The sequence below is a fragment of the Neoarius graeffei genome, chromosome 9 (assembly GCF_027579695.1).
Source record: "Neoarius graeffei isolate fNeoGra1 chromosome 9, fNeoGra1.pri, whole genome shotgun sequence".
In the NCBI taxonomy this organism is placed as follows: Eukaryota; Metazoa; Chordata; class Actinopteri; order Siluriformes; family Ariidae; genus Neoarius; species Neoarius graeffei.
Genome location: NC_083577.1, coordinates 93,824,963 through 93,897,051, shown reverse-complemented (window position 1 = coordinate 93,897,051; position 72,089 = coordinate 93,824,963). Strand labels below are relative to the sequence as shown.

Here is a 72,089-nt window from a genome sequence, read left to right as displayed (position 1 = left end):
CATCCAAGTGTTGAGGTCGGTGAGTATCTGTTGATATTCTCCTAGCAAACGCCCCTGCGCATTTAGAGCAGTCTGTTTAGGACCCTCTGCTACATCCATTACAGCAAAGTATCCTGTGAGAGCGCAGGCACTTACTAATGTATGCGCTGAGGAAGCAGATAAGCAGACTGTCAACAAAGCCAAAACGTGTGTCTGAAATCGGTGTCAGTAAATGAGCGAGGGTCAGGTGATCGGCAAAAAATGTGATGCGGAAAAGACAAAGAGTGAAAATGGAGAGGAAATAGCAAAAGGTCAGGAAGCGCTAGAGACAGTCAGAAAAGATACAAGGCTCCATATATATATATATATATATATATATATATATATATATATATACTGAAATGGCAAGACAATACTTCACACCGGAGTGCTGTGAATGAGTGGCTTAAATAGTGGAAGCAGTGATTAAGGAAATGTGTGACAGCTGTAGTTCAGTAGGCTGGGGACAGAGGATGCTGTGAGTCATGGGAGTTGTAGTCCTGAGTGTTTGTAATCTGCTTCTTCACACTGGGATTACTGACAATAGTGCTTTACACAATGGACATTGTTGCAAAGCAGCTTTGGAAAAACTTAAAGACTTTAAACATATGAGCTAATTTTATCCCTAGTAAATTTATTTATCCCTGATAAGCAAGCCTGTGGTGATGGTGTTGAAGGAAAAACTCCCTCAGATGACATGAGGAAGAAACTCTGAGAGGAACCAGACTCTAAAGGGAACCCATCCACATCTGGGTGATAACAGATAGGGTGATTATAAATAACTCACGTCTATAACTGTGTCCTGTAGAGTCAGAAAGTACAACTGTGTAACCAGGAAATTCATTATAGTTTAACAGGAAGTCTGTTTTGTTGAAGTTATCAACTGTTCACTGATGTAGACTTGAGTGTAAAACTGTTCATGAGAACTGCAGTCCTGAAGTTATCATGGTGATAGTAGTCCTAAACCATCAGAGCAAAACTGTAAGTGTCCAGAGTGTCTTCCAAGTGCGAATTTCAACTGTCCATATGGGGCCATCCTCCACAGGAGTGATGAGATGAGACTCCAGCCAGATGTAGGGCATCAGGATGGATCAGGCAGGTCCGAGGAGCAGGAGAGGTTCAGCATCACTGGTGTCTCAGGATTAATGTGTAACTCAACAGAGAGAGACAGACAGAGGGAAAGACAGAGGAGAGAGAGAGAGAGAGAGAGAGAGAGAGAGAGAGAGAGAGAGATTGTTAGGGATGCCCAGTGTCACCAAATGGTTAAGAACAGTATACATTTTGCACTGAGTGCAAGCAGGGACTCCAGCAGGACTAACTCTGACAACATAACTAAAACGGAGAGCCAGAAGGTAACACAGACATGAGGGAGCCCCGGGACATAAAGCAGCAGCCACTACACTGTCAAAACCCAAGTGAATGAGAGTGTGTGTGTGTGTGTGTGTGTGTGTGTGTGTGTGTGTGTGTGTGTGTGTGTGTGACAGCATCCATATATCCCAGTTTACCAAACACTCTGTCTGAGGATCCTCCAGATCTACTCCTTTACCTCATAAACACTATTAACAAAAGGCTTGACTAAACAGATGTTTTCAGCCTAGACTTAAACACTGAGACTGTCTCATTCCCGAACACTACTTGGAAGGCTGTTCCATAACTGTGGGGCTTTGTAAGAAAAGGCTCCGCCCCTGATGTAGCCTTCACTATATGAGGTACCAGCAGATAGACTGCATCTTTTGATCTAAGTAGGTGTGGCGGGTCATAAAGGACCAGAACTTTGCTCAGGTACTGTAGCACAAGACCATTCAGTGCTTTAAAGGTCAATGGCAGTATTTTATAATCAATACAAAATTTGATTGGGAGCCAATGGAGTGTGGATAAGACAGGGGTGATGTGGTCATATCTTCTAGTTCTAGTAAGGACTCTTGCTGCTGCATTTTGAATTAACTGGAGCTTGTTTATGCACTTATTGGAACAACCAGACAGTAAGGCATTACAATAATCCAACCTTGAGGGAACAAAAGCATGAACTAGTTTTTCTGCATCATGTAGTGACATTAAATTTCTTATTTTAGCAATGTTTCTGAGATGAAAGAAAGCTAATAATAATCAATAATCACACCGAGGTCATTTACTGCTACATGTGAAGAAACAGAAAGGCAATCCAGAGTTACTGTGTAATCAGAAAACCTACTTCTACAACCCTGATTCCAAAGAAGTTGGGACAAAGTACAAATTGTAAATAAAAATGGAATGCAATAATTTACAAATCTCAAAAACTGATATTGTATTCACAATTGAACATAGACAACATATCAAATGTCGAAAGTGAGACATTTTGAAATTTCATGCCAAATATTGGCTAATTTGAAATTTCATGACAGCAACACATCTCAAAAATGTTGGGACAGGGGCAATAAGAGGCTGGAAAAGTTAAAGGTACAAAAAAGGAACAGCTGGAGGACCAAATTGCAACTCATTAGGTCAATTGGTAATAGGTCATTAACATGACTGGGTATAAAAAGAGCATCTTGGAGTGGCAGCGGCTCTCAGAAGTAAAGATGGGAAGAGGATCACCAATCCCCCTAATTCTGCACCGACAAATAGTGGAGCAATATCAGAAAGGAGTTCGACAGTGTAAAATTGCAAAGAGTTTGAACATATCATCATCTACAGTGCATAATATCATCAAAAGATTCTGAGTATCTGGAAGAATCTCTGTGCGTAAGGGTCAAGGCCGGAAAACCATACTGGGTGCCCGTGATCTTCGGGCCCTTAGACGGCACTGCATCACATACAGGCATGCTTCTGTATTGGAAATCACAAAATGGGCTCAGGAATATTTCCAGAGAACATTATCTGTGAACACAATTCACCGTGCCATCCGCCATTGCCAGCTAAAACTCTATAGTTCAAAGAAGAAGCCGTATGTAAACATGATCCAGAAGCGCAGATGTCTTCTCTGGGCCAAGGCTCATTTAAAATGGACTGTGGCAAAGTGGAAAACTGTTCTGTGGTCAGACGAATCAAAATTTGAAGTTCTTTATGGAAATCGGGTACGCCGTGTCATTCGGACTAAAGAGGAGAAGGACGACCTAAGTTGTTATCAGCGCTCAGTTCAGAAACCTGCATCTCTGATGGTATGGGGTTGCATTAGTGCATGTGGCATGGGCAGCTTACACATCTGGAAAGACACCATCAGTGCCGAAAGGTATATCCAGGTTCTAGAGCAACATATGCTCCCATCCAGACAACATCTCTTTCAGGGAAGACCTTGCATTTTCCAACATGACAATGCCAAACCACATACTGCATCAATTACAGCATCATGGCTGCATAGAAGAAGGGTCCGGGTACTGAACTGGCCAGCCTGCAGTCCAGATCTTTCACCCATAGAAAACATTTGGCACATCATAAAATGGAAGATACGACAAAAAAGACCTAAGACAGTTGAGCAACCAGAATCCTACATTAGACAAGAATGGGTTAACTTTCCTATCCCTAAACTTGAGCATCTTGTCTCCTCAGTCCCCAGGCATTTACAGACTGTTGTAAAGAGAAAAGGGGATGTCTCACAGTGGTAAACATGGCCTTGTCCCAACTTTTTTGAGATGTGTTGTTGTCATGAAATTTAAAATCACCTAATTTTTCTCTTTAAATGATGCATTTTCTCAGTTTAAACATTTGATATGTCATCTATGTTCTATTCTGAATAAAATATGGAATTTTGAAACTTCCACATCATTGCATTCCGTTTTTTTTTACAATTTGTACTTTGTCCCAACTTTTTTGGAACCGGGGTTGTAGCTGCATGGGGCCATCATACAAGTACTTCAGTCTTGCCAGTATTAAGCAGATGGAAGTTAATAAGCATCCAGTGTCTAATGTCCTTTGCACATTCCTCAGTTTCATGAAGCTGGTGTCTCTCATCTGGTTTTGCAGAAACATACAACTGTGTGTCATCAGCATAACAATAGAAACTAATACAATGCTTACAAATAATATCACCTAGAGGTAACATGTATAAAGAAAAAAGCAGTGGGCCTAAGACAGAACCTTGTGGAACACCAAACATTACCTCAGTGTCCATCCATCCATCCATCCATCCATCCATCCATCCATTATCTGTAGCCGCTTATCCTGTTCTACAAGGTCACAGGCAAGCTGGAGCTTATCCCAGTTGACTATGGGTGAGTCACCCTATGGGGTACACCCTGGACAAATAGCCAGTTTATCACAGCGCTGACACAGAGACAAACAACCATTCACACTCACACCTATGGTCAATTTAGAGCCACCAATTAGCCTAACCTGCATGCCTTTGGACTGTGGGGGAAACCGGAGCACCCTGAGGAAACCAGCACAGACACAGGGAGAACATGCAAACTCCACACAGAAAGGCCCTCGCCGGCTGCTGGGCTCGAACCCAGAACCTTCTTGCTGTGAGGTGACAATGCTAACCACCACACCACCGTGCCGCCCCCATTACCGCAGTATGTCTAGAAAAATCACCATTTACATCAACATACTGATAGCAATCAGTTAAAGAAGAGCTGAGCCAGGAGAGGGCCGTTCCCTTAAAGGATATATGCAGAACCTTTATTTTTAAATAAATTTCTGAGTGGATAGTATCTCCATCCTTGACTCTTGTATGCTGCATAAATGGGAATAAAAAAATATTTTTGAGAGTTAAAATCAACTGCAAAGGTGGCATTTGAGCTGCCCTGCTGAGCCAGCCAGCCCTGAGTGCGTGACGTCACAGTGGGAACCGGTTTTAAGGCGGAGACCTTTGACAGCGTTACCGACTTGCTCAACTAAGACTGATTTAACTTCATTGATTGTGGGTTGACTCTCATTAAAACAGGATGGGTGTTATAACTTATGCAACATACATGTACATGCATGCATTTTCACTGATAAAACATAAAAGGCTAATTAAATAATCAGATGAACTGAGACAATCACATTCTGAAGCAAATTAAATAATTTTATACCGGTAACTTAAATACACAATACAAGTTACATGTATTAATCTAAATGCAGGTAAACAAATGAGATTCGCAGCTTACCTGTCTGTGTTCTTGCTTCTTGAAGGCCGATCTTGTGGTCGATTGTTTTGAAACAATCTGACTTTCAGTTCTCCATTAATTCGCTTCTTCCACATAAGGGTAAGATATTGCTGCTGAGGCGAGTATATCCAGCGGAGAAATCAGATGGCTGGTTCATTCATTCTCCATTTTCTCCATACTGAGTACTCCGCCATTACTGCTCGGCTTAGGCAATTACTAAAACCCGGGAAGGGATGTCACCAGTTTTAGCAACAACCTCGGGGAGGTCACTGCCCAAACGATAATATGTCCCGTTCTGTCCCAGGTTTTAGCAACAACCCTTGGCTCACACTCTGGGAGAACTGGTGCAACTGAACTTACTTTCCTTTTTTTTAAAATATAAATAAAATAAATACTTTCCTTTTCTTGTAGTTTTATTTAGTTTAATTGTTGGTACTGTGGCGGCACGGTGGTGTAGTGGTTAGCGCTGTCGCCTCACAGCAAGAAGGTCCTGGGTTTGAGCCCCGGGGCTGGCGAGGGCCTTCTGTGCGGAGTTTGCATGTTCTCCCCGTGTCCACGTGGGTTTCCTCCGGGTGCTCCGGTTTCCCCCACAGTCCAAAGACATGCAGGTTAGGTTAACTGGTGACTCTAAATTGACCGTAGGTGTGAATGTGAATGTGAATGGTTGTCTGTGTCTATGTGTCAGCCCTGTGATGACCTGGTGACTTGTCCAGGGTGTACCCCACCTTTCGCCCGTAGTCAGCTGGGATAGGCTCCAGCTTGCCTGCGACCCTGTAGAAGGATAAAGCGGCTAGAGATAATGAGATGAGATGAGATGTTGGTACTGTGGGGTGGCACGGTGGTGTAGTGGTTAGCATCGTTGCCTCACAGCAAAAAGGTCCTGGGTTCGAGCCTCGTGGCCGGTGAGGGCCTTTCTGTGCGGAGTTTGCATGTTCTCCCAGTGTCCGTGTGGGTTTCCTCCGGGTGCTCCGGTTTCCCCCACAGTCCAAAGACATGCAGGTTAGGTTAACTGGTGACTCTAAATTGACCGTAGGTGTGAATGTGAGTGTGAATGGTTGTCTGTGTCTATGTGTCAGTCCTGTGATGATCTGGTGACTTGTCCAGGGTGTACCCCGCCTTTCGCCCGTAGTCAGCTGGGATAGGCTCCAGCTCGCCTGCGACCCTGTAGGACAGGATAAGTGGCTACAGATGATGGATGGATGGATGTTGGTACTGCACCCTCTTTCAATACGGGCTGATAGCCAATGCTCCTCGACAGATCAGAGGTCTCGTACAAGTCTTCAGTAAAATGTGCAGAGCAGAGGAGAGACCACTTCATAGGCGCCCAATGTGCCTGTGAATTTCTCGCAAAACACATCCAAATCTTTGCAGTTTGAACATTCATGGGCCATGAATGCAATGTAAATCCACCTTCTGACATGTTACTGCACCGGCCAGCAACACATCTACGTGGAATGGTGATAAGTTAGCTAAAATGGAGGATCGGAGTTGCAGTCAGCTGTGTTTTAGTATTGCAGAAATGGCGATGAGACCAATAGACTTCCTGCTGTGACATCACGGACGTCAAGGTCATTCACTCAAACCACTACCTATCTGAATCATTTTAATCATAAAAATTACGATATTAGATTTATTGTTAATACTTAAAACTATTCCTGTGCCATTCTTGTGGTCTCACGGCATTTATAAACAAAAAGTGAGGCCATGGTTCTGCGTATATGCTTTAACTCCCACAACATTTTCTAGTCTATCCAGAAGAATGGAATGATATCAAATGCTGCACTAAGGTCAAGCAACACAAGCAGGGAGACACAGCCCTGATCAGAGGACAACAGAAGGTCGTTTACTACTTTTAACCAGTGCTGTGTCTGCATGGGTTTCCTCCAGGTGCTCTGGTTTCCCCCATAGTCCAAAGACATGCAGGTTAGGCTAATTGTAAAAAAAATAATTCTGTATTGTAAATTAATTCTGAAAAACCTTGTGGAAGAATTAATAAAGTTGTATTGTATTGTACTGTCTCCATGCTATGATGAGGTCTAAATCCTGATCGATACATTTCATGGATGTTATTCCTATGTAAATATGAGCATAACTGCTGTGCCACACCTTTTTCTAGGATCTTGGAGATAAAGGGGAGGTTTGATATTGGCCGATAATTGGACAGCTGACAGGGATCAAGGTCAGGTTTTTTAATCAGGGGTTTGATAACTGCTAGTTTAAAGGATACATAACTGCTAATTGATTGTTTTTAGAAGAGGTTCAATTACTTCAGGTATTATCTGTTTGAATAGACGTGTAGGTAAGGGATCTAGTACACAAGTTGAAGACTTTGATGTGGAGATTAATAAAGTTAGTTTGATTTCTCTAAGGGAAGTAAAACATTCTCATTGCTGATCTGATACAGTTATATTGTTAACTACAGGGTTACTTAAATTGTCTGGCCTTAAATTAGTAGTTTGAATTTTTTGTTGGATATTTTCAATTTTATCATTGAAAAAAATCATGAAGTTGTCACTACTACATACTGCAGGTGTACATGTGTCTATAGTGGACTTATTCCTGGTTAATTTTGCTACAGTATTAAATAGGAATCTAGGATTATTTTTGTTATCTTCTATTAGGGAGGAGAGATATGTTGATCTAGCAGCACTAAGAGTGGTTCTATATTTCCAGAGGCTGTCTTTCCATGCTCCTTCCTGCTCATACTGTAACCCTGCTCGTGTGTGTGTGTGTGTGTGTGTGTGTGTGTGTGTGTGTGTGTGTGTGTGTGTAACAGGACTGTGTTTGTCACTGACTGGCTATAACACACTTCTCAGTACAATGGGACACACGGGTCTGACGCACTGCACTAACATCACTCCTTTCACGTCACTCCCTCATTTACCCAGCTGCCACTGCAGGGTGAAGGGGGGGGCAGGGGGCAGGTGGTGATGTATAGGGGCCAGATTACCCTCGGGGTCTGCTACGCTTCATCTATGAAGATAATGAGAGCACACTGAACACTTTAAAACACATCTCAGAGGAAAACAGAGAGAGGGAGGAGAAATTACAAGGAAAGACACTGTCTCAAAGCGCTGGTGTTCCTGTTATAGAGGATCAGGCAATAACAAACAAAACCAAAATAGTTACCCATAAACCTCATCATACCACAGTGCTGTAGAATTCTGCACTCTGATTGGTCAGAAGGTGTTGATTAATTGTCTGTAACAGCAGCTCTGAGAGTAGCTCAGGTTTACATTAATGCACTAATACTGTATGTTATGGTTTCTATAGTAATGTACGGTTTGCTGTAGGGAGATATTTATTTAGAATAAAATTAAGATGACCATTAATCCATTAAAGGTCTCATTAAAATATAAATAGTTTTCCATAGAAATGTGATTAAATTTTAATCACCATGCTGAAAAAAAAATCCATGAGGAAAATTTCTAATGGTTTTCACCATGGAACTGGAGTTGGTTTAATGGGTTCTTCACCAGTTTTCCATCAGGGATTTTCAGGTTACTCTGAAATAGCACCAAAACCATGAGTTTATATTCATATTTTCTGATCTTGGTCTTTTTGGTTTTTGCCTTTTTTCCACTGGAGCATAACTGTTTATTGTAGTCATGTAGCCCCTGCAGGTGGACAATGCACAGCCAAGTCAAGTCAGTTTATTTATATTGCACTTTAAACAACATACAAAACAGCTTTACAGATTTAGTGTAGCTTTCTAATAGTCAGGATAGACCGGTTTTACATCTTTAAACATGTCTATGAGCAATTAATTTGTACATACAGTGCAGGTCTGTGTGTCGGTGTACAGTGTGTTATTGTGCACTCCCACATCAGAGGGAGGGAGAGAGACAGAGAGAGAGAGAGCAGGATGAAGATTGGGGAAAGAAGTATGGATAGATAAAGAAGCTAGAAGATGCAGGACAGCTGATGGAGTGTCAGAGTGTCCGTTATATTCTCAGTGTTTATCAGTGTTGTTCCCTCGAGCCTGAATTAGTCGCCTTTATCTCCTTCACTGCCGCTAGAACGAAGCAGCATGTGACAGCTGTCGTCCTGTTTAATGCTTACTGCAGCACTGAGGACAAGCGCCATGAATACCAATGTGTGTGTGTGTGTGTGTGTGTGTGTGTGTGTGTGTGTGCAGCACTCTAACTGGAGACAGGATGGCTAAACAATGAGCTGGTCATTTATTTAAATATTATAATATCACAAAATTTCCCTAAACATACTCGATCAGCTGTGACATGTTTCCTTCACAAGTTAAGAGCTATGACGCTAATTCAGCTAACACCTAATGGAAGTGTATAATCTCCAGTTTATTATTTGAACCTAATGTGCTTTCTGTAAACATGGACACACTGATGTCTAACAGTCACAGCGCAAATTCTGGAGCTCAATCCCTTCCTTCCTCACTACCAGAACAGTCGAATGATGATATAATTCACTTCAGACCCATTTTATTGAACTATTTTCCCACAAATGGTGTTACTGTGTGTGTGTGTGTGTGTGTGTGTAATAATTTAGATGTGCAGTTACACAATGGAGGCTAAAGAATGTCTCAACTGACTGGATATATTGGTGTTTTTTAACACTTGTAATCACTGCAGCATTTGTGCAGGGACAGTTACTGGTATTCAGAGTCAGGTTACCAGCTGCTTTCCATCATCTCCATTCAGATCTGCAAATCAGCTGCACCCATCGTTCTCGGGTTTTATTTAAGACTATTGATGGTTTCTACAAAGGGTTAAACTATAAAAAAACTTTCATACTAATAGTTTAGGTGCTACTGCATATTTGTACATATGTGAAACTTGCTAATCTGACAATGTGCCATTATAGGACATAGGAAAATCTGACCTTCTGTCTTTATACAGCATTTCACCATAAGTGTGTGTGTGTTTAAAATGCTATAGCAGGCTCCAGTTGATCTGCGTCCCTTATTGTGTTACAGTCCTCTGCTGGAGCATGTCTCTTTGAATCACTGTAAATATCAGATGGCTCTCAGATCGAGCACAGGGAACACAGCTGCTGGAGATGGAGGGAATGAGGAGGGAGGAGAAGAGAGAGAGAGAGAGAGAGAGAGAGAGAGGAATTATGTGACCTGTTTCCTTCTCTCTGGGTGTCAGGGCTACAAGGTCACCCTGTTCAGGTAACACAACCTGTACACACCCACGACTCACCCAGATCACAGTCTGTCCTAATGACGTCAAACACACACACACAGAGCTGAGCCTGAGATAATAATCCCCACTGTACATTATAATTGCACTGCAATGACTTTCTAAATGCATGACAGTGTTACAGTGAAGTACAATAACACTGAGCATTTTTCTTCTTCCAGTATATCCCACTCGCATGTGTGGGGTCACTGCCATGTCATATTAATTGGAGCAGCTATTTATGCTGGATGACACAACCCTTCAGCACCAAACAGTGTCTGGGTTCCCAGAAAACCAACCATTTTCTCTCTCTCTCTCTCTCTCTCTCTCTCACATACATCTATGGGTAATTTAAAGTAGCCAGTTAGCCTAAACTGCATGTCTTTGGACTGTGGAGGAAACCAGAGCATCCAGAGGAAACCCATGCAGACACAGGGAGAACATACAAACTCCACACAGAAAGGCCCCTGTCAGCAACTGGACTCGAACCCAGACACTTCTTGCTGTGAGGCAACAGTGCTAACCACTACACCACAATGAGTGTTTTTCTTCCAATTTCTTCTAATCTCCTCATGCACTGTGATCAAAATGTTCACAAAAACTCACAATTACTCATTAAATTCACATAATCGCCTAAAAACATGTGTTTATGTCAAAATATGTTTCATACATGGTTAGTTTTTTTCTTTTTTATCAGACATCTAGTTTTAGGTTTGTTTACCTGACATGGTTCGACGTACGTAACTGTTGTCTTCCTCAGAGTGTCACCGGATGTTGTTGGTGATGCATCTTATCAGCTGATGTTTCCGAACATGTTTCATACAATATTCTGATTATTTTCCCTGATGTAGTTCACATTTGGAAGATCCTCAAGATCCTTGGCATCCTGGTCAAGCTGCTAAACCTTCTTTATCTCCTCTACTCCAACACCTCCTCCTGTGTGAGAGTAAATGGGCTGCTGTCAGACAACTTCAACATCAACAGCGGCGTCCGCCAGGGCTGTGTCTTGGCCCTGACAGTCTTCAACACAGCCATCGACTATGTCATGGGGAGAACTGTGGCCCAGTGTGCCTGCGGTGCTAGCTTTGGCGATGTAACCATCACAGACCTGGATTACACAGACGATGTGGTAATTCTGGCCGAAGTCATGGAAGCCCTCCAACTTGCCCTACAGGCCATGGATACAGAAACCCAACCACTCGGCCTGATGGTCAGCTGGGAAAAAAACAAGGTCCAGTGCCTCAGTGACTACGAGACACCCCAAGCAGGACTGGTGATTAACTCCCACCCCATTGAAGCTGTCAACAGGTTCTGCTACCTCGGAGGCACGATAACATCTGACTGCAAGAGTGACTTTGACATCCAGCTCTGCATTGGTCGTGCTGCCTCTGCGATGGCAAGCCTTGACAGCATATGGTCCAACAGAAAACTCTCGGTCCAAACAAATATCAGGCTGTATAACAGCCTTGTGTTGTCCATCCTCATGTATGGAGCTGAAACCTGGACTCTAACAGCTGCCCAGGAACACCGCCTGGATGCCTTCGACACTAAGTGCCAACGAAGGATATTGGGGATCAGGTGGCATGACCATGTTTCCAATGCAACCCTGCGTAAGATCACCAACCAGCCTCCATTGTTCAAGAAGATCTGCTTGGCCCGTCTCCGCCTCTTCGGTCACATTGCCAGGGCAGAGCCACCCCTGGAACCAGTTGCCCTACTGAGAGAACCGACCCCCACCACCTGGTCCCATCCCAGAGGCCGACCCAGATGCACATGGTCTGACCAGTTGAGCGACGACCTGCAGGCTGCTGGCCTCAACATCGCCACTGCCTGGGAGGCTGCCAGGAACAGATCCACCTGGAGAGCCATATGCAGAGGCGCCACGCTCCCTTCGGGAGCATGCGGAGCTGAGTGAGTGAGTGAGTGAGTATTCCACATGGCTAAATATCCTGACAGTATGACATATAAACTGTTAGGTAACAAAAAATTATTAATAAAACAATTTATTCACTAATAATTAATGATTTCTTTATAAACCTTGCATTGAACCCATGAGAATTGATCAATGATCACAAATCACATTTATGTTCTTTTTTTTTTTTAGTATTCAAAGCCTAAAACTTAAACTTTACATTTTTTTAGGTTTCCTGAGTTAATGTTTCAATAAAAAAGAGAAAATAGAAAAAATTTCAATTAATAATGAATTGCTGATTATTAATTAATGATTAATTAAGGTTAAAAAAATGCAGTGAAATAGAGAACTAATTATATAATTTGTTACTGCACATTATAGTTAATTTTTTATTCTTTATTTTTATTTAATGACTGTAGTTTTTTCCCCTCCTAGAACTGCCACCTTATTGTGGTGGAGGGGTTTGTGTGCTTGAATGATCCTAGGAGCTATGTTGTCGGGGGCATTATGCCCCTGTTAGGGTTTCCCAAGGCAGACAGGTCCTAGGTGACAGGCCAGACCAAGAGCAGTTCACCAAAAAACCCCTATGGAGAAAAAATCCAGGACCGTGACGTCGCCCGGTAGGACGCAGCCGGGGCCCCACCCTGGAGCCAGGCCCGGGGTTGGGGCTCGTATGCGAGCGCTTGGTGGCCGGGCCTTTGCCCATGGGGCCCGGCCGGGCTCAGCCCGAAGAGGTGACGTGGGCCCGACCTCCTGTGGGTTCACCACCCACAGAGGTAGCAGTAGGGGTTTGGTGCAGTGTGGATTGGGTGGCAGTCGAAGGCAGGGGCCTCGACGACCTGATCCCCAGACACAGCGGCTGGCTGTTGGGACATGGAATGTCACTTCGCTGGGGGGGAAGGAGCCTGAGCTTGTGCGGGAGGTTGGGAGGTACCGGCTAGAGATAGTCGGGCTCACCTCCACGCACAGCTTGGGCTCTGGAACCCAGCTGCTTGAGAGGGGCTGGACTTTCCACTTCTCTGGAGTCGCCCGTGGTGAGCGGCGGCGGGCTGGTGTGGGCTTCCTTATAGCTCCCCAGCTCAGCCGCCATGTGTTGGAGTTTACCCCAGTGAACGAGAGGGTCGCCTCTCTGCGCCTTCGGATTGGGGAGAGGGCTCTTGCTGTTGTTTGTGCCTACGGGCCAAATAGCAGTATAGAGTATCCAGCCTTCTTGGAGTCCCTGGGAGAGGTACTGAGGGGTGCTCAGACTGGGGACTCCATTGTGCTACTGGGGGACTTCAATGCTCACGTGGGCGATGACAGTGACACCTGGAGGGGCGTGGTTGGGAGGAACGGCCTCCCCGATCTGAACCCAAGTGGTGTTTTGTTATTGGACTTCTGTGCTAGTCACAGTTTGTCCATAACGAACACCATGTTCGAGCATAGGGGTGTCCATAAGTGCACATGGCACCAGGACACCTTAGGTCGGAGGTTGATGATCGACTTTGTAGTCGTGTCATCTGATCTCCGACCCTATGTCTTGGACACTCGGGTGAAGAGAGGGGCTGAGTTGTCAACTGATCACCACCTGGTGGTGAGTTGGATCCGCTGGCGGAGGAGGAAGCTGGACAGACCTGGCAGGCCCAAACGTATGGTGAGGGTCTGCTGGGAACGTCTGGCCGAGCACTCTGTTGGGGAGGTCTTTAACTCCCACCTCCGGGAGAGCTTTTCCCAGCTTCCGAGGGAGGCGGGGGACATTGAGTCTGAGTGGACCATGTTCTCTACCTCCATTGTGGACGCAGCTGTTCGGAGCTGTGGCCGCAAGGTCTCCGGTGCCTGTCGTGGCGGCAATCCCCGAACCCGGTGGTGGACACCGGAAGTAAGGGATGCCGTCAAGCTGAAGAAGGAGTCCTATCAGGCCATGTTGACCTCCGGGACTCCTGAGGCAGCCGACGGGTATTGGCAGGCCAGGCGTGCTGCAGCTCGGGCAGTTGCGGAGGCAAAAACTCGGAACTGGGAGGAGCTCGGGGAGGCCATGGAGAAGGACTATCGGTCGGCCTCGAAGAAATTCTGGCAAACCGTCCGGCGCCTCAGGAGGGGGAAGCAGTACTCTGCCAACACTGTTTACAGTGCGGGTGGGGAGCTGTTGACCTCGACTGGGGACATTGTCGGGCGGTGGAAGGAATACTTTGAGGATCTCCTCAATCCCACCATCATGTCTTCCACTGAGGAGACTGAGGCTGATGACTCAGAGGTGGACTTGTCCATTACCCAAGCCGAAGTCACTGAGGTGGTTTGCAAGCTCCTCAGTGGCAAGGCACCGGGGGTGGATGAGATCCGCCCTGAGTATCTCAAGTCTCTGGATGTTGTGGGGCTGTCTTGGTTGACACGCCTCTGCAACATCGCGTGGCGGTCGGGGACAGTGCCTCTGGTGTGGCAGACTGGGGTGGTGGTCCCTCTTTTTAAGAAAGGGGACCGGAGAGTGTGCTCCAATTATAGGGGAATCACACTTCTCAGCCTCCCAGGGAAAGTTTACTCCAGGGTACTGGAGAGGAGAATTCGACCAATAGTCGAACCTCGGATCCAGGAGGAACAATGCGGTTTTCGTCCTGGTCGCGGAACACTGGACCAGCTCTATACCCTTCATAGGGTGCTCGAGGGTTCATGGGAGTTTGCCCAACCAGTCCACATGTGCTTTGTGGATCTGGAGAAGGCATTCGACCGTGTCCCCCGTGGTATTCTGTGGGGGGTGCTTCGGGAGTATGGGGTTCGGGGCTCTTTGCTAAGGGCTGTCCGGTCCCTGTACGAACGGAGCAGGAGTCTGGTTCGCATTGCCGGCAGTAAGTCAGACCTGTTCCCAGTGCATGTTGGACTCCGTCAGGGCTGCCCTTTGTCACCGGTTCTGTTCATAATTTTTATGGACAGAATTTCTAGGCGCAGCCAGGGGCCGGAAGGAATCCTGTTTGGGAACCACAGGATTTCATCTCTGCTTTTTGCGGATGATGTTGTCCTGTTGGCTTCTTCAAACCAGGACCTTCAGCATGCACTGGGGCGGTTTGCAGTCGAGTGTGAAGCGGCTGGGATGAGAATCAGCACCTCCAAGTCCGAGGCCATGGTTCTCGACCGGAAAAGGGTGGCTTGCCCTCTCCAGGTTGGTGGAGAAGTCCTGCCTCAAGTGGAGGAGTTTAAGTATCTCGGGATCTTGTTCACGAGTGAGGGAAGGATGGAGCGTGAGATCGACAGGCGGATCGGTGCAGCCTCCGCAGTGATGCGGTCGCTTTACCGGTCCGTCGTGGTGAAGAAGGAGCTGAGCCAAAAGGCGAAGCTCTCAATTTACCGGTCGATCTACGTTCCGACTCTCACCTATGGTCATGAGCTTTGGGTAATGACAGAAAGAACAAGATCGCGGATACAAGTGGCTGAAATGAGTTTCCTTCGCAGGGTGGCTGGGCGCTCCCCTAGAGATAGGGTGAGAAGCACAGTCACTCGGGAGGAGCTCGGAGTAGAGCCGCTGCTCCTCCACATCGAGAGGAACCAGCTGAGGTGGCTCGGGCATCTTTTTCGGATGCCTCCTGGACGCCTCCCTGGGGAGGTGTTCCAGGCATGTCCCCCCGGGAGGAGGCCCCGGGGAAGACCCAGGACACGCTGGAGGGACTATGTCTCTCGGCTGGCCTGGGAACGCCTCGGTGTTCTTCCCGAGGAGCTGGCCGAGGTGTCTGGGGAAAGGGAAGTTTGGGCTTCCATGCTTAGACTGCTGCCTCCGCGACCCGGTCCTGGATAAGCGGAAGAAGACGAGACGAGACGAGACTGTAGTTTTTTTTTTTTAATTTACATGCCATACAGTCCCTTCTAATAGCATTGGAACAGCAAGGCCAAATTTTAAAAATTTTTGCTCTACACTGAAGACATCTGAGTTTGAGATCTGACAATGAAGATGAGATGATAGATCAGAATTTCAGCTTTCACTTCCTGATATTTATATTGAAACATGTTAAACATCCCACAACATGGCACCATTGTTGGCAGACCATCCAATCTTTAGGTGAGCAAAAGTATTGGAGCAGATAGTCTTAAAGTAAATGACACTTAATATTTGGTTGCATGTCCCTTACCTGCAGTAACTGTATTGAGCCGGTGACCCAGTGACATCATCAAACTGTTACAGTCTTCTTCTGTTATGCTTTTCCAGTCCTATAGCGCAGCTTCTTTCAGTTGCTGTGTTTTTTTTTTATTCTGCTGATACCATCATGAGTTCATCATCAATAAAGATCAGTGAGTCTGTTCCAGAAGCAGCCATGAAGACCAAGCCATGACACTACCACCACCATGCTTCACCCATGAGCCTGTATTTTTTGGATCATGAACAGATCCTTTTGTTCTCCACACTTTGGCCTTTCCATCACTTTGGTAGACGTTCATCTTAGTTCCAGAACTTTTGTGGCTCCTCTCAATTTCTTAGAAAACTTAATCTAGTCTTTTGATTCTTCCTGCTGATGAAGGGTTTGTCTCTTGTGGTATATCAAGTCAAATCAAGTCAAGTTTATTTTTATAGCGCTTTTAAAAATAGACATTGTCGCAAAGCAGCTTTACAGAATTTAAATGACTATAAACATGAGCTAATTTTATCCCTAATCTATTCCCAATGAGCAAGCCTGTATACAGAACATTCTAGAGCAATTTTAGAATAGAGAGTATTCTAGAGCAATACCTCTTATACTACTGCTCTAGAAGTCTCCTTTGAATAGTGGATTGTGGTACCTTCAAACTGTTGACTGACTGTTGGTTTTGGGATTTTCTTCACAGCTCTCACAATCAGTACATTTACATGCACATCCAAATCGAGCTGCTGTCGGTAATCGAGCAAAGGGTCCCAGCAGGGGTGCCAGAGAAATCCAATCCTACATGCAGACAAGGAAATCGAGCTATTGTGTGAGGTACATTGTGCACCCGAGCCACAGGTGGCGCTACACGCCCCATCGTGTTGGTACACTTCCGGTTGTCGTCATGAAGAAGAGCTATTCAAGAGTATAAACAAAGTTATCAGCAGTGTTGCCAGATACTGCTGATGTTTTCCAGCCCAAAACATGCTCAAATCCCCCAAAATGCACTTAAAACCGCCCAATCTGGCAACACTGGTTATCAGTTCTGTGTTCACAAGTTCCGTGCTCAAGCTGTTAGGCTTGCTCTAACAGACTGTATGGCTACAAACTGTCCTGCGCAGACCACTGTTTTGTAAGACAACTTATTTTGCACAATTGTATATTTTTCTAAAGTCCATTTTTTGCTTACAAAAAAATTTTTTTTTTGCTTACAGTTTAACTTATGTCTTAATAAACACACAAAAAAGTTCAATTGTTTTGTTTTTATTGACATTCTTCAGATGTTGGACATCTATATACACACACACACACACACACACACACACACACAAATACAGTTACTTGTTTATGTACACAATTCACAGCTATGCAACAGCTGTACAGATGTATTTGGTGATACAGTAAGTGAGCTAAATTTTAACAGTGCAAACAATGCCACAAAAAGAAAAGATTCATGCCGTTGTCATGATTCGTTGTCATGCCGACCGAGGCTGTTGTGTTTCCCGCTTGTAGTCTCGTCACTCGTCACTTCCTGAAGGGGCAGTGCTGAAGTAAGTAGCTCGATAGGGTATACATGCACTAAGTAGCTCGGCAGAAATCGCATAATCTAGGTCGTGTAGCTCGATTACGAGAAATCAAGTTCGGTTCAATTTCAGCCGAATTAAGGTGTATACATGGCATTTTGAACTTCGATTTCAGTCGAGCAACGGCAGAAATTCGATTCTCTCTATGTGCATGTAAATGCACTGAATGTTCCTGTCATCAGCTGCTGTTAAACTGGCAAATGGCTTTGGCTATGCCTAATGGATGTGCAATGACTCTGACTAAATCAGAAACCAAAGGGGGTGCAAACCTTTGTAATCAAGTATAGATATATAAATGATATTATACTAAATACATTGTTACTGTAGCTAACACTATATGGTGTAAATGTATTATTATTATTATTATATATATTTTTACTATGTTGTTACAGTGTGGCAGGTGTACTTGGGGGATGAACACACAGACAGAGGTGTGTGTGTGGTTTTGACAAGCTTTGTGCTGTGTTAAGGTGAGGCTCTTTATTTTCTCTGCACCCAATTAAAGTCATTCCAGCAGAAATGCCTTATTATTCATTATTATCACACACACACACACACACACACACACACACACACACACACACCACAAGTTTCTCAGGTATTATTTTGTAGACATGCATGTTGTGGTTATGATTCAGGTTTAAGTTCTTCAGTCATGCAGAAGCACTGGTTTAGGATAAAGTAATCAACGACAGGGTGGTGTGATGAAATGATGTGCTACTGTTACTGCTCTGAATTTGAATATTTCTCTACAACAGCATGCCCGGAAATGTTTTATTCCTCTTACACCATGGAAATTTGCCAAAAATTATGTTTTATTATTTCTGAAAGTACTACATACCTTTTTTTTATCCATTTATAGTGACATTTATTGTTGTGGAACAGCAATGAAACAAATTTTCACTTCAGTAATAGTAGCTATAAACAGTCAAAACAATGAGATTCATTTGAGTAATATTTCTTTTGTCCTTTACTGTCATAGATTTTGGACATAAACAAGGCTTAACAAAAACAAACAAACAAACAAACAAACAAACAAAGGACCAAATAGAGTGAGTGTATATACGCTCACTATCCACTTTATTAGGAACACATGCTCATTCCTACAGTTCTCTAGTCAGCCAATCATGTCGCAGCAGCACAATGCATAAAATCATACAGATACAAATCAAGAGCTTCAGTTAATGTTCACGTCAAACATCAGAATACTGGTACTAAATAATAATCTCCAAATTATTTTTAATTTAAAAAATCCTTTTCAAAACAAAATATGTAGAAAATGTAGTTTTTATTATTACAGGTGTCCTCAGAATTCTAAGTTCAAAAGGTTGAAAGCAGTTTATTTTTAATAGTGGAATTTATTCCCATTGCACGAACTGTACCCAAGTGCAATGAGACTACAGTATTCTGGATTCTGATTGGTCAGAAGGAGTTGATTAATTTTCTTTAACAGCAGCAGCAAATGTTGTTGTACATCACCCCTCTGCTGAAAAAACCCACCTTAGATCCCTTTGTCATCCAGAATTACTGGCCAATTTCTCTCCTCCCCTTTCTGTCAAAGATGCTTGAATGTGCTGTTGCTAACCACCTCTCCTCTTTTCTCTCACAGAACAACCTCCTAGGTCATCACCAGTCCAGCTTCTGAGCTGGACACTCAATTGAGACTGCTTCTCTCCATCAGTGAGGCACTTCATGCAGCACGTGCTGCCTCCCTCTCCTTTGTCCTGATTCTCCTTGACCGTTCTGTTGCATTTGACACCATTGATCACTCCATCCTTCTGCCATCCTTATCAGCTCTAGGGATCTGCAGGACAGCCCTAGACTGGTCCTACCTCTCTGGTCACTCCTTCCAGGTTACCTGGTCTGATACTGTATCAGCACCTCGCCCACTTATCACCGGTGTCCTTGGTCCACTTCTCTCCTCCCTCTACACCTAGTCTCTTGGCCCAATTATCTCTGCTCATGGTCTATCCTACCACTGCTATGCTGATGACACCCCACTGTTTCTCTCTTTTCCTCCTTCTGACACACAAATCTCTGCTTGCATCTCTGCTTGTCTGTGTGACATCCAGAGCTGGATGGACAACCGTCACCTGAAGCTCAACCCAGGCAAGACAGAGGTAATCTGCATTCCTGCTCCATCCTCTCCACCCCTGGACATAATCATCTCCATGGAGGACATCTGTAGGTCATCTTCACTCAGGGTGAAGAACCTAGGGGTCATGTTTCATGACAGAATCTCCTTCTCAGCAAACATAGCTACAGTGACCTGGACACGTAGATTCCTCCTCTACAACATCTGAAGGACCCACCCTTTACTTACCACCTACTCTACTCAGCTCCAGGTCCAAGTGCTGATCCTGTCCCACTTGGACTACTGCAACTCTCTCCTTGCTGGCCTTCCAGCTTCTGCCATCAGACCCCTGCAGCTCATCCAGAATGCTGCAGCTTACCTGGTCTACAACCCTCCCTCTTTCTTCTCATGTCACCCCTCTGCTTGCTGACCTGCACTGGCTACCTATCAAATCAAATCAAATCAAATCAAGTTTATTTGTACAGCGCTTTTAACAATAAACATTGTCGCAAAGCAGCTTTACAGAATTTGAACGACTTAAAACATGAGCTAATTTTATCCCTAATCTATCCCCAATGAGCAAGCCTGTGGCGACGGTGGCAAGGAAAAACTCCCTCAGACGACATGAGGAAGAAACCTCGAGAGGAACCAGACTCAAAAGGGAACCCATCCTCATTTGGGCAACAACAGACAGCCTGACTATAATATTAACAGTTTTAACAGGTATAACCCTCAACTGTCCTCATGGGGCCGTCCTTCACAGGAGTGGGGCGATAAAACTCCGACCAGACACAGGGCACCAGGATGGATCAAGCAGGTCCGAGGGGCAGAAGAGGCCAGCATCTCAATCCCAGGATCAATATGTAACTCAGAGGGACAGATGGGGGGGCAGGGGGGAGAGAAAGAAAACACGTTGTTAGGTATGCCCTAAAAATGACAAGTATTAAATCTGTGTGGTAGGCTCGCAGAGACGAGAGTCTTTACATCAGGCATGACGCACAATGGCATGTTAATATGGTAAAAAATATATCATGACCTGCTTTGGCTGGATGCTTGATTGGGTGATGGGAGCACACTCCTCAGCAATGATGAGATGCAGATGGGACCGTTAGGCCTGGCCAAGACAATTCAGTTACATTTAACCGGGTCTGGGACATGCGACAGAATGTCTGACGGCCGATTCCCTGCAGGCTACGATAGCCAGTCGAGGTCCCCACCGTCTCCACCAAAAGATTTCCTGTTGACTATCACAGCTCATATCAAATTTAAACCATTAGTGCTAGCTCACCAGGCTCTCAAGGGGTTAGGCCCAGCATACCTCCAGAGTCTGATCTGCCCCTACATGCCAGCCAGATCCCTAGAGTCTGCTACTACTGGTTGCCTGATCCCTCCTCCTCTCCACTCCTGTCCAGCCCACTCAACACTGCTGTCTGTCCTGGTTCCCCATTGGTGGAAAGACCTTCCCATTAATGTCAGAACAACTGACTCCCTAACCACCTTCAAGTGCTGACTGAAGACTCACCTCTTCAGGCTGCACCTCTCCCCTGCTTCCCTGCCCACTGAGTAACAGTGTATTGGTCTTGATCAACCCAGGCTCTATCTGATCTAACCTGGGGCTTTTTGAGTTCTCTATTTAGTTGTACTTTGTATGGTTGGTTTGTTTCCTTGGCTGTTTGAGCATCAGTACTTCAACAGAATATAACAATAAGTATTATTGTCAGTTGTTCAGTTGGCATGAGAACTTTCTTGTCTAGAAGTTCAGCACTTTGTGTTCCTAACTTTTGCACTCGTTGTACATTGCTCTGGATAAGAGTGTCTGCTAAATGCCATGTAATGTAATGTAATGTAAACATGGGCAGTGGCTAGACTCTGCTTGGAGCTGGTCTAGAATGGAGATGTAAGGCACCTCCTTCCCTCCACTAGCCTGGGTGGACACCTTGGGCAAGTGTTAGTACACCCGTAGCCCCCCTCGGCCAGGGTTACAGTTCCTACTGCCTTGTAGGTGACTAGGGATAGTCAAAGGCTAAGGGAGCAAACCCTTACAGAAAAACCCGGAGTGGAAAACTTTGAAATCAAGTCCCAGTAAACGCAAGCTACTGTGAGGGCAGCCCTCTGGATGATGTAACTGGCCAGCTGCTGCGCCTCCACTCAGTGGGTGCATGTTTTGGCTCCTGAACCTGCACCTATAGCTGATTGACAGGAAGAGAGGGTGTCGCTGGGATTGCACGACCCATCGCCACCTTAATCACCCACTGTGCAGGTTTGTTTCCCTGCCACTTTTTCCACCATACTCCACCCCATGCAAGTCCTGCGGCAAGGGGTAAGTGGCAATGGAGGCAGGGAGAGGATGCTCCTGGAAGCCTCTAGTCACGAGTCCACATGTATGGTGGCCCTGGTGTGATAGTCACTCAAGGAATGATCTGGAGCAACGCCCCTGTTCGTATCCTGCCTGGACGACAAGGCAGCCCTATTCAGGGACAGCACTGCCTTCTCCAATTTGGAGAGGGGGATATAAAAGATTCCCTAAAAAAAGCTTGCTCCACTTCGACTTGACCGTTGACTGCGATGGTCTGGTCATCCAATTTTGCGGTAGAAACAGTAAGGAAAAGATTCACTTAGCAGCATGGAACATTCATACACTGCAGGATAATCCAAACAATCTGGAATGCCGTACAGCCATTGTGGCCCAAGAACTTCAACTCTATAATATAGCTATTGCAGCCCTTAGTGAAACCCGACTTCCGGAAAGCTCTCAATTCACAGAAAGTGGCTCTGGGTACACTTTTTTCTGTTCTGGTCGACCTAAAGATGAACCCAGACAAGCTGGAGTTGGCTTTGCCATTAACAACCGGTATCTCAGCCTTTTAAACTCTGTCCCTCATGGGGTCAATGAACGCCTTATGTCGCGTCGTCTTCACCTGGAAGCTGGTTATGTCACCTTAATCAGTGCGTATGCCCCTACCATGACCCATACTGACGAGACTAAAGAGCAATTCTATGAAGAACTAGACAAACTCCTACAAGCCGTCCCTCGCTCAGACAAACTCGTGTTACTGGGCGACTTTAATGCCAGGGTGGGTCGTGACTTCACCTCCTGGGACAAAGTCATTGGTCAACATGGCGTTGGGCAGGTGAACTCAAATGGAATCCTCCTTCTTACAACATGTACACAGCACCAGCTAGTCATCACAAACACCTTATTCCAACAATGTAGTGCAAGGAAAACCACTTGGATGCACCCTTGCTCTGGGCATTGGCATCAGATCAATTTTGCCATTGTCTGTCAGAGGGATGTCAGTAATGTCCACCATACAAGATCAATGTTGGGCTCTACCTGCTTCTCCAATCACCATTTGCTCCGTATCACCATTGCATTCTCCTTCAAAACTCCAAAAAGGAGAGTTAGACCGGTGGTACCAGCTAAGAAGCTTGATGTCCAAAAACTGTCCTCCCCTGGAGTGGCAACTCAGTTTCTTCAAAAGTCCAAAAGTGCCTTGAATAGCATCAGAACAGAGGGAATGTCTCTTGAGGATCACTGGAGCACTCTCCGTGACGCACTCCATGGCTCTGCAGAGGAAAACATCGGGTTCATGAAACGTAAACATCATGATTGGTTCAATGAGAATGATTCCACAGTTCAGGATCTCCTGGTTCACCTACACCATGCCCACATCAGATACATGATGGATAAATCATCCCAGTCCAGGAAAGACTCTTACCTTTGTCTCAAGAGAGAAGCACAGGCCACCCTGAGAGACATGAAGTAGAGGTCTGCGCGGGACAGAATTTTCAGTCCCGCTCCCGCCCGGTCCCGCAAAGCATTATGATTTTCGGTCCCACTCCTGCCCACGCCTGCCATATTTTGTCCCGCTCCCGCCCGCAAATCCCGCATGATGCAGACGTTCGCGTTATTTCTCACGAAAGTTCTTGTCATTGGCTTGGGGAATTGTTGTCCTTTTAAGACAGTACATACATGGCGATTCAGGCCTGATGTACCTGATTTATGGACGTTGTATGTCAGACCCTTTTGGCACTTATCACAACAAGCAAAGGGCAGCTGATTTCCCTCTGTGTCGTACACGAGTGAGAACGACTTCCAAATGTCTGATTTCAGGACTCTTGACTTTTTAACGGTAAATGTACCTTTTTTTAAAGCAGCACTTACTTCTGAAGCACTGTGAGCTTCACTAGAGGAGCTCTGCTCTTCTGCCATGATCGGAGATCTCAAACACGGAAGAGCGGAAAGGAATCGGAAACGTACGCGAGATTAGACCACATCCACAAATTTAGGCATCTTAAAATGTTTTTATTAATGCCAAATAAAATATCTAGCACACATTATATATGATAGATATAAATTAATAATTTATAAATTTTATTTTAAACACGTTTTTAGTTAGTGGGACTGCAGCTTATCACCTCTCCCGCCCGCTCCCGCATTGTGCACTCCCCCTCCCGCCCGCAATGAGCTTTCAAAATTTGTCCCGTGCCACACTGCTTTGCGTCGGGTCCTGCGGGTCCCACGGGACTCCCGCAGGAGTGCAGGGCTCTAACATGAAGAACCATTGGTGGAAAGATCGCGCGGATGATCTGCAACTTGCTTACGACCGGAAAGACTCCAACGCCTTCTTTGCTGGACTGAGGGCCGTTTACGGTCCCTCATCCCACAGCAGCATGCCATTGTATGCTGCAGATGGCCAGACGCTCATCAAAGATCAGATTGACATTCTCAGCCGGTGGGCAGAACACTTTAATTCTGTATTGAACTGTGTGTCGACCATCTCTTATGAAGCCATTGACCAACTTCCTCAAAGACCAATCCATGAAGAACTTGACGATGCTCCCACAGAAGCAGAGACCATCAAGGCTGTTAAACAACTCTCACCAGGAAAAGTGGCTGGTGCCGATGGGATACCTGCCGAAATCTACAAGTGTAGCGGCGAGCCAGTTGTAGTTGAGTTCACACAGCTGTTTAATGTTATCTGGGATAGGGAAGCTGTTCCACAGGACTTTAAAGATGCCCTGTTTGTGCACCTTTTCAAAAACAAAGGTAACAGACACATCTGTGACAATTACCGCAGCATTTCACTCCTGGCAAAAGCGGGTAAAATTCTTGCAAAGATCATCATCAATCGCCTCACTGCCGCTATTGTAGATGAGGTAATCCCAGAAAGCCAGTGCAGATTTCATGCCTTGCGTGGCACCACCGATATGCTCTTCTCAGCAAGGCAAGTACAGGAAAAGTGTGTCAAGCAAAACATAGAGCTCTTCATGGTCTTCGTTGATCTTACAAAGGCCTTTGATTCAGTGGGTCGTGAGGGTCTTTGGAAAATACTTGCCAAAACTGGATGCCCTCCCCGTATAGTCAACATCATCCACTTGTTTCATGATGGCATGGTTGGCCGCATTGTGGACCAAGGCTCAATTTCTGTGCCTTTTGCTGTCGGCAGTGGAACCAAGCAAGGTTATGTCATGGCTCCCCTGCTTTTCAGCATCGTGTTTTCAGCCATGCTCCACGATGCCTTCAAAGACTGCGATAAAGGTGTCATGATTCGCCTTAGAAGTGATGGCAGTATCTTCAACTTAAGGCATCTTCAGGCCAAGACCAAAACGTCATCTATGCTACTCCAGGATCTACTGTATGCGGATGATTGCGCTCTTATTGCCCATTCCTTTGATGATGCTCAGTTCATTGTTGACAACTTTTCAAGAGCTTGCTGCAGATATGGCCTTACCATCAGCATCAAGAAGACAGAGGTACTACACCAGCCAAGGCCTGGATCACCACCATGCTCTCAGTCCATCACTGTGTGCGGAGAAGCATTGAAATCAGTTGAGAAATTCTGCTATCTTGGAGGTATTCTTGCACAGAATGCTAAAATTGATGACGAAATCACAGCACACATCAGTAAGGCTGGTTCTTCCTATGGCCAGCTGCAACACCGCCTCTGGTCTGACCATGGCATACGGTTAAGCACAAAAGTCCAGGTGTACAGGACTGTGGTACTGAGCACTCTCCTCTATGGCTGCGAAACATGGACCCAATACCATCGTCACATCGTCACATTGGAGCAGTTCCATCAACGCTGCCTTCGCAAGATCTGCAACTTGACCTGGGAGGACAAAGTTCCTAACACTACAGTTTTAGATCGCTGTAAAATCCCAAGTGTAGAATCGCTTGCTACACACGCACAGCTATGCTGGGCCAGGCATGTATTGCGCATGGGTCCTGAAAGGATTCCAAAAGCCCTCATGTTCGGCAAGTTGTCAACTGGAAAAAGATCGCAGGGTGGACAGCGTAAGCGCTACAAAGATGTCCTTAAAGCTTCTCTGAAGGGCTATGGGATTGACCCTGGGTCATTCGAGAAGACCGCCAAAGATCGGACTCAGTGGCGCAGGACCTGCAACAGGGATGCCAGCTGTTTGAGAAAGCGAGGACTGCCAGGCTGAATGAACAGCGTCGTCACACAGAAACATGACCACACAGAAACCTGACGACGCACATACCTGACTACACACACACACAGGAACATGCAGACACCTGACCATGCAAACACACCTGACCACAAACACACCTGACCATGCAAACACAGCACAGTCATCTGCATACTGGAGCTCATGAATGTGGCAGGTTGATGTTTTGGTATGAGCTTGGAGCTGTTGGATATTAAACAGGTTACCGTCAAGGTGGTATTCCAGGTCTATACCATTTTTGTGCTGTAGGGCACGGTGGAACAGTCGGGTGATTGCTGAGAGGAGGAGGTTGAATAGTACTGGTGCCAGGACACAGCCTTGCTTCACCCCAACATTGACCTTAAAGGGCTCAGACTGGAGTCCTCCCATAACAACTCTGGCTTGCATGCCATCATGTAGTTGTTACAGGATGGAGAGGAATTTGGGTGGTACACCAAGTTTGCAGAGTTGTTCCCAGAGCATGTCACAGTTTATGGTGTCAAAGGCTTTGCTGAGGTCGATGAAGGTGATATAGAGGTCTTTGCGCTGCTCTCTACTTTTCTCAAGTAGCTGCCATAGAGCAAAGATCATGTCAGTTGTGGATCTGGACTTCTGGAAACCACACTGTGTTTCAGGGAGAGTACATTCTGAGATGTACTCCACCAGCCGGGAGAGCATAATCTTTGCTAGGACTTTGCCTGCTGTGGAGAAGAGTGATATTCCTCGACTGTTGCCACAGTCTGCTCTGTCCCCTTTCTGCTTATAGAGGACAATGATGTTGGCATCCTTCCAGTCCTGTGGTACTTTCTCAGACAGCCAGATTTGGATGATCAGGAGGTGTACACAGTGTATGAGGAGATAACCCCCATGTTTGAACACCTCCGCTGGGATACCATCAGGTCCTGGGCTTTTGTTGTTTTTTAGGCTCCTGATAGCCTTGCATGTTTCTGAGAAGTGTGGTAGGATGTCTAGATGTCGCAGCTGAGGCATAACTGGCAGTTTGTCAAGGATGTTCGGGTCTGCAGGGTTGGTGTGATTGAGGAGACTTTTAAAGTGTTCAGCCCAGTGCTCAAGGATCTCTTTGCGGTCCTTTAGGAGGCTGTCTCCAGCAGCAGATCGAACAGGAGTGAAGATTTGCTTCCTTGGTCCATAGAGAGCTTTGATGGCATCATAGAAGCCGTGCGTGTCATTGCAATCAGCAAGATGTTGCATTTCTTTTGCTTTCTCCAGCCACCAGGTGTCTTCCATGGCCCTTAGTGCCAGCTGTGTTTTGGCTCTAGCCTTGGTGTAATTGGCTTTTAGCATGGAGGATTGTGGGTTGGAGAGCAGGGCTTTATGGGCTCGCTGTTTTTCTTGCAGAGTCACGTGGATATGGGAAGAATTATTGTCAAACCAGTCCTGATGCTGTTTGGCCTTGATGCCAAGGGCTGTTGAGGCTGCAGAGTGGATGGCTGCAGATAGAGCTGGCCAGTCTTTGGCATCAGCTTCCTCCGGAATATGAGCGAGGTTGCATGCAAGGTGGTGACGGAGATCATTAATCGTGTCTGGGTTGGAGAGAGCGGTGGTGTTCAATCTTCTGTTTGGGGCCGTCTTAGGGCGGCAAGGTGGAATGACCAGGCGTAATTTGGATCTGACCATGCGGTGGTCAGTCCAGCACTCCGCGCCATGCATGGCTCTGGTGATCATCACGTCCTGTCTGTCCCTTTGGCGGACGATGATGTAGTCCAAAAGGTGCCAGTGTTTAGATCTCGGATGTTGCCAGGTGGTTTTATGGTGTTTTTTCATCTGGAAGGTGGTGTTCGTGACAAGCAACTGGTGCTCTGCACAGAGGGATAGTAGATGGTGCCCATTGTTGTTCATTTTTCCTACTCCATGCTGACCAATGATCTTCTTCCAGATGAGATGTTCTGTGCCCACTCTTGCATTAAAATCACCCATAAGGAGGAGTTTGTCAGTGGCTGGGATTTTCTGGATGACTGCATCAAGACAACTGTAGAAATCTTCTTTTATGTTGTTATCTGCATCCAGGGTTGGCGCATAAGCACTGATCAGTGTGATAAAGTGCTTGTTGGCAAGAGGAATGCGTCATGTCATGAGGCGCTCACTGATGCCTACAGGAGATTCCAGGATTTTCTGAAGTAGCTTAGTTTTCACAGCAAAACCCACACCATGGATGCGACGCACACCTTCAGGAACCCCTTTCCAGAAGAAGGTGTAGCCTGCACCCACCTCCGTCAGGGAATCCTCACCACGTAGCCTGGTCTCACTGAGTGCTGCATTGTCGATGTTATATCTTGCAAGCTCGAGGGCTACAAGAGCTGTCCTTCGGCAAGGCCTGTTGGATGGTCCAGGTATGTCCAGAAGGGTGTGAACATTCCAGGTAGCAATGTGTAGATGTATATTCTTTCTGGTTTTTTGGCCACAGTAAGGGATGCTCTGATGGCTGCGGCTAGCCATCCAGAGTTTGGAGGAGCAGACAATTTTTAGACCACCTTTTCCAGGTCCTTCCCCATCAGGGGTGAGCAGTGTGGAGCTGCTCAGACACAGTGAAAGCTGCCAAGGTGATGCGCTGCCCCATCCCGCAACACAACGACCATCATTCCACTGCCGCATGTGTGCATGGTTTGGCTAGGCACTCCCAGCCACATCCTTGGCCTGTGCCTGCCACCATTCCACATTGCCACAGGGCTTTGTTGGGGTATAGGGGAGGGGATGGGGCGGGTGGAGCAAGGAGCTTGCGCGAGGAAAGAGTTTAGGGTGAGGGTGTGGGTGCGTAATCCTCACTCCCACTGTTTTTCGCTCTAGCAGAGTAATTTCCAGTGGCATGAGGGACTCACGATGACCTTCAATCTGTTTCGAGCTGCAGGGGACTGCCGGTAGACCGGTCTGTTGGGATCCGCCTATTGCCAGTCCCCATCTGCAGATTTGTGTTCAGGGTTTACTCCCCTAGCCATCACACCTTCCAGGGTTTACCCACGTGGCAGTGGGGCAGTGATTGGCACAAACACCTCTAGGGACCACTGCAGCTCCGAGATCTCTCACCAATTCAGCCTGGGGCCACAAGGCCCCAGTTTCTGTGGGCTGCCACTAGGAGGCATAGTGAGAGTCTTGGTGAGGGGGAGGCTATGTACTGACCACAGAAGACTTACTAACTGCTTCCTGGACCCCACTGGGGCGGTCAGCAGCAGAGGCTTAAGGAGGGGAATTGCAGGCATCCCTACATGCAATGGCTCGCTTAGCAAACTGCACTAGACATATCACCACACCCTGCTGATAACTCAGCCAGCCCAAGAAACCTAAACACACACACACACACACACACACACACACACACACACCTGACCAAAGACAAACCTGACCACGCACAAACTTGACCACACACACATTTGACCATGCACACACATGACCATGCACAATTGATCACACACACACCTGATCAAGCAGACACCTGACCATGCACACACTTGACCACGCACACATTTGACCATGCACACACCTGACCATGCACACAACTGACTACACACACACACCTGACAATGCACACACTTGACCATGCACACAACTGACTACACACACCTGACAATGCACACACTTGACCACGCACACACCTGACCATGCACACAGCTGACTACACACACGTGACCATGCAGACACCTGACCACACACACACCTGACCATGCAGACACCTGACCATACACACACTTGACCACGCACACACCTGACCATCCACATACTTTACTATGCACACACCTGAATCCGCACACACCAGACCACACACACCTGACCACACACACACCTGACTATGCACACACCTGACTAAACAGACTCCTGAACACACCCACACCTGACCACGCACATACCCAAACACACATTCAAAGACACACCTGACTACGCACACACCTGACCACACACACACGACCACACACACACACACACCTGACCATGCACACACCTGACAATGCCCACACCTGACAATGCACACCTGACAACACACACACGACCATACACACACCTGACCATGCACACACCTGACTACACACACACCTGACCATGCACACACCTGACCACACATACACCTGACCAAACAGACTCATGAACACGCACAGGCCTGACAATGCACACCTGACTACACACATACTTTAACATGCACACACCTGAATCCACACACACCAGACCACACACACACACCCTTGACCGACCACACAACTGATCACACACACAACTGACAATGCACACATCTGACTAAACAGACACCTGACCATGCACACACCTGAACACACACAAACACCTGACCATGCACACACCTGTCCATCACGCACCTGACCATGCACACACCTGACTACGCAAACAGAGGAACAAGTAAACACCTGACCACGAACACACCTGAAACACACACACACACCTGACCACGCACAAACCTGATCATGCAGACACCAGACCACACAAACACACCTGGCAATGCAAACACCTGACTACAGACACACTGGACCAACCACACACTTGACCAAAAACACACCTGACTACAAACACACCTGACCATGCACACACCTGACCACACAGAAACCTGACCAAGCACACACGACTACGCACACACTTGACCACGCACACACCTGACCAAGCAGACATCTGAGCAGGCACAATCCTGACCAGGCAAACACCTGACTATGCACACACCTGACCACGCAGAAACCTGAACACAAACACACACCTGACCAAACACAAACCCGACCACACACAAACTTCACCACGCACATATTTGACCACACACACACCTGACCACGCACAAACTTGACCATGCACAAACATGAACATGCACACGTGACCATGCACACACCTGACCACACACACACCAGACCATGCAGACACCTGACCATACACACACCTGACCACACACACACCTGACAATCCACATACTTTACCATGCACACACCTGAATCTGCACACACCAGACCACACACACACCTGACTATGCACACACCTGACCACGCACATACCCGAACACACATTCAAAGACACATCTGACTACGCACACACTTGAGCACACACTTGAGCACGCACACACGACCACACAAACACACACACCTGACCATGCACACCTGACTACACACACACTTGACCTTGCACACACCTAACAATGCACACCTGACTACACACACACTTGACCTTACACACACCTGACCATGCACAAACCTGACCACACAGAAACCTGACCAAGCACACACAACTATGCACACAGTTGACCATGCACACAGTTGACCACGCACACATCTGACAAAGCAGACACCTGAGCAGGCACACACCTGACCATGCGCACACTTGACCACACACATGACCACACACACACACACACACACACACACACACCTGACCATGCACACACCTTTCCACGCACACACCTGACAATGCACACCTGAGTACACACACACTTGACCATACACACACCTGACCATGCACACACCTGACCACAAACACAACTGAACACACACACACCTGACCATGCACACATCTGACAACAAACATACCTGACTAAGGACACACCTGACCAGGAACACAAATGACCACAAAAACACCTGACCACGCACAAACCTTACCACGCCCACACCTGACAATGCACACCTGACTACACACACAGCTGACCATACACAAACCTGACCAAGCACACACCTGACCATGCAGAAACCTGACCATGCACACACCTGACCAAGCACACACGACTAAGCACAAACCTGACCATGCACACACTTGACCATGTACAAACCTGACTAAGCACACACCTGACCATGCACAAACATGACCATGCACACACCTGACCATGCACACACCTGACCACGCACACATTTGACCACGCACACATCTGACAAAGCACACACAACTAAGCACAGACCTGACCACACACAAACCTGACCAAGCACACACTTGACCATGCGCATGCTTGACCACACACACTTTTCCACACACACACCTGACCATGCACAAACATGACCATGCACACACCTTGCCATGCACACACCTGACCAGGCACACACTTGACCATGCACACACCTGACCGTGCACACACCTGACCATGCACACACCTGACCGTGCACACACCTGACCGTGCACACACCTGACCACGCACAAACCTGACCATGCACACATTTGACCATGCACACACTTGACCACACACACACCCGACCCAGCACATGCCTGACCACACACACACCTGACCATAAAAACACCTGACCACACACACACCTGACCGTGCACACACCTGACCATGCACACACCTGGCCACGCACAAACCTGACCATGCACACATTTGATCATGCACACACTTGACCACACACACACACACACACGACCAAGCACACGCCTGACCATGCACACACCTGACCATAAAAACACCTGACCAGGCACACACACTTGACCATACACACACCTGACCACGCACACACTTGACCGTGCACACACCTGACCATGCACACACCCAACCAAGCACACACCTGACCACGCACATGCCTAACCATAAAAATACCTGACCACGCACGGACCTGACCACGCACACACCTGACCACACACAAACCTGACCATGCACACATTTGACCACAAACACACCTGACCACGCACACACCTGACCATGCACACACCTGACCACGCACACACCTGACCACACACACACTTGACCATGCACACACATGACCACACTCACACTTTAACACACACACACCTGACCACACACACACCTGACCACACACACTTGACTACACACACACCTGACCATGCACACACCTAACCAAACACACACCTGACCACACACACACACACCTGACTATGCACACACCCGATGATGCACACACCTGACCAAACACACACACCTGACCACTCAGACACCAGACCATGAACACACCTGGCCTTCCTCACTTGCTTTCCTCAGGGTTGGATGTTATTCCCATTTCTGTTCATGTGTACAGCAAGCCTGGTCAGATCCCACATTAACAATGTTCCCTCATTAATATGCTGCTGCTGTTCTATTCAGATATGATCGGACATGTGATCGGACACCTGATCAGATGTACAGTTGTGTTCAAAATTATTCAACCCCCAATGCTGTAAAGGGTTTTAGGGAATTCAGTGTACATTTGTAATTGTGTTCATAATGACATCTTACAAGGACTTGTTAAAGAACCAAATGCAACTAAAATGACATCAATTGCTTTTGTAATAAAGTATTAAATGGCCTTTTTGTGATTTCTTCATTGACACAATTATTCAACCCCTTTAAGACTACCACTCTTAAGAACAAAGGTTCATTCAAGTGTTTTCAATCAGGTATTGAAAACACCTGTGGATGTCAACGAGCATCAATCAAGCATAATAAGCACCAATTAGGCAGATTTAAAAGGACTGTGATACTCAGCTCCTTCTAGACATTTACTGGTGTGTTGACAAACATGGTGAAGGCAAGAGAATGGTCCCAGAAGACAAGAGAAGAGGTTATTTCTCTTCACAAGAATGGCAATGGATATAAGAAGATTTCCAAAATGTTAAACATTCCAAGAGATACTATCAGAAGCATCATCTGTAAATTCAAGGCAAAGGGCACAGTGGAAACGCTACCTGGTCGTGGCAGAAAGAAGATCCTGACGGCAACTGCTGTGCACTACCTGAAGTGCCAGGTGGATAAAAATCCCCGTGTGACTGGTGAGGAACTGAAAAAAGATCTGTCAGATGTGGGCATTGAGGTTTCAGCACAGACAATAAGGCGCACACTGCGTAATGACGGCCTCTATGCCAGAACTCCCAGGCGTACCCCCTTGCTGACTCCAAAGAATAAGAAAAGTCAACTGCAGTATGCCAAAAGTCATGTGGACAAGCCACAAAAGTTTTGGGAAAGTGTTCTGTGGACCGATGAAACTAAATTAGAACTGTTTGGGCCCATGGACCAGCGCTATGTTTGGAGGAGGAAGAACCAGGCCTATGAAGAAAAGAACACCTTGCCTACTGTGAAGCATGGCGGGGGGTCAATTATGCTTTGGGGCTGTTTTGCTTTTAATGGTACAGGGAAGCTTCATCGTGTGCAGGGTACCATGAATTCTCTTCAGTACCAGGAAATCTTGGAAGAAAATGTTATGGAGTCTGTCACAAACCTCTGTCTCTTGGGAGACGTTGGACCTTTCAACAGGACAATGATCCTAAGCACACATCCAAGTCCACTAGAGCATGGTTGAAGATGAAGGGCTGGAACATTCTGGAGTGGCCATCGCAGTCACCAGACTTAAATCCGATTGAGAACCTCTGGTGGGACCTAAAGAAGGCAGTTGCAGCGCGCAAGCCTAAGAATGTGACTGAACTGGAGGCTTTTGCCCATGAAGAATGGGCTAAGATACCCGTTGGTCACTGCAAGACACTTGTGTCAAGCTATGCTTCACGCTTGAAAGATGTTATAACTGGAAAAGGATGTTGTACTAAGTTCTAAGAATGAATGTCACTTGGGGGGTGAATAAAACTGATAATGATGTGAGCACAGAAAATACATTTTTGGTCATTTTATTATAAATGTTATGTTATATTTGTCTAATTTACAAGTGCCTCTTTGATATAATTGTAAATAAGATGACTGAAATGATCAAAATCAATGTCAAACTGGCCAAAACACTTAATTTCAGCAGGGGCTGAATAATTGTGAACACAACTGTATGATTGGACGTGTGATTGGTCATGCAAAGGGCAACGGGGTTAAATACACTGAAACTGGAAATCCATTCTTTTTACAGTCAATGTCAAAGTCTAAACAGAAACTAAAAGGAAGTGTTCACAGATTACAGAAAGAGACACATTTCACCTGTGTCGCTCATTAATAATGGCACCTCTGCGTATGCATTTTATGAGATAAAACCAAACAATGCACAATGTTTTGAGATAATTTCCTTAACTATAAACCTAGATACAGTATTAACCAGGTCTTGGGTAGAGATGCTAAAGGATTAATTTTAGTAAGGATTTCAGGTCAATGTGTGTGTGTGGGGGGGGGTACAAACACAAGAGGATTAAATAATGAGTAGTTATTTTGGGCTGAATTGATGACAGTTTAACTAATTAAACAGGGTTTAGTTCTTAAGAGGAAGATAATTTCATAAAACTCCACATAAGTGGATAATTATTTGGAAAATAAGATGAGCTCAATAAGTAAAAACTCATACACAACGGGCCATGCTGTTATACAGCTCGACATGGAACAGAGTTCGTTCCCACCGTGAAGTTGATTATTTCCCTGTAACAGCACGGCCCTGAGGGTTTTAGTCCTCTTACAACACAGCCATTTACCTATGATTACAACTTTACTTTTTTAAAGAAACTCTTTTTAACCCTTTAGTTACTGCTGAATTCTGGACTCTGATTGGTCAGAAGGTGTTGATTAATTTTCTATAAGTGCCAGGTTGCCAGGTGAGCATGGGAAATGTCTTTACATATTTACTCGCAATCTGCTTTTTCCTCTGGAACATTCAACCCCTTAATTTAAAGAATGATGCCGATCTTTCGGGAATCCGTCCGGGCCGCGTCTGCTGAATGAATCCATGACCAGGCCATGAATCACAGAAGGTTCCAGCACAAGCACTGTAAACTTGGGATTATTTAACTTCAGGATCTTTTGAAGAGAAAACTCAAGTGAAGACACAGTGACACTCAATTCGAGAAAAATAAAGAACATTCCTGCCACTCACTACCTTCACTTCTCTCTCTGACATCTCCTCCAAGACTTCCTATACATACACACTTTATTCAGGCCATACCCCTTTTATCCTCATAATATTTGAGATTTAATTTATTTAATTACTCTGTATTACAACCCCGATTCCAAAAAAGTTGGGACAAAGAACAAATTGTAAATAAAAACGGAATGCAATAATTTACAAATCTCAAAAACTGATATTGTATTCACAATAGAACATAGACAACATATCAAATGTCAAAAGTGAGACATTTTGAAATTTCATGCCAAATATTGGCTCATTTGAAATTTCATGACAGCAACACATCTCAAAAAAGTTGGGACGGGGCAATAAGAGGCTGGAAAAGTTAAAGGTACAAAAAAGGAACAGCTGGAGGACCAAATTGCAACTCATTAGGTCAATTGGCAATAGGTCATTAACATGACTGGGTATAAAAAGAGCATCTTGGAGTGGCAGTGGCTCTCAGAAGTAAAGATGGGAAGAGGATCACCAATCCCCCTAATTCTGCACTGACAAATAGTGGAGCAATATCAGAAAGGAGTTCGACAGTGTAAAATTGCAAAGAGTTTGAACATATCATTTACAGTGCATAATATCATCAAAAGATTCAGAGAATCTGGAAGAATCTCTGTGCGTAAGGGTCAAGGCCAGGAAACCATACTGAGTGCCCGTGATCTTCGGGCCCTTAGACGGCACTGCATCACATACAGGCATGCTTCTGTATTGGAAATCACAAAATGGGCTCAGGAATATTTCCAGAGAACATTATCTGTGAACACAATTCACTGTGCCATCCGCCGTTGCCAGCTAAAACTCTATAGTTCAAAGAAGAAGCCGTATCTAAACATGATCCAGAAACGCAGACGTCTTCTCTGGGCCAAGGCTCATTTAAAATGGACTGTGGCAAAGTGGAAAACTGTTCTGTGGTCAGACGAATCAAAATTTGAAGTTCTTTATGGAAATCAGGGACGCCGTGTCATTCGGACTAAAGAGGAGAAGGACGACCCAAGTTGTTATCAGCGCTCAGTTCAGAAGCCTGCATCTCTGATGGTATGGGGTTGCATTAGTGCATGTGGCATGGGCAGCTTACACATCTGGAAAGACACCATCAATGCTGAAAGGTATATCCAGGTTCAAGAGCAACATATGCTCCCATCCAGACGACGTCTCTTTCAGGGAAGACCTTGCATTTTCCAACATGACAATGCCAAACCACATACTGCATCAATTACAGTATCATGGCTGCGTAGAAGAAGGGTCCAGGTACTGAACTGGCCAGCCTGCAGTCCAGATCTTTCACCCATAGAAAACATTTGGCGCATCATAAAACGGAAGATACGACAAAAAAAGACCTAAGACAGTTGAGCAAGTAGAATCCTATATTAGACAAGAATGGGTTAACATTCCTATCCCTAAACTTGAGCAACTTGTCTCCTCAGTCCCCAGACGTTTACAGACTGTTGTAAAGAGAAAAGGGGATGTCTCACAGTGGTAAACATGGCCTTGTCCCAACTTTTTTGAGATGTGTTGTTATCATGAAATTTAAAATCACCTAATTTTTCTCTTTAAATGATACATTTTCTCAGTTTAAACATTTGATATGTCATCTATGTTCTATTCTGAATAAAATATGGAATTTTGAAACTTCCACATCATTGCATTCCGTTTTTATTTACAATTTGTACTTTGTCCCAACTTTTTTGGAATCGGGGTTGTACAACATGGGCGGCATGGTGGTGTAGTGGTTAGCGCTGTCGCCTCACAGCAAGAAGGTCTGTCCCAACTTTTTTGGAATCGGGGTTGTATTACCACAATGAGTTTGTTTACGTCTGTGACTTTATTTAAGATTTAATCGCATTATAAAGTAATTATTTATCTCTGTTGATAGATGTGCCATTGTAGCACTGCTTTACTCCAACTGAAGCAAGAGGTGAAGCTGTAACTTTATGTTTTCTGACATCTTCAGGACAGAGGAGTTTATGCTTCCTTGTGGTTTCTCTGTAAAATGACAAACTCCTTTATTTTCTTAATAACTTGAAGAGAGAGAGAGGGCGGCATGGTGGTGTAGTGGTTAGCGCTGTCGCCTCACAGCAAGAAGGTCCGGGTTCGAGCCCCGTGGCCGGCGAGGGCCTTTCTGTGTGGAGTTTGCATGTTCTCCCCGTGTCCACGTGGGTTTCCTCCGGGTGCTCCGGTTTCCCCCACAGTCCAAAGACATGCAGGTTAGGTTAACTGGTGACTCTAAATTGACCGTAGGTGTGAATGTGAGTGTGAATGGTTGTTTGTCTCTGTGTGTCAGCCCTGTGATGATCTGGCAACTTGTCCAGGGTGTACCCCGCCTTTCGGCCATAGTTAGCTGGGATAGGCTCCAGCTTGCCCAAGACTCTGCACAGGATAAGTGGCTACAGATAATGGACGGATGGATGGAACTTGAAGAGAGAGAATAGAGAGTCTAGTGAGGGAGCAACTGTTTATCACTGCTATAATGTCAGAGAGAACAGGAATGAACTCATTTCGAGGGCAATGTCAGTATAGACAGGCGTGTTTTTCTTTTGTGAAGGAAATTGTAAAGTTTGTCAAATTGCTGAGGTGTAATAGGAATAAAGCATGTCAGGATGTGCTGTTATAGTAAAATAATCAACTTCAGGGGGAAACTGTAACTGCTTCATTAAACCACACCATCATTGATTATTTCACTAAAATAGCACAAGATGGAGTGTTTAATGCATTAAAAAATAACTAAGTCAATAGAAAGTCCTAGATCCTAGTGTGTGTGTGTGTGTGTGTGTGTGTGTGAGTGTTGAGAAAGGGGACAGAAGGCCCACAGCTCACACCCAGACTGTTAATGTAATCTGACACGTTCACACAGCTCCATGACGTCTGAGTGTTCCAGTGTGTCAGCATGTTGTTGTTGATGATGATGATAGTGATGATGATGATGATGATGATGATGACATCGTTGTTTACTGCATTATGAACCATATTGATGTCGAGGAAATGACACAGTTCTCCAGTGAGGAACATTATCCTGACCTGAGTATTATAACATGAAGGATTATAAAGATAATTAAATCAAAATGGTTGTGTGTTGGTATATTGTAAAATGCGCACCCACACACACACACACACACACACACGCACACACATGTCGAAATCACATCCTCTGTCCATTTGGAGCCATTCATTATTAATGGACATTTTCTCCATCTGGATGTCAATTATTTACACTGCTCAGTGTGTGTGTGTGTGCTGTGAAAACACTGTGAATAATGAAACAGCATGATCTTTATCTGATAACGGGAAGTGTTTCCTCCAGCTTTTGTTCAGAACAATAGAAAGCTCTATAATCAGGGGAAATCTCTGACTTCTGTTTCTCACTCTGGATTTTCTTCCTGAACAATCAGCAGAAATAAACACATTCAGACTAAAAGAAAACAAATCAGAAATCTAAGGAAAAACTATGCAATGTTACAAATTTGTTTTTCAGTTTTTTCCCCGCAGGTTTCTTAATAATTGATTTGTTTCACATGTGGCTTTGTACTTGCATTGCTCTCAGATCAGATTAGCAAAATGAGCTGAATGAACTAGTAAAATTCTTCATCTGAAATAAGATTTTATTTTCAGTCTGATGATCAATAAAACCTATGGAGTATGAATAATTGTCACAATGCAGCTTTACAAAAATATATAAATTCCAGCTATACATGTTAAATGTATAAATTTATTCCAAATGATGAAGCCTGAGGTGATGATGGTGAGGAAAATCTCCCTGAGATGACATGAGGAAGAAACCTCGAGAGGAATCAGACTCTAAAGGGAACCCATCCTCATCTGGGTGATAACAGATAGCGTGATTATAAATAACTCACTTCTATAACTGTGACCTATAGAGTCACAAAGTGCAATGTACTACATATTTGACTGGTATTATTAAATTTTATCATTGAAAAAATTCATGAAGTCGTTGCTACTACATACTGCAGGTGTGCATGTGTCTATAGTGGACTTATTAATTTTGCTACAGTATTAAATTGGAATCTAGGATTATTTTTGTTATCTTCTATTAGGGAGGAGAGATATGTTGATCTCACAGCACTAAGAGCTTTTCTATAATTCAGGAAGCTCTCCTTCCACGCTAACTTGAATGCTACCAATTTTGTTTGACACCATTTACGTTCCAATTTTCGAGTGGTCTGTTTTAAAGTATGAGTGTCATCATTATACCAGGGTGCTAATTTTTTTGTGTCTGACCATTTTCCTTTAAAGAGGAGCTACATTATCTAAAGTATAGTGGAACATTGACTCTAAGCATTCAGTTGCCTGATCAAGTTCTGCAGGGGCTGACAGTGACCCAATCAAAGTTGACAGCTCTGGGAGATCATTTATAAAGCTCTGTGCAGTAGTTGACGTGAATGTACGTTTAATACAGTAGCGTGGTGAGGTGCATATATTATTACTCAGACATAGTTTGAATGTGATGAGTTAATGATCTGAGAACTTCAGACTGTGGAAGTGTGACAATATTTTCTCCATTTAACCTGAATGTTAGTATTACAATAGATCGAGGGTGTGACCACCATTATGGGTCGGTCCTATGACATTCTGATTAATCCCTACTGAATCTAAAATGGACACAAACGCTGTTTCCAAAAGGCCTTATGGGTTATCAAAGTGAATATTAAAATCTCCAACAACTAATTGCATTTAAGCATTCAGTCACCTGATCAAGTTCTGTGGGGTCTGATGGTGATCCAATCAAAGCTGATAACTCTGAGAGATTATTTATAAAACTTTGTGCAGTAGTTGATGTGAATGTATGTTTAACACTGTAACATGGCAAAGTGCATATATTATTACTAAAGGCCTTTTCACACCAGATACAACAAGGTACCATTGATATATTGGGGAATATATTGGGATTTTAGAGAGACATATTCATCAAGGCGATGTCTCTTCCTGGGAAGTCCATGCTTATTTGAGCAGGACAATGCCATGCCTTATTCTGCATGGGCTACAACAGCATGGCTGTGTAGATACAGAGTGCATGTGTTTGACTGGCCTGCTGCCAATCCAGATCTGTCTCCTATTGAGAATGTATGGCGCATCATGAAGAGGAGAATCAGACAACGGTGACCACGGACTGCTGAACAGCTGAAGTCTTGTATTGGGCAAGAATGGACAAAAATTCCAATTGCAAAACTGCAATAATTAGTATCCTCAGATCCCATACAATTAAAACGTGTTATTGAAGGAAAGGTGATGTAATACAACGGTAATAATGCCTCTGTCCCAACTTTCTTTTGAGTGTGTTGCAGGCATCAAATACTAACTTCATTTATCTCATTTCATTATCTCTAGCCGCTTTATCCTTCTACAGGGTCGCAGGCAAGCTGGAGCCTATCCCAGCTGACTACGGGCGAAAGGCGGGGTACACCCTGGACAAGTCGCCAGGTCATCACAGGGCTGACACATAGACACAGACAACCATTCACACTCACATTCACACCTACGCTCAATTTAGAGTCACCAATTAACCTAACCTGCATGTCTTTGGACTGTGGGGGAAACCGGAGCACCCGGAGGAAACCCACGTGGACAACATGCAAACTCCATACAGAAAGGCCCTCGCCGGCCCCGGGGCTCGAACCCAGGACCTTCTTGCTGTGAGGCGACAGCGCTAACCACTACACCACCGTGCCGCCCTAACTTCATTTATATTTACAAAATACAATTAAGTTGGTCAGTAAAACTATTGAAAATCAAATCAAATCAAGTTTATTTGTACAGCGCTTTTAACAATAAACATTGTCGCAAGCAGCTTTACAGAATTTGAACGACTTAAAACATGAGCTAATTTTATCCCTAATCTATCCCCAATGAGCAAGCCTGTGGCGACGGTGGCAAGGAAAAACTCCCTCAGACGACATGAGGAAGAAACCTCGAGAGGAACCAGACTCAAAAGGGAACCCACCCTCATTTGGGCAACAACAGACAGCCTGACTATAATATTAACAGTTTTAACAGGTATAACCCTCAACTGTCCTCATAGGGCCGTCCTTCACAGGAGCGGTGTGATAAAACTCTGACCAGACACAGGGCACCAGGATGGATCAAGCAGGTCCGAGGGGCAGAAGAGGCCAGCATCTCAATCCCAGGATCAACATGTAACTCAGAGGGACAGGAAAAAAACTCAGGGGAAAATTTTTTCTTTGTACTTTTGCCAGTTAAATACAGGTTCATGTAAATTAACAAATGACAGATTTTTGTTTTTACTGCATTTTGGAAAATATCCCAACTTTTCTGTGTCAGACCTGCACACGTTAGTGTGTACACCAGCTGGACTCTCAGGCACGCTCTGGACTGCACGAGCGACAAGCGGACTCTTGCACGTGTGCTGTTAATCATGCGCACCTGCACAGGCTTAAGGCACATCAGCGTGCCTATATAAAGACTTAGAAAACACATGCTCACTGCAAAGTATTGTGGTACCTTTTGGACACATTACCGAGCCTTATTTTCCTGTGTTAATGTCCTGGTTTCCTGATTCCCGTTCTTGTTGTGTGTCTGTTTTTGTCTTTGCCTGTGATATTCTGTTCATGCCTTGCCAGACCCTTTGCTCATTCCTCATTTATGATATTGCCTGCCGATTTGTCTGCCTGTGTGTTTACTTTTCTTAATAAAACTACTTCTGCACATACATCTGTCTCCTACCCCTTCCTGACATTCTGGAAATAGGGTCAGTGTTTCACATTATATTTCATGCTTGTTTCTGACCAGTTTCATGAGAACCCAGTGGAATCCTCCTTTGATTGGTCAGGTGATCATTTTCCCATGTGAAATTTCACAAAAAACAAAACAGATCAAAATTTATTTTTTCTTCATACCGAATTTAATTCTTGGTGTGTAAAGACTAATAAGAATATATACGTTGAATGACCTGAGTGATTTCATATGATTATTTCATCCAAAAATACAAACTTGATGTGCATGATACATTGAAATGAAATGAGGTAAGGCTCGGAGATACAGTGCCCTCCACAATTATTGCCCCCCCGTAAAGATCAGTAAAAAGGGTTAGACAAAATCCACCTTTTGGTGAAGTTGCTTCATCTCACACTGAAAACACGAGAAAAATCCAACCTTTAATTGAAATAAAATTATTCAGAGGAAAACAAATCTCTCATCAATAAATATTTATTTTTAACAAAAACATGTGAAGTCAAGTCAAGTTTATTTGTACAGTGCTTTTAACAAAAAACATTGTCACAAAGCAGCTTTACAGAATTTGAACGACTTAAAACATGAGCTAATTTTATCCCTAATCTATCCCCAATGATGAAGCCTGTGGCGATGGTGGCAAGGAAAAACTCCCTCAGACGACATGAGGAAGAAACCTCGAGAGGAACCAGACTCAAAAGGGAACCCATCCTCATTTGGGCAACAACAGACAGCCTGACTATAACATTAACAGTTTTAACATGAAGTCAGTTTCGTTGATGTTGTAAACTCTTCATTGATGGAAACTTGAGTGCAAAACTGTTCATGACGACTGCAGTCCTAAAGTTATCAACTCAATTGTAGTCCTCAGCCATAAAAGCATTACTGTAAATCAAATAAAATCAAGTTTATTTGTATAGCGCTTTTAACAATAAACATTGTCGCAAAGCAGCTTTACAGAATTTGAACGACTTAAAACATGAGCTAATTTTATCCCTAATCTATCCCCAATGAGCAAGCCTGTGGCGACGGTGGCAAGGAAAAACTCCCTCAGACGACATGAGGAAGAAACCTCGAGAGGAACCAGACTCAAAAGGGAACCCATCCTCATTTGGGCAACAACAGACAGCCTGACTATAATATTAACAGTTTTAACAGGTATAACCCTCAACTGTCCTCATGGGGCCGTCCTTCATAGGAGTGGGGCGATAAAACTCCGACCAGACACAGGGCACCAGGATGGATCAAGCAGGTCCGAGGGGCAGAAGAGGCCAGCATCTCAATCCCAGGATCAACATGTAACTCAGAGGGACAGATTGGGGGGGGGGGGGGAGAGAGAGAAAGAAAACACAGGTTGTTAGGTATGCCCTAAAAATGACAAGTATTAAATCTGTGTGGTAGGCTCGCAGAGACGAGAGTCTTTACATCAGGCATAACACACAACAATGGCATGTTAATATGGTAAAAAATATATCATGACCTGTTCTGGCTGGATGCTTGATTGGGTGATGGGAGCACACTCCTCAGCAATGATGAGATGCAGATGGGACCCTTAGGGCTGGCCAAGACAATTCAGTTACATTTCACCGGCTCTGGAACATGCGACAGAATGTCTGACGGCCGATTCCCTGCAGGCTACGATAGCCAGTCGAGGTCTCCACCCTCTCCACCAAAAGATTTCCTGTTGACTCCATGTAACTCAGAGGGACAGATTTGGGGTGGGGGGGAGGGAAAGAAAACACAGGTGGTTAGCTACAGTTAGAAAGCTATACTGTAAGTGTCCAGAGCATCCTCCACATGTGACTTTCAACTGTCCTCATGGGGCTGTCCTCCACAGGAGTGATGTGCTGAGACTCCAACCAGACACAGGGCACCAGGATGGATCAAGCAGGTCTGAGGAGCAGAAGAGGTTCAGCATCTCGATCCCAGGACCAACATGTAACTCAGAGGGACAGATTAGTTGGGGGGGGAGAGAGAGAAAGAGGGAGAGAAAACACAGGTTGTTAGGTATGCCCAATGTCACCTGAATAAGTAGGAACAGTATACATATTGCACTGAGTACAAGCAGGGACTCCGGCAACTAACTATGACAGCATAACTAAAAGGGGAGAGCCAGAAGGTAATACAGGCATGAGGGGCCCCGGGACATAAAGCAGCAGCCACTACACTATCAACAAACTCGAGTGAGCAAGTGAGTGGGGACTGACACCATCCATACATCCCAGTTTACCAAAACACTCTGTCTGAGGATCCTCCAGATCTACACCTTTACCTCATAAACACCATTAACACAAGGCTTGACTAAACAGATATGTTTTCAGCCTAGACTTAAACACTGAGACTGTGTCTCATTCCCGAACACTACTTGGAAGGCTGTTCCATAACTGTGGGGCTTTGTAAGAAAAGGCTCTGCCCCCTGATGTAGCCTTCACTATACGAGGTACCAGCAGATAGCCTGCACCTTTTGATCTAAGTAGGCATGGTGGGTCATAGAGGAGCAGAAGTTCACTCAGGTACTGTGGTGCGAGACCATTCAGTGCTTTAAAGGTCAATAGTAGTATTTTATAATCAATACAAAATTTGATTGGGAGCCAATGGAGTGTGGATAAGACAGGCGTGATGGGGTCATATTTTTTAGTTCTAGTAAGGACTCTTGCTGCTGCATTTTGAACTAACTGGAGCTTGTTTATGCACTTATTGGAACATCCAGACAGTAAGGCATTACAATAATCCAACCTGGAGGTAACGAAAGCATTGACTAGTTTTTCCACGTCATGTAGTGACATTAAATTTCTTATCTTAGCAATATTTCTGAGATGAAAGAAAGCTATCCGGGTAATGTCATCAATGTGAGTTTCGAATGAAAGACTGGGGTCGATAATCACTCCGAGGTCTTTTACTGCTGCACGTGAAGAAACAGAAAGGCCATCCAGAGTTACTGTGTAATCAGAAAACTTACTTCTAGCTGCATGTGGTCTGAGTACAAGTACTTCAGTCTTGTCAGAGTGAAGCAGAAGGAAGTTAATAAGCATCCAGTGTCTAATGTCCTTTACACATTCCTTAATTCTCTTAAGCTGGTGTCTCTCATCAGGTTTGCAGAAACATACAACTGTGTGTCATCAGCATAACAGTGGAAACTAATACAATGTTTACAAATAATATTACCCAGAGGTAACATATATAAAGAAAAAAGCAGATGACCCAAGACAGAACCTTGTGGAACACCAAACTTTATCTCAGTACGTCTAGAAATATCACCATTTATATCAACATTCAAGTTCAAGTTACCTTTATTGCCAATAATGCCATATGTGCAGGACATACAGAGAATTGAAATTGCGTTTCCCTCTTATCTGCAGTGCAAACAGTAATAAACATGAAATATAAAATATAGGTACAAGATATAAACTATAAAAAGGGAAAAAATATGGGGGGGGGGGGGTTAAGAAAAGACAAGATTGTGGCAATCCAGAAAGTGCAAATGTGGCAGTGTGAACAGAATTAATGGTATAAATTTAAATGTGACGAATGACAATATAAACAGAATGAACAATGTAAACAGTCTGACAGTATAGTAATTATCAGTATAAATTAATAAATATGGCAGTATGAGCAGAATTTTCAGTGTAAATATAAATATGGCAGATATGACAGTATAAACAGTGTAGCAGTGAAGTCTATCAAAGATTAAAGATGTATAAAGTGTAAACAGTGTTGTAAACAGTTTCTATATAGTGCAATTAAAAAAAAACCCGTGTAGACAGTATTGTAAACAGTTTTAACATAGTGCAATTGAATTCTGTTACAGTTCGTTAAAGTGGCTGGTGACATTTGGTTTGTATATTAAGGGAAGGGGGTACTGGCCTGGGAGGGAGTTCAGCATCCTGACGGCTTGGTGAATGAAGCTGTCTCTCAGTCTGCTGGTTCTCACCCGGAGGCTTCTCATTCTCCTCCCAGAAAGCAGGAGGCTCAAGAAGTGGTGGTTGGGATGGGTGGAGTCGCCCACAATGCTGAGTACTCTGCGGGCCAGGCGTGTGTTGTAAATATCCTGAAGGGAGGGTAGGGGGACACTGATGATCTTCTCAGCTGCTCTCACTATGCGCTGCAGGGTCTTCTGGCAGGATGCAGTACAGCCGCTGTACCACACAGTGATGCAGCTGGTCAGGATGCTCTCAATGGTTCTGTGGTAGAAGGTCTGCATGATGGGGCTGGTGCTTTAGCTCTTTTCAGTCTGCGGAGGAAGTAGAGACACTGCTGAGCTTTCCTGGCCAGCGATGCGGTGTTGCTGCTCCAGGAGAGAGCCTCGGTGAGGTACACACCCAGGAACTTGGTGCTGCTCACTCTCTCCACAGCGGCACCATTGATGGTCAGTGGAGGATGCTGGGTGGAGGCTCTCCGGAAGTTGACAATCATCTCCTTCGTCTTCTCCACATTAAGAGAGAGATTGTTGTCTCTGCACCACACAGCCAGTTGGCTCATCTCATCCCTGTAGTATGACTCATCACTGTTGTTAATAAGTCCCACCACAGTCATGTCATCCACAAACTTGATGAAGAGGTTGCTGTTGTGTGTTGGTGTGCAGTCGTGGGTCAGCAGGGTGAAGAGAAGGGGGCTGAGCACACATCCTTGGGGGCCCCTGTGTTCAGAATGATGGTGCTGGATGTGTTGCTGCCGACCCGGACTGCCTGTGGTCTAATGGTCAGGAAGTCCAGCAACCAGTTGCAGAGGGAGGTGTTTAGTCCTAGACAGTCCAGTTTCTGTATCAGCTGCTGGGGGATGATTGTGTTAAATGCTGAACTAAAGTCTAAGAACAGCATCCACATGTAAGAGTCCTTAGTGTCCAGGTGAGTGAGAGCTGAGTGGAGAGCGGTGGAGATTGCATCATCAGTGGACCGATTGGCCCGATATGCAAATTGGTACGGGTCCATGGAGGGCGGGAAGATGGATTTGATGTGCTACATGACTAACAGCTCAAAGCACTTCATAATGATGGGGGTCAGTGCCACAGGGCGGTAGTCATTGAAGCAGGATGGAGAGGCCTTCTTTGGAACAGGGATGATGGTGGTGCTCTTGAAGCAGGTGGGAACAACAGCTTGGCTCAGGGAGGTGTTGAAGATGTCTGTGAGCACTTCTGTGAGCTCCTCTGCACAGTCCTTTAGCACACGACCTGGAATGTTGTCAGGTCCTACAGCTTTGCGGGTGTTGATCCTGGAGAGGGATCTCCTCACACTGGCTGGAGACAGGGACAGCACCTGGTCATCCAGAAGGGGTGGTGTTTTCTGTGCAGGCATGCTGTTGTTGGCTTCAAACCATCCAAAGAAGTTATTTAGACTGTTCAGCAGAGTGATATCCTTGTCACAGGTCTGTGGTTGAGGTTTATAGTCTGTGATGGTCTGTATCCCCTGCCACAGACTCCTTGTGTCTCTGCTGTCAGTGAAATGATGGGCTATCCTGCTACTGTACTGTTTCTTTGCTAGTCTGATGCCATGGGACAAGTTGGCTCTTGCTGATCTCAGACCAGCCTCATCACCTGCTCTGAAAGCAGCGTTCCAGGCTTTCAGTAACCAATAGACTTCCCCCATCAGCCATGGTTTCTGGTTGGCCCGTACTGTGATGGTCTTAATGTCTGTGACATCATCAGTGCATTTATTAATGTAGGCTGTAACAGTGTCTGAATACTCCTGGATGTTGATCTGGTGGTTGTAAGTAGCTGCCTGCTTAAACATGTCCCAGTCTGTGATGTTAAAGCAGTCCTGAACTGCTGAGGAAGCACCCTCTGGCCACACCCGTACCTGCTTCTGGACCGGTCTGGTGACTTTGACCTTCGGCCTGTATGCTAGCATTAGCATAACAATGATGTGGTCTGAAGCACCGAGATGGGGGAGGGGTGAGGCCTTGTATGCTCTTCTCAGTGTAGTGTAAACCTGGTCCAGTGTGTTGTTTCCCCGTGTTGCAAAGTCAATGTGTTGATGTAACTGAGGAAACACTGTTTTGAGATTTGCGTGGTTGAAATCCCCAGCTACGATGAGAAGTCCCTCTAGATGGGCTGTCTGTTGGTCGCTGATGGCGCAGTACAGTTCACTCAGTGCCTTGTCCCTATCGTTGTTGTTGCAGCTGGGAGGAATGTAAACTGCAACAAGCAGGATGGCAGAAAACTCCCTCGGTAGATAGAAGGGCCGACATTTGATGATCATAAACTCCACAAGGGGTGAACAATGTCTGCACACTACCACGACGTCCTGACACCAAGCATCCCTGATGTAAACACAGACCACGCCGCCGTGGGTCTTACCTCCTTCAATGAGGGCTCTGTCTGCTTGATAGCATGTTAGCCGGTCGAGCTGGATGGCAGAGTCCGGTATGCTGTCGTTTAGCCATGTTTCCATGAACACAAAAACACAGCACTCTCTCACAGCCTGCTGGGTCGCTCTCAAAAGGTGAATATTATCCAGTTTGTTATCCAAGGAGTGTACATTGGTGAGTACGATGGATGGTATAGCCGGCTTGTGTGGATTAGCCATTAGCCTGGCTCGGATACCCCCATGCTTTCCCCGCTTCTGCTTCATCTTGCACTGCCTACGGAACTTCCTCTGCGGGTGTGCAGCAGTAGTGGGGGTCGATGTCAAAGCGGGCCGCCGGAGTAGGCCGAGGTCATGTAGCTCCTTAGCGTGTGCCGGGTTTAACTTACAGAAAAAAGTGTTGCCAATGTCAAAAAGAGTCCCACGGCTGTATGTGCGCCTCGGGACGGACAAACGTGACGAAAACATACCATCACTCGAGCACACCAATGAAGACAAACATGTAAACACCACATTATCGGGACAGAGAGGAGCCGCTGTGTCTGCACGCACCGCCATTTTAGTGTTAAAGGTCAATGTCAAAGTGGGCCGCCGGAGTAGGCCGAGGTCATGCAGCTCCTTAGCGTGTGTAGCTCCTTAGCTAACATACTGATAGCGATCAGTTAAATAAGAGCTGAGCCAGGAGAGGGCCGTTCCCTTAACTCCCACAACATTTTCTAGTCTATCCAGAAGAATGGAATGATCAATGGTATCAAATGCTGCACTAAGGTCAAGCAACACAAGCAGCGAGACACAGCCCTGATCAGACGCCAACAGTAGGTCGTTTACTACTTTAACCAGAGCTGTCTCTGTGCTATGATGAGGTCTAAATCCTGACTGATACATTTCATGGATGTTATTCCTATGTAAATATGAGCATAACTGCTGTGCCACAGCTTTTTCAAGGATCTTGGAGATAAAGGGGAGGTTTGATATTGGCCGATAATTGGACAACTGACAGGGATCAAGGTCAGGTTTTTTAATCAGGGGTTTGATAACTGCTAGTTTAAAGGATTTGGGTACATAGCCGATCGTAAGAGAAGAATTTATTATTTTTAGAAGCGGTTCAATTACTTCAGGTATTATCTGTTTGAATAGACGTGTAGGTAAGGGATCTAGTACGCAAGTTGAGGCTTTTGATGCCGAGATGAATGAAAGTAATTCAGTTTCTCTAAGGGGAGTAAAACATTCTAATTGCTGATCTGATACAGTTATATTGTTAACTACAGCGTCACTTACATTGTCTGACCTTAAATTAGTAGTTTTAATTTTTTGTCGGATATTCTCAATTTTGTCATTAAAAAAATTCATGAAATCGTTGCTACTACATACTACAGGTATGCATGTGTCTATAGTGGGCTTATTCCTGGTTAATTTTGCTAATTAACCTATACAATAATAGTAACATGTGTTACTATTATTGGCACCCCTGGAAATGATGGTGAACACAATGTACCTGAAGCATATTTCCATTTAAAATGTACATTTTTGAGTCGATTGGAGTGTGTAGGAACTTTCAAGCTGTAATCCATTACTTCCTGATTAACTGTGGAACAAATATGAGGTGAACTATGTTCTCTGGTCTGATGGAACAAAAATGGAGTTTTTTGGCAATAAACACTAGCAGTGGGTTTGGATTAAAAAGAAGGATGGCTATAATGAAAAGAACCCGATCCCAACTGTAAAATTTGGTGGAGGTTCTGTGATGTTTTGGGGCTATTTTTCCTTCAAAGGCCCTGAAACCTTATTAGGGTCCATGACATCATGGACTCCATGAAACAGCAGGACATTTTAAATCAGAATCTGGCTCCTCTGACAGGAAACTAAAACTGGGTCATCATTGGATTTTCCAGCAGAACAATGATCTGAAGCATCTGTCCAAATCAACACTAAAATGGATTTTTTTCTGATCATTTTTACTAACCCTTACAAGGGGTGCCAATAATTGTGGAGGGCACTTTAGCTTTGAGATAGCTTCACACTATTGAGACATGACAATTCAAGCCAAGAAGCCTTCATTTATCACATGTACACTCAAGCACAGACTTAAGCACACAGTGAAATTCCTCTCTGCATTTAACCCATCCGAAGCAGTGAATACACACATGCACACACAAGTGAGCAATGAGCACACATGCACACAAAATAGCCTGGCACAGCTTCTTACACAAGATGATAAAGGGAGGCTACAAAAGGAAAAGGTCCCCTAAATGTAATGATCCAGAATATGATGGCCTTGATTGGGAATTGGGTCAGAGCTTTAAACTATCTAATGTGGACTTGCAAGATAAAACTAAGATGCAGCCCATAAAGCTATTCTGTTTTAAACAACAACATCTAAAGTACCTGGCATACATTTGCCGAATGGACAATAGTGAACTCCAAAAACAACTTCTATTTGACATGTGAGCTTCTAGATGGACAAAGTTTGAGAATCTTCTGGGATTAGACACACAACAAATTAGAAGAATAATGATGGATAAGAGAGACTTCCAGCAACTGTTGGGTCGAGTCCTGACAGGAGCACCCTCAGGAATATGATACTCCACTAGGGGAGCATGATGATGTGGGAGGAAACCCACGTAGACACGGGGAGAACATGCAAATTCCACACAGAAAGGCCCCTGTCAGCCACTGGGCTCAAACCCAGAACCTTCTTGTAGTGAGGTGACAGTGCAAATCATGACACCACCATGCTGTCCACTATATTACTATATTTCTTTTATATTTAATCTGAATGGGTGTGGCTATAAAACTTAAAACACTTCACAAAACAATCTGCTCAGTAAAGCCACCATCACTCCTTTCATAGCTTTATTTGGTTTTTTGGCAGGATGTAAATTTCAGTTGATGACATTATTAATAAATGTTTACAAATGGAAAAATTCTAATCAGAATTGATGATCATGTTACATTCTAGGTGTGTAATTTTTCAGAGTTAATATTTAATGCTGCTACATTGCATTTATTATAGATAGTAATGCAAGTTTTACTGTGTGTGAGTTTAGCTTACATTGATTTTAATAAAATTAATTTCTAACAAGTTTCTACATCTAACAGGACTTTAGTTCTGTATTTAAAAGTAGCTCCACCTCCTCTTACCCCCCCCCCCCCCCCCCCGTGTTAATTTGAGCACCATGTGTAATTATCAGCTTTTAGCCTAATTTCTTTCTCCCACTGCATGTTTTTGTGTGCCTTTATTCCTCAGGGCTGAATTGGTATCTAAGTGTGATGACGCACATGGTCCATTTGTGCAGTAACTTTACAGCGACTGTAATTGTGTATAAAAATACAGACAGACATTAGTGCTACCGCAGAGCCACGTCTCTGTCCTGAACCCTTACCCCCACCCCCACCCCGTGGTGCAATTCTCCGGCTCTTTGTCCATGAAAAGGAGCCTGTCTCCATCGTTCAGTGATCTGAACCATGGAATAAACAGTGAACTGATTGTGTGCGGCAGATTTTCATAACAAGCATCTGCTTTTATCTGTAGATCATCATTTCTTACCAGCTCTTCCTCGTCATCTCATGACCAGAAGTGTTGATATGCAACCGAATGAGTCGTGACCCTATGTGTGACCACGTGTTCTGAGGCGGTGGTGACAGCTCACTTTCACTGTAGTCACGTGACTTCGCAGAATTTACAGGAAACCTCAGTAAGCTGCTTTCCAGGCGATAACTATGACTCTGTGCACACGCTTTGCTCATTTCCCCTACAGATACTGAATAACTGATGAAATCTGTCGTTTAACCTTTTCGGCTTTTCTTAGAAACATAATCAGGGTTGAGAAAGAGACTCTGACTTGAAACGGCTGCAGGAAGTCAACAAACATGTCATGTATTTGGGGTTGCGACATTTCATAGTAGATTCTAGCTGCATTTTGGAAAGGAATAACCCACTCCATGTCATACTGTTGTGGGAAAATAATCAGCGATATGGCTGGTGTGATGGAGCGGAATCACTGGTACCATCCTGAAGTGCTTTATTCCTATTGTACCACAGCAATTTGCCTGAAAACTTCACATTACAGCTTGACCTCTGACTGTTACAAAGCACTGACACTGGAGACCCCTTCCAGAAATGTTACCTAAACATCTCTTCACAAAAAAAAGCCTATGAACAATTACGTTTTTAAACCACGCTGTTAATGTTTTAGAGCAACATTAATATAAACCTATGCTACTGTCAGAGTTGCTGTTAAAGAAAATTAGTATAAATACAGAAATGATTATAGAAAATCCCCCCCTCTGATTGGTCAAGAGATTCAGACTATTTCTCGATAATCACCTCAACCGACTAGGCAAAATGGCAGCCAATTGCTCTGTCACCTTAAGTGAGGAAAAATTACAGATGATGAAAGAAAACGCTGTTCCTAAAAGCACGAAAAATGCTCCAAAGTTTGGTCTAAAACTATTCAAAGGGAAGGTGGAATTGTGATTTATTTTATCGATTTCAGAACAAAGTATTTTATGTGACTCGGCGAAGATCAGTGACACAAGTCTGCACTGCAAAGTTATTACATTTACATGAAGATTTTGAAATTTGAAATAAATTATATTTACTACAATTTTTAAATAATCAACTGTGTATTTATACTAAAACAATTATCCACCTCGACTTCGTCTCAGTTATTATTCACTAATATTCATGTCACCTTCAGAGAATAATTGTTAATCAACACCTTCTGACCAATCAGAATCCAGAATTCAACAGCTCTGTAGTGTCAGTGATTAACCAGTTTAATTTAAGATACATGCGCTTCCATAAATTCACTGTATGGAAATGAATTTTCTGTGGAATATTTATGTTTTTTTTTTTTAATTTTCAAATTTCACTCATCCAAGTGAGCTCCTTATGGACAGACATCAATCCATAGAGTTCAGGAGAAGCAGATCGCTAGAATAATCCACAAGCATGTGGTTTAGCGTATGGTTTACTGTTGTGGGCATGATTAAGTAAGAGAGAGAGAGAGAGAGAGAGAGAGATGGTCTGACATCAATTCCAGCCTTCACAACACAAGCGTGTGCGTTTATATGCATGTGTTTGCATTTCTGTGTAACTGTACACTGTGTGTGTGTGTGTGTGTGTGTGTGTGTGTGTGTGTGTGTGTGTGTGTGTGTGTGTGTGTGTGCATATGCATTTTTGGGCCCAAATCTCAACACAGTCATCATTGTTGTTTGCAGAAATACCAGTGTGGAAATGACAGCTTGACGTCTGAACCCATGAGGAGGGGCAGCTGCTGCCAAAACCAACAGAAAGCATTTGCAACAACAGTAACTATCAGAGAAAGAAGAATGGATGCACTATTCTCTCCATCCTCCTCCCTCTCTCTCTCTCTCTCTCTCTCTCCCTCTCTCTCTCTCTCTATCTCTCTCTCCATCACAACTGATCCGAACATGACAGTCACACCCAGTGTCCCTCCTTTAATAAAACACCTCCTGACATTTGCCAGCAAAACTTCTTATTGGGTTTAACGTTTCTAAGCGTCTTTTTAACACGTCCCAATCTGACTATAAATAATAACATAAACCCACACTCGTGTTGTTTAGCTACCGTTGTTACTTGTGGGTTTTTTTTAATTGCTGTTAATTGCTAGCAAGAAACATATGCTGATGGCTAACTTCTTCTTCTTCTTCTTCTTCTTCTTCTTCTTCTTCTTCTTCTTCATGTGTCAGGCCTGGCACAGGCATCGACGATCATGGTCTGCCAGTCAGTTCTGTTGCCAGTAAGGTGGATAAGATCATTATTGGTCAGTGAACTGTTGGTGGCAAAGGTGTTAAGGCTATTTGTATATGTCATTCTCTGTCTTCCTCTTCCTCGCTTTCCTTCAATTTTATCACTTAACACAAGTTTTTCTAGGCCGTCTTTTCTGTTGATGTGGCCAAAGAAATCCGGTTGTCGTTTTCTGATTGTCTTAATAAGTGAACATTTTGCTCCTGCCAGCTGTAGCACTTCTTCATTTGTCTTTCTCTTTTTCCAAGATATTCTCAGCATTCGTCTGAGGAACCACATCTCTGTTGCCTCCAACTTCTTCTTTAAGTTGATGGCTAACAAATATTTCAAATTAACACCTTTACCTTCATTTACTGCTGAGTTCTGGACTCTGATTGGTCAGAAGGTGTTGATGAATTTTCTATAACAGCAGCTCTGACAGCAGTGCAGGTTTACATTAATGCGCTTGTTCTCATCATTATCATAGCAACAGCTCATTCACAGGGACTTAGACTGGATGATCTGCTGATAAGAAACGGATTAAAATCTGTATGTTGTCATTGATATGGTGAAGTTTTCGCCAGGGTAAGGGGAAGAGATGTTTATGGAAGGAGTCTTCAATCTTCTGCAACTTTACACTTTACAAATCTTCAGGAGAGAGACGTTTACGCTTTCTCGGTAACATGACAAGCTACTTTTTTTGTTTGTTTTATTAACTTCAAGAGAGAGAAAAGAGATTCTGGTGAGGGAACGGCTGTTTACAGCAGAAGTGAGAACAGGAACTAACTCATTTCACGAATGTCCAACAACATTAACTGTAATTAGCTATAAATGGACAAAAATTGTAATCATTGGCATATAAAAGGAACAAAACACTTTGCTTTGTCATTGTCATTGATTATTTTCCTAGAACAGCATGACCCACCAATGTTTTATTCCTTAAAATATCTGACAGAAACACAAACACACAGTATTTCTTTTATTTTCCTTTTGCTCTTTCATGGATTTTATTGGATCTTGTTGTTGTTGTTGTTGTTGTTGTTGTTTATTCCTCCTAATCACCAGAGTAGAAGCTGTTATGAGATTAACCCCACTGCAGAGCTCACCTTCACTCACATTTATACCCTTTCACCCAGCTGAGTCCAGTTCAAAGTTTGTCAAAGTGGGAAAGCTCAGTAAATCATCAAGGTCAAAACGAGGTTGAATCTCCAAAAGAGTAAATAAATGATGACACGTTATTCCTCACTGTTCCCTTTCAGTTCTCAGCCTTAAAGCAACAGTTTGGGGAAAATGCATTGAGGTTTACTGGAGCCACCATACTAATGTAGCTAATAAGCAATGGTGGCTTCTAGAGGCCATTGCTTAGCAGCAGCATTCTCATGACAACTTGCCACTTGAACACTAATCATTTCATGTACACAACTTCCCATGTCGTAAATATGAGCTCACGAGTTCAATTTCAAGTCAAGTCAACTTTATTGTCAAATATGTTATACATGCTCGACATACAGCACAGATGAAATATCAGTCCTCTCTGACCCACAGTGCAAACAGGCAATGCAATAAATAAAAATAGAATAATTGAAAAAAACAAACAATATAAACAATCTAGATAGGAACTAGACAGACTAAACACTCAAACAATTTGAATGCAGCAATAGATTTAACTGAGTATTGTGTCTGTATATTAACTGATCGAAAGCCAATACTGCTATAAATGCATTTAAAAGTAGACAAGAGGAACTTTACACTGTTCACACTGTAAGCGGCCATTTTAGTTTGACATCACTTTGTAAACAGGGAAGGAAATGTTAGTCTAGAAAACTACCCCAAGTTGAGAGGGCATTTACTTTTGTTTTTAGCAGTTGGAGGCAGGGAATTACAAGCTGCAACCTCACTGAGAACACAGCATTGGTGTAGAATACATTTGCTAGTTCAGTAGCTGAGTTAGTGAACGTCATCAGCAGGATAGAAGAATTGGCTAATATTTGGTAGAAGTTACCAGCTCACTTAGGCCCTGTCCACACGGCAACGGATTCAGGTGAATCCGATACAATTGTTTATCGTTTCGGCCTGGCGTCCACACGGCACTGGCGTTTTGGGTGCCCCAAAACGCAATCTTTTGAGAACAGGTTCCAGAGTGGAAAGATCTGGCAACATTGCCATTGCGAAGTCGTCTGGATGAGTAGAACGGATTTGTTTACGATGACGTCACAACCACATGACTGTGAGTGCTTCAAGCCGTAGAAGTGTAACGAACTCGATGCGAGTTGTCAACAAATCCTATAACTTGGTTCATGAAACGCACTTACAAAATATTTTCACTGTGAATATTTATTGTGTAATGGTGCAAAGTGAGAGAGAGAGAGAGAGAGAGAGAGAGAGAGAGAGAGAATAGCCCTTAGGGCAGAGTCAATCCTGCCAGCAAAAATAGGGAAAAAAAGGAGCGATCTCACCTCTTCAGATGTTGGTTTAAGTCCTACAATACATTCCTCAAAAAGGGCGTAGAAGAACAAATTAATCCATCAACGTGTAGCATTCAATTTATTCCGGACCATTAAAGACGCCGCCTTCCGCGTAGAATCATACGTCATCCTCGCCGCCATATTGGATGGGGCAAAGCGGAGAATAAAGATGCCTCATTCATGTGCTGCGTTTAACTGTACCAACAGGTTTACCGTCCAAACGAGATCACATGGGATTACTTTTCACAGGAGAGACTGGAAAAAACTTTTCATTGTATTTGGTCATTATAATGTAATTTTACGAACAGATTTTTCTGACTTTGTGGCTAATATGAAGTCTCGAGCATAATAGTTTATGCGCATGTGTCCTTACTTCTTCTATTGTTCTGGTGTCTCCGAAGGGACCGTCTTACAGCGCCCCTAGAGGTGTGGCATGTGTATTGCATCGTTTTCAGCAAGCGTTGTGTTGCCATATGGACCTGATATTTTACTGATCGTTGCCCATTTGGATGTGATATTTTTTTAAATAACATCTCGTTGCCGTTGTCGTGTGGATGTAGCCTTAGATAACTGTAGATGGGGAGAGAGCTGGAATAGATAATGTGAGATAGTGGGATAGCTTTGCTACCTAATGTCAGGTACTTGGACAGCTGAGTTAGAAAAAGATTGCTAGTGGAATAGCTGAGTTAACTGGTGGGATAACTGTGTTAGTTAATGTTAGCTAACAGGATAGCTGATTTAATGAAGGTGTTTTTAGGCTGTTTGGGACAACAGGAGGATTTCTGAATGAGTGTAAAGGTGTAAAGAAGTAGCTAGGCTGTTTTAGTTGTTTAATAGACATTTAAAAACATATTGAACATTTTCTTCTTCAACACCCATCATTCTTACAGTAAATAACATTCTGAGGGATTTTATGAGAATAAACAGAGCTAGTGGTCTAGTGGTCATGATGACAATGAAACTGAGGTCATCTTCATTGGGAAAAGGACACGCTGAACTGGAGTGTGTGTTTGGTTTGAAGGAGGCACTGTGTGTGTGTGTGTGTGTGTGTGTGTGTGTGTGTGTGTGTGTGTGTGTGTGTGTGTGTGTGTGATGACGAAAGCAGCCAACACTCATGTGATTTGTGTGAAAAGCAAACTGAAGTGTGAGGTAACCCTTCTGCTTTGATAGTGACTGACTGTCACAGGATGGTGTGTGTGTATGTGTGTGTGTGTGAGAGAGAGAGAGAGAGAGAGAGAGAGAGAGAGCATGTGAGAGGGGATGGGAAGGCAGGAAACAGCTCAGACACTCCGTATCAGTAGTATTCAGCTACATTTTGGAAAGATCCATTTGCGTAAAATTCCTTGCTTATAAAAATCTAGTAAGCAACTCATGTGACCGAATGGTGACAGCAGAGTGACAGCATTTCATCCTGTATGTTGATGTGTTTCCTTCAGAAGAAAAAGAAGAAGCCTTTATTTGTCACGTGCACCCTCAAGCACACTGAAATTCCTCTCTGCATTGAACCCATCTGAAGCAGTGAACACACGCATGCACACACAAGTGAGCAATGAGCACACACACACACACACACACACACACACACACACACACACACACACACACACAGAGAGAGAGCAGTGGGCAGCTATGCTACAGTGCCCAGGGGGCAGTTGGGGGTTAGGGGCCTTACTCAAGGGCACTTCAGGCCATGGTTGCCCCATGTGAACCTAACCATATGTCTTTGAACTGTGGAGAACGGACGGAAACGGACACGCACAGACACACACGTCTGTGGGCAGCACGGTGGTGTAGTGGTTAGCACGGTCGCCTCACAGCAAGAAGGTTCCGGGTTTGAACCCAGCGGCCGGTGAGGGCCTTTCTGTGTGGAGTGTGCATGTTCTCCCCGTGTCTGCGTGGGTTTCCTCTGGGTGCTCTGGTTTCCCCCACAATTCAAAGACATGCAGTTAGGTTGACATGGGGCAGCCTTGGGCTGAGGTGCCCTTGAGCGAGGTACCGAACCCCTGACTGCTCCCCAGGCGCTGTAGTGTGGCTGCCCACTGCTCTGGGTGTGAGCGTGTGTTCACTGCTTCAGATGGGTTAAATGCAGAGGATGAAGTTCACTGTGCTTGAAGTGTGCATGTGACAAATAAAGGTTTCTTCTTCTTCTTCTTCTTTCTTCTACTTTAGAGTAGCTAGTTAGCCTAACCTGCATGTCTTTGGACTGTGGGGGAAACCATAGCACCCAGAGGAATCCCACACAGACACTGGAAGAACATGCAAACTCCACACAGATCAGCCCCTGTTGGCCACTGGGCTCGAACCCAGAACCTTCTTGCTGTGAGGCGAAAGTGATAACCACAACACCACCATACCTTGCTGCTCTAAATCAGTCTAGCGGCATTTTGAACTTGACTCATTTATACAGCAGCCAATAGTGTTTGAGATAATGAGCGTTTGAAATAACATTAAAGATGGCACCAGTGAGGAGGCTGCCATGGTAACTGCTCTGACCATATTTTCTTTCTTTCTTATTTTTTGTTATTCAGCTGACTATTTTTAGTTATTTGGTATGGCAACAATGGTAAGATACAATAGAAATACCCTTATTTCTATTGGTCTACAATCGACACACGTACTGCTCTTTTTAACTCTGGACCCAGCCTGGCCAAGGGAGATCTTGAGGAAAACAAAGTTCGTGACCCTAAGCGACAACCCCGGAGGAAACAAGCCAGTGTCAGAAACAGGCTGTAGGCTCACACACATTGTGCACCCATGCCCAGTATCTTGCTAGCCAATGTACAATTAATCAAGAATAAGCTTGATGACCTCAGGGCCAGAGTCAAGTTCCAGAGGAACATTCAGGACTGCAACCTTCTCTGCTTCACCAAGACATGGCTGAACCCAGCGGTACTAGAGCATACAGTACAGTCGGCAGGGTTCTCAGTTTAACGTATGGACAGAACAATGGAGTCATGGAAGCCAAGAGGTGGTGTGTGTGTCTGATGGTGAATAACAGATGGTGTGCTAGTGCAAGCATTTCTCCTTTCACATAGTCATGCTGACTCAACTTGGAACTTCTGACCATCAAATGTCACCCTTTCTATCTTCTGTGAGAATTCACCTCAGTCATAGTCAGTGGAGTCTATATTCCACTATAGGTGGACACAGACACTGCCTTGAGTGAGGCAGGGAGCCAGGGCACCAAGCAGAGCAGGTAATCTTAGGGTCCTAGGCAAGCACAGGTTCTCAAAGATAGTTATCCATGCTAGAGCTAATGATATACGCCTTCATCAGTCTGAGGATACTAAGAGTAACTTTGTAGAGGTGTTTAAATTAGCGAAGGCGATGTCCGATTCTGTAGTATGCTCTGGCCCCATCCCAATGCGGCGTGGCGATGTAGCTTACAGCAGGTTATGGTCGCTGAACTGCTGGTTGTCCAGGTGGTGCTCTGAAAACAGTGTGGGCTTTATAGATAATTGGGCTAATTTTGAGGGCACTGCTGGCCTGTTAGGGCAGGACGGTATCCATCCCACTCGGAAAGGTGCTGCTCTCATTTCCTGCAGCATAGGTCATAGTCTCAGAACAGGCCTAGCTAATTTCTGACAATCCAGAGCCAAGGCCAGGAAGCAGATGTACAGGCTAAACCGACTGTCTGCTAGCTGCACAGAGTCGTCACTCAGGGTCCACTACATCGAGACTGTGTCTGTTCCCCGAGCTCAACAAAAAGGTAGAAATATTCAGAGAGTTTGTTCCAGTAACCTAATCAATATAAAATTAGATCATACTGACTGTACAGCTGCTGCCAGCTCCTTTGATCTAAAGGTGGGGCTATTAAATATTAGATCTCTTACATCTAAAGCGCTAATGGTTAATGAACTCATTACTGATCAGGAGTTTAATGTACTTTGTTTAACTGAAACATGGATTAAGCCAAATGAATATATAGCATTAAATGAAGCGAGTCCTCCTGGATACAGTTATATACACCAGCCTCATCTCACTGGCAGAGGAGGAGGCGTCGCGGTTATTTATAACGATTATCTAGGTTTAACACAAAAACCTGGTTATAAATGTAATACATTTGAAGTTCTTCATACTCATATAATGTATGTAGCCTTTAAAAATAAGTCTACCCAGTTAATTCCATTACATATTATTTACAGGCCCCTGAGGCCATATTCTGAGTTTCTTTCTGAATTTGGAGATTTTATCTCAGATCTGGTTATTTCCTTAGACAAAGCTTTAGTTGTCGGAGATTTTAATATTCACTTCGATAACCCAGAAGACCCTTTAAAAACAGCATTTGTGTCCATTTTAGATTCAGGAGGGATTAATCAGAATGTCATAGGACCGACCCATAATGGTGGTCACACCCTCGATCTAATACTAACATTCGGGTTAAATGGAGAAAATATAGTCATACTTCCACAGTCTGAAGTTATCACAGATCATTATCTCATCTCATTCAAAATATGTCTGAGTAATAATATATGCACCTCACCATGCTACTGTATTAAACGTACATTCACGTCAACTACTGCACAGAGCTTTATAAATGATCTCGCAGAGTTATCAACTTTGATTGGGTCACTGTCAGCCCCCGCAGAACTTGATCAGGCAACTGAATGCTTAGAGTCAACATTCCACTATACTTTAGATAATGTAGCTCCTCTTTAAAGGAAAATGGTCAGAGACAAAAAATTAGCACCCTGGTATAATGATGACATTCGCACTTTAAAACAGACCACTCAAAAATTGGAACGTAAATGGCATCAAACAAAATTGGTAGCATTCAAATTAGTATGGAAGGAAGAGCTTCCTGAAGTATAGAAAAGCTCTTAGTGCTGCTAGATCAACATATCTCTCCTCCCTAATAGAAGATAACAAAAATAATCCTAGATTCCTATTTAATACTGTAGCAAAATTAACCAGGAATAAGTCCACTATAGACACATGCACACCTGCAGTATGGAGTAGCAACGACTTCATGAATTTTTTTAATGACAAAATTGAGAATATCCGACAAAAAATTAAAACTACTAATTTAAGGTCAGACAATGTAAGTGACGCTGTAGTTAACAATATAACTGTATCAGATCAGCAATTAGAATGTTTTACTCCCCTTAGAGAAATTGAATTACTTTCATTAATCTCAGCATCAAAAGCCTCAACTTGTGTACTAGATCCGTTACCTACACGTCTATTCAAACAGATAATACCTGAAGTAATTGAACCACTTCTAAAAATAATAAATTATTCTCTTATGATTGGCTATGTACGCAAATCCTTTAAACTAGCAGTTATCAAACCCCTGATTAAAAAACCTGACCTTGATCCCTGTCAGCTGTCCAATTATCAGCCAATATCAAACCTCCCCTTTATCTCCAAGATCCTTGAAAAAGCTGTGGCACAGCAGTTATGCTCATATTTACATAGGAATAACATCCATGAAGTGTATCAGTCAGGATTTAGACCTCATCATAGCACAGAGACAGCTCTGGTTAAAGTAGTAAACGACCTACTGTTGGCATCTGATCAGGGCTGTGTCTCGCTGCTTGTGTTGCTTGACCTTAGTGCAGCATTTGATACCATTGATCATTCCATTCTTCTGGATAGACTAGAAAATGTTGTGGGAGTTAAGGGAACGGCCCTCTCCTGGCTCAGCTCTTATTTAACTGATCATTATCAGTATGTTGATGTAAATGGTGATTTTTCTAGACATACTGAAGTAAACTTTGGTGTTCCAGAAGGTTCTGTCTTGGGTCCACTGCTTTTTTCTTGATATATGTTACCTCTGGATAATATTAGTCATTCATTCATTCATTATCTCTAGCCGCTTTATCCTTCTACAGGGTCGCAGGCAAGCTGGAGCCTATCCCAGCTGACTATGGGCGAAAGGCGGGGTACACCCTGGACAAGTCGCCAGGTCATCACAGGGCTGACACATAGACACAGACAACCATTCACACTCACATTCACACCTACGGTCAATTTAGAGTCACCAGTTAACCTAACCTGCATGTCTTTGGACTGTGGGGGAAACCGGAGCACCCGGAGGAAACCCATGCGGACACGGGGAGAACATGCAAACTCCACACAGAAAGGCCCTCGCCAGCCCTGGGGCTCGAACCCAGGACCTTCTTGCTGTGAGGCGACAGCGCTAACCACTACACCACCGTGCCGCCAATATTAGTCATAAACATTGTATTAGTTTCCACTGTTATGCTGATGACACAGAGTGGTATGTTTCTGCAAAACCTGATGAGAGACACCAGCTTAATAGAATTGAGGTATGTTTAAAGGACATTAGACACTGGATGCTTATTAACTTCCTTCTGCTTAACTCTGACAAGACTGAAGTACTTGTACTCAGACCACATGCAGGTAGAATTAAGTTTTCTGATTCCACAGTGACTCTGGATGGCCTTTCTGTTTCTTCACGTGCAGCAGTAAAAGAACTTGGAGCGATTATTGACCCCAGTCTTTCATTCGAAACTCACATTGACATCACCCAGATAGCTTTCTTTCATCTCAGAAATATTGCTAAGATAAGAAATTTAATGTCACTACATGATGCAGAAAAACTAGTTCATGCTTTCGTTACCTCCAGGTTGGATTATTGTAATGCCTTACTGTCTGGATGTTCCAATAAGTGCATAAACAAGCTCCAGTTAGTCCAAAATGCAGCAGGAGTCCTTCCTTGAACTAGAAAATATGACCACATCACCCCTGTCTTATCCACACTGCATTGGCTCCCAATCAAATTTCATATTGATTATAAAATACTACTATTGACCTTTAAAGCACTGAATGGTCTCGCACCACAGTACCTGAGTGAACTTCTGCTCCTCTATGACCCACCACGCCTACTTAGATCAAAAGGTGCAGGCTATCTGCTGGTACCTCGTATAGTGAAGGCTACATCAGGGGGCGGAGCCTTTTCTTACAAAGCCCCATAGTTATGGAACAGCCTTCCAAGTAGTGTTTGGGAATCAGATACAGTCTCAGTGTTTAAGTCTCGGCTGAAAACATATCTGTTTAGTCAAGCCTTGTGTTAATGGTGTTTATGAGGTAAAGGTGTAGATCTGGAGGATCCTCAGACATAGAGTGTTTTGGTAAACTGGGATGTATGGATGCTGTCAGTCCCCACTCGCTTGCTCACTCGAGTTTGTTGACGGTGTAGTGGCTGCTGCTTTATGTCCTGGGGCCCCTCATGCCTGTATTACCTTCTGGCTCTCCCCTTTTAGTTATGCTGGCATAGTTAGTTGCTGGAGTCCCTGCTTGTACTCAGTGCAATATGTAATTCCTACTTATTCAGTTGACATTGGGCATACCTAACAACCTGTGTTTTCTCTCTCTCTCTCTCTCTCTCTCTCTCTCTCTCTCTCTCTCCTCTCTCTGTCCCTCCGAGTTACATGTCAGTCCTGGGATTGAGATGCTGACCTCTTCTGCTCCTTGGACCTGCCTGATCCATCCTGATGCCCTGTGTCTGGTTGGTTCTTCATCGCACCGCTCTTGTGGAGGACGGCCCTATGTGGACAGTTGAAAGTCACACCTGGAGGACGCTCTGGACTCTTACAGTAATGCTTTTATGGCTGAGGACTACAGTTAACTTGATAACTCTAGGACTGCAGTTGTCATGAACAGTTTTGCACTCAAGTTTCCATCAGTGAAGAGTTTATAACATCAAGGAAACTGACTTCATGTTAAAACTGTTAATGTTTGTAGAATCAGAGCAGGTGGGTGGAGCACAGATGCACAGCAGGCCAGAACTGAGTTCTCACAAACTTTTTTATTTTTAATTATATATATATATATATATATATATATATATATATATATATATATCCAATCGCTCTCTCACACTCACATTTCTCGTTGGGAGAGAGCTCCCTTTCTCTGCTCTCTCTCTCTCCTTTTATAGGGCACGCTCACTGGGGGAGACACACAAACACAGGTTAATTCATATCAGGTGCAGTGATACTACCACTTACCTTCCCTGACTCCGCCCTCCATTCACAGACAGACGCTTGACCACGCCCCAGCTGCCACATACCGCCACCACCTGACTCAAGCCGGGGAGCTGTCCGGCCTGCAGCCGACTCCCCCCCCCAGTGGGAGAGGAAATCCGCCATGACCATCTGTGCCCCCGGCCTGCAGACCACCTCGAATTTAAATGGCTGGAGTGCCATATACCAATAGGTAATCCATGCGTTGGCATCCTTCATGCAGTGGAGCCACTGCAGGGGCATGTGATCTAAACAGAGGGTGAAAGGGTGCCCCAGCAGGTAGTAGCAGAGGGCGAGGACCACCCACTTGATGGTGAGGCATTCCTTCTCTATCGTACTGTACCTGCCCTCGCGCACTGACAGCTTCCGGCTGATGTACAGCATGGAACAATCAATCAATCAATCAAGTTTATTTGTACAGCGCTTTTAACAATAAACATTGTCGCAAAGCAGCTTTACAGAATTTGAACGACTTTAAACATGAGCTAATTTTATCCCTAATCTATCCCCAATGAGCAAGCCTGTGGCGACGGTGGCAAGGAAAAACTCCCTCAGACGACATGAGGAAGAAACCTCGAGAGGAACCAGACTCAAAAGGGAACCCATCCTCATTTGGGCAACAACAGACAGCCTGACTATAATATTAACAGTTTTAACAGGTATAACCCTCAACTGTCCTCATGGGGCCGTCCTTCACAGGAGTGGGGCGATAAAACTCCGACCAGACACAGGGCACCAGGATGGATCAAGCAGGTCCGAGGGGCAGAAGAGGCCAGCATCTCAATCCCAGGATCAACATGTAACTCAGAGGGACAGATTGGGGGGGGGAAGAGAGAGAGAGAAAGAAAACATGTTGTTAGGTATGCCCTAAAAATGACAAGTATTAAATCTGTGTGGTAGGCTCGCAGAGACAAGAGTCTTTACATCAGGCATGACACACAATGGCATGTTAATATGGTAAAAGAATATATCATGACCTGCTCTGGCTGGATGCTAGATTGGGTGATGGGAGCACACTCCTCAGCAATGATGAGATGCAGATGGGACCCTTAGGCCTGGCCAAGACAATTCAGTTACATTTCACCGGGTAGGGGAACAGTCTTCCCCTGCCACCTCCTGGGACAGAACAGCCCCCAGACCTCTGTCCGATGCGTCCATCTGCAAAATAAAGGGGAGAAAAAAGTCAGGGGAGTGTAACAGTGGCCCCCCACACAGTGCAGCCTTTACCTCAGAGAAAGCCTGCTGGCATTGTTCCATCCACTGGACCGGATCTGGTACTCCCTTTTTAGTGAGATCAGTCAGTGGGCTGGTGACGTCCGAATAATTAGGTATAAACCTATGATAGTAGCGAGCCAGCCCCAGGAACTGTCTCACCCCGTTTTTGGTCGTGGAAACCCAGATACCATACTTCCACCCACCCGATCGCACACTTCTTCAGGTTGGCTGTGAGACCCGCTCACCTCAGCGACTTAAGGATGGCCCTCAGGTGTTCCAGGTGCTGCGGCCAGTCATTACTGTAAATGATGATGTTGTCTAGGTAGGTGGCCATGTAGGCAGTGTGGGGGTGGAGGACCCTGTCCATAAGCCGCTGGAACGTAGCGGGCGCCCCAAACAGCCCAAAAGGAAGTGTGATGAACTGGTGTTAGCCAAACGGTGTGGAAAAGGCCATTTTCTCTTGGGATAGAGGAGTCAAGGGGATCTTCCAATATCCCTTTGTCAAATCCAGTGTTGAATAAAAACGAGCCATGCCTAGTCGATCAAGCAACTCGTCAATACGAGGCATTGGGTATGCATCAAATTTAGACACTGCGTTGACTTTTCTATAGTCCACACAGAACCGGACCGATCCGTCAGCCTTGGGAACCAAGACCACCGGGCTGCTCTAGTCACTGTGGGACTCCTCAACGATGCCCATTTCGAGCATGGCCTCGAGTTCTTCCTGAACCACCTTTTTTTTGTGTTTGGGCAGTCGGTAAGGGCGGCTGCACACTACTATCCCCGGGAGCATCTCGATGTGGTGTTCTATGAGGTGGGTACGGCTGGGCAGGGGCGAGAACATGTCAGAAAATTCTGTCTGCAACTGGGCGACCTCCGTGAGCTGGGTAGGGGAGAGGTGGTCTCCACAGGGGACCGGAGTGGTGGGTGATGTCAATTTTCCTTTTTGAACTTCCAGCCCCAGTTCCGCCTTCTCCGGAACCACCAACACCAGCGCCACGGGGACCTCCTTGTTCCAACATTTTAGCAGATTGAGGTGGTAAATCTGTAACACCCCACCCCTGTCCGTTCACCTCACCTCATACTCGCCGTGTGACCTCAAGGAGTCCTTGCCACCTGGTGATCTATTTGGAGCTCGACGTGGGTAACAACACGAGTACTTTATCTCCCGGTGTGAACTCCCTAAGGTGCGTGCCCCTGTCATACAGACGGACTTGACATTCTTGGGCCTGCCACAAATTCTCCTGGGTTAGGTGCATGAGTGTGTGGAGTTTGGCATGCAGGTTGAAAACGTATTGAATTTAATTTTTACTAGTTGAAGGTCCCTCCTCCCAATTTTCATGTAGCACATCCAAAATGCCATGCAGCTTATGCTCATATAATAATTCGGACAGGGAGAACCCCGTGGAGGCTTGCGGGACCTCTCGCACTGCGAATAACAGGGGCTCGAGCCATTTATCCCAGTTACATGCGTCTTCGCTTACAAATTTTCTAATTATATTTTTGAGGGTGCGATTAAACCATTTGACTAAGCCATCTGTTTGTGGGTGATAAACGCTGGTGCAGATAGGCTTAATTCCCAGTAACCCATACAGTTCACGCAGTGTGCGTGACATGAACATAGTGCCTTGATCAGTCAGAATCTCTTTGGGGATTCCAACTCGGGAGATGACGCGGAAGAGTGTTTCTGCAATACTATGTGCTGAGATATTGCGAAGAGGCACTGCTTCCGGACATCGTGTTGCATAGTCCACCAGAACTAAAATAAAGTGATATCCTCGTGCTGACCGATCTAATGGCCCGACAAGATCCATCCCAATTCTTTTGAATGGGGTCTCGATTAATGGCAGAGGGCGCAAAAGCGCTTTTGGAATGGCCGCGGGATTTACTAACTGGCATTCGCGACATGCCGTACACCACCTACGGACATCGCCGCGAATCCCTGGCCAATAGAACTGGGCCATTATTCAGGCTAGTGTCTTATCCTGCCCTAAGTGTCCGGCCATGGGATTAAAGTGAGCTGCCTGGAATATGAATTCCCGGTGGCTCTTTGGGATTAAAAGCTTGGTTATTGGTTCCTTAGTCTGAGTGTCCTGCATCACTCGGTATAATCTATCTTTAATCATGGAGAAATGGGGAAGGATGGTGTGGTGTTCGGCTGGAGAGTTTGACCATTGATTATTCTTACTTGGTCAAACGCATGCCGCAGAGTCTCATCTCGTGACTGCTCTAACGGGAAATCCGCAAGGGAATCCCCGAGAGAGGGAGGAGGAGCAGGCTGCTCCTCATTCTGATGCAGTGATGATGTAGATGGCTCTGTGACAGCTTCTCCTGCCAATGCCACTCCAGGACCTCCCCCCGCTAAATTATGGCAGGCCCCACTCTTCAATAAATGTGCCATTAATTCCCTAAATCCCAGCCAATCAGTCCCCAGAATTATCCAGTGGGTAAGGCAAGGATTAACCACTGCCTTTACTCTAAATTTTTCCCCTCAAAATAGAATGTGGACCGACACTAAAGGGTAGTTGTGAACATCTCCGTGCACACACAACATCTTCACCAATTGTGCTCTCCCCAATGGCTCGTCTTGCACCAGGCTTTGGTGGATTAAGGTCTGATTACAGCCAGAGTCCACCAAAGCCTGATACATATCCCCTTGGATACTCACCAGTATGTGATCAAGGGTGGTCCCTGGCACATCGGGGATCTGGACCACCGCGCCCACCTCCATCACCGAGCACTGATGCTGGAGTTGCCCCGGTTCCCCGCAGCGCCGGCATACCGGCCCAGGCTCTCCCTCTGTACATACCGACCCAGACTCTCCCTCTGTACCGGTGTTCCAGACATCACTCACCTGAGGGGGGGAAGACACAGACAAGGAAGTAGGAAATGGGAGGGCACCGTGGGTGCGGCAGGCCGGCTGGGGTGGAGCCGGACCCCACCTCTGCGGTGGGGTATGAGGTGAGGACAGGAAACAGAGGGAGAGGGAGAGAGAGAAGAGAGGGGAGAAGAGGTGTCATGCTGTCCTGCTGTCAGAACGGCCGCCATATGGTCCTCCACCAGCTCAATCGCCTGATCCAGCAAAGCCGGGCGATGGCACTGGACCCAGTCCACTGTTCCTTCCAGAAGTCAGGTGACAAATTATTCCAGCACCACCAGGTCGATGATTCCCTCAGCATCGCGGTTGTCGGCCCTCAGCCACTGCCGGCAGGCGTCCCGGAGTTGCTGGCCAAACGTGAATGGCCGGCAGACCTCCTCTAGGTGCAGCGCAAGGAAGCGCTGCCGTTGCTGTTCCGGATTGAGACCAACACATTGGAGGACGACCCTGCAGAGGTCCACATAGACCAGCCAGCTGTCGGCAGGGAGCTGCAGTGCAGCCAGCTGTGCCTTGCCCATTAGCAGGGGGAGGAGGCATGCCATGCGCTGTTCCACCGGCCAACCCCATGCCTCTGCTGCCTGCTCAAAGAGAGCAAGGAAGGCTTCAGGGTCATCATGCGGGCCCATCTTCATTAGGGTGAGGTGGGGAGGGTCTGCGGCAGTGGTGGTCGTGGACCCTGCTGATGCAAGCAGGTGCCAGAATGCCTGGCGATCTTCCTGCTGCGCCAGCACCAGGGCTTCGAACCATTGTTCCTGCTCCTTCTGGATGGCAATCAGCGCCTGGTGCTGGCTCTGTTGGGCTGTGGCAAGGGCATGGACCAGGTCCTTGAAGGGGGAGGACTCCATGGGGCTGTCTCCTTCTGCACTCCGTCCCAGGTTTCAGCACCACTGTAGAATCAGAGCAGGTGGGTGGAGCACAGAAGCATGGCAGGCCAGAACTGAGTTCTCACGAACTTTTTATTTTTAAAGATATATATATATATATAGCTTCATTCACTCTCCCACACACACATTTCTGGTTGGGAGAGAGCTCCCTTTCTCTGCTCTCTCTCTCCTTTTATAGGGCGCGGTCACTGGGGGAGACACACAAACACATGTTAATTTATATCAGGTGCAGTGATACTACCACTTACCTTCTCTGACTCCGCCCTCTATTCGCAGACCAACGCTTGACCATGCCCCAGCTGCCACAATGTTATAGTCATGTTGTCTGTTGTTGCCCAAATGAGGATGGGTTCCCTTTTGAGTCTGGTTCCTCTCAAGCTTTCTTCCTCTTGTTGTCTATGGGAGTTTTTCCTTGCCACTGTCGCCACAGGCTTGCTCATTGGGGATAGATTAGGAATAAAATTAGCTCGTATTTTAAGTCATTCAAATTCTGTAAAGCTGCTTTGTGACAATGTTTATTGTTAAAAGCGCTATACAAATAAACTTGACTTGACTTGACTACACGAGGCCCTCATTCAACACATGATAAACTACCAGGACACTGCGTTTATTTTGGCAGGGGACTTTTACAGTGCCAACCTTAAATGTGCACTTTCAACCTTCCAACACATCACCTGCCCTACCAGGGGAAATAAAACATTGGATCACTGTTACACTCCATTCAGGGACTATTACAAGGCAAAGTTCCAGATGTTGTTTGGGAAATCGGACCATGCTGCCATCTTCCTCATTCCTGTTTACAAACAGAGACTGAAACAGGAAGCCCCAGTTGAGGGAAGTCACTCGGTGGACAGATCTATCAGAAGCCACCCTGCAGGACACCTTGGATGATGCAGACTGGGATACGCTCTGGTGCAGCTCTGATGACATTAACATGTCTGCAGAAGCAGTTGTGGGATTTATTGGGAAACTAGTGGATAATACAGTTCGCAAAACTACCAACAGGACATTTCCCAATCAGAAGCCATGGGTGAACAAAACCATCTGTGATTCTCTGAGATCACGCACCTTCATCTGTAAGGCAGGGCTTGCTCCCGGAAAAATTGACTGCATCTTACAACCCCGATTCCAAAAAAGTTGGGACAAAGTACAAATTGTAAATAAAAACAGAATGCAATAATTTACAAATCTCAAAAACTGATATTGTATTCACAATAGAACATAGACAACAAATCAAATGTCGAAAGTGAGAAATTTTGAAATTTCATGCCAAATATTGGCTCATTTGAAATTTCATGACAGCAACACATCTCAAAAAAGTTGGGACAGGGGCAATAAGAGAGTGGAAAAGTTAAAGGTACAAAAAAGGAACAGCTGGAGGACCAAACTCATTAGGTCAATTGGCAATAGGTAATTAACATGACTGGGTATAAAAAGAGCATCTTGGAGTGGCAGTGGCTCTCAGAAGTAAAGATGGGAAGAGGATCACCAATCCCCCTAATTCTGCGCCGACAAATAGTGGAGCAATATCAGAAAGGAGTTTGACAGTGTAAAATTGCAAAGAGTTGAACATATCATCATCTACAGTGCATAATATCATCAAAAGATTCAGAGAATCTGGAAGAATCTCTGTGTGTAAGGGTCAAGGCCGGAAAACCATACTGGGTGCCCGTGATCTTTGGGCCCTTAGACGGCACTGCATCACATACAGGCATGCTTCTGTATTGGAAATCACAAAATGGGCTCAGGAATATTTCCAGAGAACATTATCTGTGAACACAATTCACTGTGCCATCCGCCATTGCCAGCTAAAACTCTATAGTTCAAAGAAGAAGCCGTATGT

General features: G+C 44.9%; 1 long non-coding RNA gene across 1 annotated transcript; it reads right to left on the bottom strand.

Annotated features, from left to right (window-relative positions):
- Positions 1-43,223: 43,223 nt before the first annotated feature.
- Positions 43,224-52,670, bottom strand: LOC132891399 (uncharacterized). The gene is made up of 2 exons (XR_009655320.1): positions 52,609-52,670; positions 43,224-44,704 (listed from the first exon to the last, which is right to left on the bottom strand). It is a non-coding gene; the product is annotated as an uncharacterized LOC132891399 (long non-coding RNA).
- Between the last annotated feature and the right edge of the window lie 19,419 nt (positions 52,671-72,089).